The sequence below is a fragment of the Tursiops truncatus genome, chromosome 17 (assembly GCF_011762595.2).
Source record: "Tursiops truncatus isolate mTurTru1 chromosome 17, mTurTru1.mat.Y, whole genome shotgun sequence".
NCBI classification, from domain to species: Eukaryota; Metazoa; Chordata; class Mammalia; order Artiodactyla; family Delphinidae; genus Tursiops; species Tursiops truncatus.
The window spans coordinates 70,877,152-70,949,240 of NC_047050.1; the positions used below are offsets into that span (position 1 = coordinate 70,877,152).

Here is a 72,089-nt window from a genome sequence, read left to right on the forward strand (position 1 = left end):
CTTGGTTTACGCATGTCCACACTACTGACTTATAAACGTGCAACATGGTCACCCCTCCCTGAGGGAAGACCTCTTCTGATGTCCGATAATTTAGGAAGTGAAGTTCCCGGGCTTTCCTGTGTCACCCTCATTCAGTCCCACTCCTTGTGATGTCCCAAGAAGATAGTAACGTTCTGAATTTTTTACCACTTCCCTTAGAACTACAAGTGCCTTAGTTATATAATCTGCATCTCAAGTTTCGACAGGGTAAAATTTTGTCAAATATTTGCTACAGCATAAAACAAATCTCCCTTTTCCAGCCTCCCACAAGAGCTCCCTCACTGCCCAGTAGCCAAACCGTAAGCCAGCTCTCTCTCTGTATATACACACATATATAGGAATAGCAGCACTCTCCCTTTCAGGTGTCAATTTCCATGTCCATCAAAATAGATTTGATGGGCTTTCCTGGTCAGGCAGTGGTTAAGAATCCGCCTGCCAATGCAGGGGACATGGGTTCGAGCCCTGGTCCAGGAAGATCCGACATGCCGCGGAGCAACTGAGCCCGTGCGCCACAACTACTGAGCCTTCTCTCTGGAGCCCGCGAGCCACAACTACTGAGCCCACGTGCCACAAGTACTGAAGCCTGCGTGCCTAGAGCCCGTGCTCCACAACAAGAGCAGCCACTTCAATGAGAAGCCCGTGCACCGCAACAAAGAGTAGCCCCTGCTTGCCGCAACTAGAGAAAGCCCGCGTGCAGCAACGAAGACCCAATGCAGCCAAGAATAAAATGAATTAATTAAAAGTGGATTTCTATTAAAAAATAGATTTGATTATATTATGGTAACACATAGCCTGGAAGTCTCCATGGTTAAGACCAATGAAAGTTTATTTTTGGTTTTTTGTTTTTGTTTTGGGGGGTTTTAAAAAAATTTTTTATTTTATATTGGAGTGTAGTTGATTTACAATGTTGTATTAGTTTCAGGTATACAGCCAAGTGATTCAGTTATACATATACATATATCTATTCTTTTTCAAATTCTTTTCCTAAAAAAGGGATACAAATGAACTTATTTACAAAACAGAAAAAGATTCACCAATCAACGTTTATTGTTTCCTCATGCTACTTGTGCAAAGTAGATTGGCAGGAAGCCTCCAATCACTGTTGTCACTTACAGAATGAGGCTCACAGAGACTCCATAACAAGCAAGCTTTTATAATCACCACAGCAGAGACAAGAGGATATGAGAAATGTTCACTGGCTCTTGAAGTTTCTTTCCAGAAATGCACGTCACTTTCACTGACATCCCACTGGCCAAAGCAAGTTACACAACATTGCCCACTCAATCCTTATGCCCAGGAAGGGAGCCCCAGACTATTCATGGGTGGTCCTAACTACACCCACACCTTATGATCAACAATGCCAAGATGTAAAGTGTAGCTTGGGTGGTGTAATCTCAGCACCTAAGAAGATTTCCAAGGAGTTTGATGTTTGAGGCCAAGGGAATGACACAATCTACTCTCAGGAAGAAGTTTAGACCTATAGGGATAAAACCCAAGGAGTAATGGACAGAAGTTACCTGAAGGGCACGACTGTCCCACAAATATGTAAAGCTCAAAATAGTTGATGGATCTCTAAGAAATATTAAAGATCATAGCCAATAAAGCCCTACTGCTGACATTTGGAGTCTGTTGTTTATCAACATTGCTTTATACCTAAATAATATTTTACTAACATCATATAAGACAGTAAGACAAAGACTCTCAGTTTTCTTTTGTTTTCGATTTTATTTTTGTTTTTATCCTAGTTCAGATAACCCACAAATGTTTGACATTTGGCAAATTGCATAAATACTTATCTGTAGGTAGGGATAAAAGTGGTCCCAGCCCTACGCTGACTACCTCATGGGGTTGTTAACAGGATTTTTAAAAATCACATATGGGAACCTCTTTTGTCACCTTTGAAACAAATCCAGCACCATGACAATCAAGGGGAAAGAGGTCCGTGTCACTATTGATAACCAACTCAATCAGTGCCCACAGAACGGAAAGATTTATTTACCAGAATCTATTACCTATTTACTTGTCAAGTTCAACAATTTTTTAATCCTATCTTTATTTTCATTTTTAAAAATTTATTTATTTTATTTATTTATTTTTGGCTGCGTTAGGTCTTCGTTGCCGTGCGCAGGCTTTCTCTAGTTGCGGCGAGCGGGGGCTACTCTTCATTGCGGTGCACGGGCTTCTCATTGTGGTGGCTTCTCTTGTTGCGGAGCAGGGGCGCCAGCCCGTTGGCTTCAGTAGTTGAGGTACACGGGCTCAGTAGTTGTGGCTCGTGGGCTTCGTTGCTCCGCAGCATGTGGGATCTTCCCAGACCAGCGATCGAACCCATGTCCCCTGCATTGGCAGGCAGATTCTCAGCCACTGCGCCACCAGGGAAGTCCCTCAAGTTCAACAAAGTAAAATTCCATCTTTTTCATAAAATAATAAAGTCAAAGAATTTACGAAAATGTGTTTAAAACTATTATTTTGTATTTCATAGCCAAATTCTCAGGTCTGTCAGTGCAGTAATATATTGATATAATTATCCTAGTCTTACCTCAGCTAAAAGTATCAAACTACCTAATACTATTTGTGAAAATATAAAATTGCAATAATGAAAACTGCGATGAGAGAAATACCAAATGACAAGAGAGTATAAAAACGGGAGTTTGATTTAGAAGGCTACATCAGAGACCACTTTCCCAGAGACGTGATGAGCAGTCAAGGATCTAGATGATGAGTAGGCGATAACTGGATCAAGAAAGGAAAGAGCAACTGTCCTCAAAGAGGCTGAGCCGACTCACTCAGCAAATATCTCCTTAGGGTATATTGTGCACCAGACACTGTAATTAGATGCTAGGAATGTAATAATGAACAAGATGGTCCCTGCCTCTATGGCAATTATGGTATTAAAGGAGATAGACATTTAAGTAAGCAGTTCTAGTGGAGTGTGATAATGCTAAATGATGAGAGGTGTAGAGTGCTATTGGAACCCTAAGCAGTGTAGTGTATGTGTGTGGGATGGGAGGAAGGGGCAGCAATATCAGCAGAAGCTTTCTATAGGGAGTGAAAACGTGTAAGCCAAGGTCTAAAATATGAAAAGTACTTGGACTTGTTTGGCCCACCTGCTTTCTGGGGAGGCCCGGGTGTGAATTTCTGCATAATTGAGACTCTGGGAGCTGGAATCACTTTTCATATTCTAGGGCATTCTTTTTTTTTTTTTTTTTAATTTATTTTTGGCTGCGTTGGGTCTTCATTGCTGCACGCGGGTTCTCTAGTTGCAGTGAGCAGGGGCCACTCTTCGTGTGGTGCGTGGGCTTCTCATTGCGGTGGCTTCTCTTGTTGCGGAGCACAAGCTCTAGGCATGCGGGCTTCAGTAGTCGTGGCACACTGGCTCAGTAGTTGTGGCTCACAGGCTCTAGAGTGCAGGCTCAGTAGTTGTGGTGCATGGAGTTCGTTGCTCTGTGGCATGTGGGATCCTCCTGGACCAGGGCTCGAACCTGTGTCCCCTGCACTGGCAGGAGGATTCTTAACCACTGTGCCACCAGGGAAGCGTCAGGGCATTCTTTAATATTGCTTTTTGGTGTTCTGTCTGGGTTCCCTCTGGAGCAAATCTTGCCCAGGGATTAGACAGAAAGCTCCTTAACTTAATACACCCAACAGTTCCAATCATTCTATATGTCATTTAGATCCTGGCTTCAGTTCCAAGCAGCCTCCTTGGTGAAGCAAAACTTTCTGGTCTTCTACAAATTTATGTGCCCTTTTAATCCTTCAATGAGTAACTACTGAGCGCAGATCAGAATCTCTTCAGTAGGGAGTTTAGACTTTTTGCATGTTGGCTCATGGCATTAGGATAGGCTAAAGCTAACAGTCTTCTTAAAATGATGCCCCAAATTTGGAAAGCATAATTTTGCCATACTCTATTGGTCAAAATGGTCATAATCTCAGATTTAACAGGAGAATACATAGACCCTATGTTTTAATGGATGACCCTATGTTTTAAATAGGACCCTTGGCATAGACCCTATGCTTTAAATCAAGAAAATTTCAGATACCATAACTTTAGTCTGCCAAGATGTATGAATACACATCCTCTACATTATCCTATAGACAATTGGGAGTCATTAGAGATTTAAAAGCAGGGGAGAGAGAGTGCCAGATAAGAGTCTCAGAAATATGTGCCATTCATAGGAGGGGCATAAAACTGGAATCAAGGAGACCTATTAGGAGATACTTTCTGTGCCAAGGAGAAGAGATGATGGCAGCTGTAATTAACAGTAGGGATGGGTTTTGAAGGGAAGAGATGTATTCAATTACTCTTTAGGAAACATACGCTGATGGGTGGGTATGTGTTCCTGTCTTGCATATGTACAATGGAATATTACTCAGCCATAAAAAGGAACGAAATTGGGTCATTTGTAGAGACGTGGATGGACCTAGAGACTGTCATACAGAGTGAAGTAAGTCAGAAAGAGAAAAACAAATATATTAACGCATATATGTGGAATCTAGAAAAATGGTATAGATGATCTTATTTGCAAAGCAGAAATAGAGACACAGACATAGAGAACAAACGTACGGACACCAAGGGGGAAAGGGGGAGTGGTGGGATGAATTGGGAGTTTGGGATTGACATATATACACTATTGATACTACGTATACAATAGATAACTAATGAGAACCTGCTGTATAGCTCAGGGAACTCTACTCAATGCTCTGTGGTGACCTAAATGGAAAGGAAATCCAAAAAAGAGGGGATATATGTATACGTATAGCTGATTCACTTTGCTGTACCGTCGAAGCTAACACAACACTGTAAAGCAACTATACTCCAATAAAAATTAATTAAAACATATTTAGGAAACCTAATCAACAGAATATGAGAAATTGGGGACCAGGAAGAAGAGTCAAGAGCAAGTTCCAGGTAAGAGAATGGTGGGACCACTGGCTGAGAGGATGCTCAGGGCCAGGATGGAGCCCCTACCAGACCACAAACGTGGCTCAGCCTTCTTGGCAAAGCCCGAGATACTGGGTTCAGCTTGTAGCCCTCTTTTGAAACACAGCCAGAAGCAGCGGCGTCTGGCCCGCATTGGGTGGGGAAAAAAGATGATTTGGTCAGCATTAATGAAACGTCAGAACTCAGGAGCCATTTCAGCTCTGCTTGAAATGAAATTTCCTTTTCTTTTCTTTTTTGTTTGTTTAGTAAGGGAATAGAGAGTGGGAGAAAAGAGATATTTTTCTAATTCCATCCTATGCCCCTATTCACCATGGAGGGGACTGTGGGCTTTTCAGCCTCACAGAGGGGTAGTTAGGACTCATTTGTTAATGCTCACGAAGCTCGTTGTGAATGAAAATCAGTGTGTTATATGGTGATTGCTATTCTGACATGCTCGGCACTTTCTGTTCAGTGAGAGCTCTAAGGGAACTCGCTGAGCCACCTTCATTAACTTAATGGGCAGTGCATGGCCAGTTCTGCGTACCGACATTCTTCCAACAAACCCTCCTGAAAAGATGGAAGTTTCAAAGTATAATATGACATTAGGAAGATGATTGGAAGGGCGATTATGGTCTCGTTTCTCTGTCGCTGTCCATTTAACCCCCTGCTCAGGAGATACTCTGAGAACCAAATGCAGAAGATGCAGGACAATCTGGATGCTGTCTGAGATGAAAGCTAGAATTGGGGACATGCTGGTTAGGATTTAGGAGGAACAGTTTAAAGTCAGTGGCCATACTATTAATGGAAACGTGTAACTTTTGTACCGTGTTCTTGCTTTAAAAAAGAACACACTGTCTCAGATCTAAGTTTCATGGACTCTGAATCCAGAATGTCTGGCTCTCTATCTTGGGAAATTTGTGTGAAGGTTACTTAATGTCTGTGTACCCCTTATTTATAAAATGTGCATATTCTTATAAGTAAGAAGTTGTTATGGAGGGCTTCCCTGGTGGCGCAGTGGTTGAGAGTCCGCCTGCCAATGCAGGGGACACGGGTTCGTGCCCTGGTCCGGGAAGATCCCACATGCCATGGAGTGGCTGGGCCCGTGAGCCATGGCCCTGAGCCTGCGCATCCGGATCCTGTGCTCCGCAACGGGAGAGGCCACAGCAGTGAGAGGCCAGCGTACCGCAAAAAAAAAAAAGTTGTTATGGAAATGAATGAGTCAGAGCAGTGCCTGGAACATGGTGAGTTCCCTATATTTGCTGGCAACAGTACCAGGAATAAGAGTGGTGGGGATGGTGATAAGTTACCCATTCACCAAACATTCAACAACTTTTACTCAGTTCCTACTGTAAGTCAGGTACAGTGCAAGGCACCGTTAATAAACAAATAAAAATAACCCTACCTTCAAAGAACTCATATCAGTCCACTCATTCATTAGGTCTTTTGTGCATCCTTTCAACTGACTGATATACATCTGCTAAGTACTCCCTATAAACAGCACTGTGCTAAGCACTGGAGAATTCACACACACACACACACGCAGACACACACACACACAGACACAAGCACATATCTCTGCTCACAAGGGACTCATAATTACTTCATTTATTCACCCATTAATTTGACCTATACAGATTGAGCACTTTGTCTGCCCCAGGCACTGTACTAGGCAATATAATGTGGTAGAGAACTGGGCTCTTCAGGCTCAGAAAAATGCACGTTATGACTGAAAGCAACCGCTTGCTAACTTCAGCTCAGTCAGGTACCTCCTTCAGCCTCACTTCCTTCATCTGTATGTTGGTGTTGCTTTCTCTCCTCTAGGTACTTTGCAAAGTCTTTGTGAACAGTAAGTGAAACAGTAGGTGAAATTAGTCTGTTACTCAAACGTCCCATGGGATGATAGAATTTATCAACCCTGATATGATTATACAAGTGTGAATATCTGATGGGATAAACAGAGGATTCAGGACAGAGAGACCAGATACAATGAAACCCTCTCAGAATACCAGAGGCAACAATGACGATCGAGATGGGGATCACGGTCATCACCATGGAGATAACAATAATCATAACATCCTGATGACACAGCACCAAAGCATAATATTGAAAGTGAAGATTTGTTAGAATTTATTTTTATTGACGTATAGTTGAATTACGATGTTGTGTTAATTACTGCTCTATAGCAAAGCGATTCAGTTATACATATATATACATTCTTTTTCATATTCCTCTCCATTATGGTTTATCACAGGATATTGAATAGAGTTCCCTGTGCTATACAGTAGGATCTTGTTGTTTATCGAGTCTATATATACGAGTTTGCATCTGCTCATCCCAAACTCCCACTCCATCCCTCCCCCATTCCCCCTCCCCCTTGGCAAACACCAGTCTATTCTCTGTGTCCATGATTCTGCTTCTATTTCATAGATAGGTTCATTCGTGTCCTATTTTAGAAAGTGAAGATTTTAAAATCAGATCCGAATTCAAACGTGTCTGCACCACTTTCTAGATATGAGGCTTGGATAAGTTAATTTATTTCTCTGAGCCCCAGTTTTCTCGTAAGTAAAATAGAGATGCTAATCAGTACTACTTCACAGGTTTGTTTGTAAAGATAAATTCTGTAACCAGACACCCATTGCTTACTGTTCTACTCGGCACACATGGCTTGGTAATTGGTAGCTATTCGTATTATTTTTGTTGTTGTAGCGATCTATTGGTGTAGAAATAACATAGAAATGATTACACTCTTCACAAGTTAGAAAAACACTGTTCAAAAAACTGAGATAAGGGCTTCCCTGGTGGCGCAGCGGTTGAGAGTCCACCTGCCGATGCAGGGGACACGGGTTCGTGCCCCGGTCCGGGAAGATCCCACATGCCGCGGAGCGGCTGGGCCCGTGAGCCATGGCCGCTGAGCCTGAGCGTCCAGAGCCTGTGCTCCGCAACGGGAGAGGTCACAACAGCGAGAGGCCCGCGTACCACAAAAAAAAAAAACAAAAAACAAAAACTGAGATGAGAAAGAGCCCATAAACGAGTCTATGTCCCCCAGTGTAAAATGCACTAAACGTAAATATATCATAGAAATGAAATAAAAATGGTTCAACTGTAGTGAATCATTAGTGAAATGCACTGTTTGGAAATACAGTGTAGAAATGGAATAAAAAGACTTAACTCCTTCCAGGGTAGAAATGTTGCACAGAAATGTAAAAGAGATATGGTGCAAAAATTCCTTCGATCCTGCTTTTTATATACCAGCATTTCTACATCTACTCCACTGAATACAGAACCAAAAGGAGCTTCCTTGAGTCTGCATTAAATATTAAAAATAACCTCATGTTGTAATATCTGGGAGGTCTTTTGCTTTTGAAGACATTGCTGATTAGGAAGAAACATGAAACGTTCCATGTTTATCAGAGTGCTATTAGAACATACAGAAAAAGTGGATTGCTTTCAATTACTCCAATTATGATCATGTTCTAGTAGCAATAAAAAGAAAATGTCAGTATCTCAAGGAACATCTTAACATTTCAAGCCAAGCTCATGCCTGTAGAGTAAAGATGTGAAAGATGGCCCATTCTGACTCCCAGTATTATAGTGAGAGTCACATGTTTATCAGAAACTCACCTACTCTGAAAGGTCTGTGGCTTTCTTAAAACCATGCTGATCTGGAGTCCTTGCCCCCTCATTACTGTTCCTGTTCCCAAAGCACTTTGTGTCCACCTTCATTAAGGCGTTTCTAGAGAGAAGATATTTTGAGATATCAATCCAGGTTGTTTTTTCCATATATCTTGTAGCCAGCACCCTTTTTTCTACGATTCAGGCGGAAGAATAATCTTCTAAACTCACTGTATTCATGGGAGAGAATTGTTTAGCCTGGAGGATACAGTCAAATTCTTGGCTTTTAATTTCAGATGAAGGTACTTGACACGTATAACAAAAGAGTAAACATGGAAAGCAGGTTAACCACAGGGGAAGGGAGAGTGTCCTGAAGGCTGTGGCCTTATATGTTCAAGGATATCTTTGTTTTCTCCCCATGTTTAAGCTGGAAATAAAATTCCATATTTCCTTTAATACAGTGCAAGTATTATTTGGGGGGCTTCTTGCATCCAGTGCTGCTTTGGAGACATGACATCAACCTATTATATCTCCCCTTCCTTTGCGTGTGATCTACTTTCCTCTTTGAAGGCTTTGGGAATTTTCTTTGTGATCTTCTAAAATTTCACCTTTTTGTGTCAAACTGTGCCCGTGTATGTTTTTCAACCAGGATCATACCGTCTGCCCTTTAAAATTGAGAAATTCTCAGCCAATATTTCTTTAGCTATATCTTCTCCTGTAATGTTTCTCTTTCCTGGAATTCCTATCTTAAAGAGGTTGATATTCTCCTTCTACCGTTTTAGATCTATTAGCTGTGTAATCATGCTTTCTCTTTATTCCTCTTGGGTGCTTTCCAGGAAGGGTCCTTAGCCTGGTATTTCAGATCAATAATCTGTTCTTTGACTATATCTGTTCTGTTTTTCTACTCAGATACTGATATCTTTATTTCAAGTATATTTTTCCTGACCATAATGGCCCAATTTTTTTTTTTCCTTTATAATTGCTTGTCTCTGCTTTTTGGTACAAATACCTTCCTTTGTCTCTTTGAAAGTTCTTTAAGTGCCTGCTCTGCCTGATGGTTCCTTTTGTCGCCCTTTGTCTGGATTGTCTATCCTGTTATCTTTACTTTGTTTAGGGGGAGAGGGAGACAAACAACTTCCTCTTTACTATCCCTCCTCCAGATAACTGTGCCTCTCAGGGACGCACCTTGCATCTCTGAGCAGGACCATGCTCTTTTTCAAGATGGTTTACTGAGTGTAGAGGGCCAGCTGGTCTACCTGCACATGCTATTAGGTCTTCCTCACCTGATCAAGTCTTAGACCCCACTGCTATTTCCTTGTCATCCTTTGCCAGCCCATGTCTCTGTTGCTTTCGTTCAGCCATGAGCATCTTGAAGGAAAGATGGGAGCATATCTTAAACGGAAGTCCATTCTAGCCCCCATCTGAATAATCTCACTCTGTGGCCCTCTGTGATACTACTTGTCCCAAAAACAAGACCCGACTGTCTGTCTTCCCTGAGGCTTCCCCGTGGTTTTCAAGGTCATTGCTCAAACCCATCAACCTCTCTATCATTTTGTGTGGTGTCTCAAGGTTGGATGTCAGGGAAATAGCCAGCAACCCATTAGTTGATCACCTTGACAGCAACTAGAAATTCTCCTATCACTGGCACATTTTTTACATCCTCTTATTTTGTAGTCACTGGATGCTGAAGCCCAGGATGCATGAGTTGCACTAAGTAAATTTTTAAATGGGAAAAGGAGCATTAGTAATGGAAAAGATGAGAAGTCCTTGTTTTCCTTATCCCCCTAGTGGTTTCAAACTCTTTTGCAAACCGTAGGGGTTCAGCAAATTACCCAGGGGTAGTGGATGGGTGTTTAGCGTTTCAAGCTCCCTTCCCTATTTCAACCACCTGCCCTACTTCTATCTGCTTTACTTTAAGGTGGTTCATGTAAGACTTAGGTGAATAAAAGGTTTCAAGGATAAAAACAAGGTTTGAAAATCATATAGTTTTACAAAGCTATATGGACCCAGCATTGAATAATATGATCTATACTGAAGTTATGAGGAAAGCAGTTTACCAAGCACTTTCATAGATGATATGCCATTTATTTTTCTCTAGACACTTTGAAGAAATGCTATAATGAGAATCATTTTTAAAAGGTGATTCTTACAAGGTCATGTGGCTAGTAAGTAGTAGCCAGGTTTACCTAAGTGTGATTTATTTTCTATATTGGAGGTCAGCAAACATTTTCTGAATAGGGTGGGATAGTAAATATTTTAGAATTTGTGTTCCATGGGAACTCTGTTAAAACTACGAAACTCTAGTTTAGTGCAAAATTAGTCATAGACAATATACAAGTAAATGAACATGGTTGTGTTCCAACAAAATTTTAATTATGGACATTGAAATTTGATATTATACAATTTTTATATGTCACAAAATATCATTCTTATTTTGATTTAATTTCAACCATTTAAAATGTAAAATCTACTGTTAGCATGCAGGCTGTACAAAAAAACAAGCAATGGGCCAGATTTAGCAAATGGGTAATTGCTTGCCAACTCTTCACCCATCTGATTATAGCAGGACTAGAAGTAACAGTAATTAACACATGTTGAGAGGGCAGCCTTCTAACAAGCTCGGTTCTGGAAGAAATCCCATGCCATGGTTAAATGGTCCTGGTTGGGAAAATTAGGAGCAAAGACATCAGGTAGATAGAGCAGATTCACTGAGGCAGATGGGGGCTGTGGAGGTAATAACTGCTTGAAGTTTGTTTAAAATAACTCTATTTAAAAAATTATTTGGGGCTTCCCTCGTGGCGCAGTGGTTAAGAATCCGCCTGCCAATACAGGGGACACGGGTTCGAGCCCTGGACCGGGAAGATCCCACATGCCGCAGAGCAACTGAGCCTGCGCTCTAGAGCCTGTTCTCTGCAACAAGAGAAGCCAAGACAATGAGAAGCCCACGTACCACAACGAAGACTGGCCCCTGCTTGCCTCAACTAGAGAAAGCCCATGAGCAGCAACAAAGACCCAATACAGCCAAAAATAAAAACAAATTAATAAATAAATTTATATAAAAAAATATTTGATCTTTACAACATCTCATGTGCTTATTCTTATTCTCTTCATACAAATGAAGAAACAGGACATGTTCTAGTAATAGGCCTGATGTCTCAGAAATAGTGTATGTAATCAGGATACAAATCTAGAACTGGATGAAACCAAAGTTTATGTGCGTGTCCATCGTACCACATTGCATCACATGGGGTGGGGAAAAAGAGGAAAGAAATATAGCAATGGGCACGACTATATGCCGAGTTGTGAGAACTTGGTGTATTTTCAGGGAAGACCCCCATCACCATTTCTCTGAGATTCACAACGTAGCATGAAACAGCTGTGGATTCCAGGTTAAAGCCTGGAATCGCTGAAAAATGCCTTCTGAGTTTTCTTAACAAAAGTAAATTTCCTGTATTAAGTGCTTAGAGAGCCATCCAAAATTGTCAGTATTTCACATCTCCGGACCCAGGGTTGAATAACACTATCTGTACTGAAGATATGAGAAAAGGAAAACCATCTTCAGATAAGAGAATATTACCTTTCTAGCAAATGGAATCAAAATGCAATTAGAAATGGTAGTGTTATTAGCTTTTTTTTTAAACTCGCTTTTTCTGACACAAGGGGTGGGATACTGATCTCTTCTTCTCCATTCATGATGTCAGCAATGTCGTGCTCAAAATAAGAGGCCATTTCTCTTAATCGGCAGTTCACTCTGCATTCTAAAATAAGCTTGGCCACACATATTTTAGAACTAGGTCATTCTTGCTCCCCAAGATGCTAATTGCCAGAAAGACACAATGCAAACATTGTTAGACCATGGAAGAATGGAAACTTGTAAAGACTAATAGTGGTTAGAAGAGAGTCCATTGCTAGTAAGCAGATCTTAATCCTGGCTGTGGTTCCAAGTTCACATTTCTTCTTGGTTCCAAGAAAAAATAATATTAAATACTGACCACAGCTTCCATGATGACAGATAGGCAGCTAACATCTTACGGAAAAACCCAAATGAACTTTTTGGCTAACCCAATATATATTTCTTTCTATCTTCTACTAGTTTTCAGAGATTGGGACATGACTGTGTTTGGAACAGAGTTGCTGATACTATTAACTGAACTTTGGAACCAAGTATGTAAAACAGAGGGAAAAAAAAACCCCTGCAATCTGATTCTTTTCTACCCAACATCCTTCATCAGAACTGTAGAACTCTAGTTCTGTGAGGAAACTCAGATCACCCCTTCTTTGCTTCTCGGAGGGTATCAATTTGATTGGTCAGATTCAAGGATTTTTTTTTTTTTTTTTTTTGCAGTACGCAGGCCTCTCACTGTCGTGGCCTCTCCCGTTGTGGAGCACAGGCTCCAGACGTGCAGGCTCAGCGGCCATGGTTCACGGGCCCAGCCGCTCCGCGGCATGTGGGATCTTCCCGGACCAGGGCACAAACCCGCGTCTCCTGCATCGGCAGGCGGACTCTCAACCACTGCGCCACCAGGGAAGCCCTCAGATTCCAGGATTTTGATTGAGCCAAGTATAGTAGTGAGCAGGGTCTAAAGGTCTCCTACAAAGGCATGGGTCTCCCGTCTTCTGCTGCCATCCATGAGAAGGCAGCAGTAAGGCCACACGTGGCTTCCTTCCTGATGCTGAATGCCAGCCGTCTCCCTCTGTCTTTTCTCCTTCTTGTGTCTACACTTCAAAAGTGGCAAGTGGACAGAAGACCTGTCCTTCCATAGCACTTCTGGCTGAACTATCTTTCTTCTGTTTCATCCTTCTCTGCAACTGGATAGGAGGAGAAGGGCCACAGTTGCTACCTTTCCTGTGTTCCTGATCTGTTGTTATTCAGTCTTCTCTCTCTCAGTGATATTGGCTGGAAGATGGTATAATCATGAGACTCAGGTTATGGCTCAATAAGAAGAGTGAAGACCCCATTAGACCTTGAACTCGGGCCATGTACTTTGGGCCAACCTTCCAGAATTCTACTAAAGTGGAACATTGTTCTGTCTTCCATCAGTTTCTGTTTCCTGTGTGCACATACATCTCTCCGAAGAACTTCATAGGGAGAATAAATATGGTGTAGGATTCAAGAATGTCTACTCCCCAATGATATTAATACAATAATTAATATTATCAAACACTTTAAGAAGACTTTGTTTAATTAAGAGAGGAATTCAACCAGACTTTTAAAGGAGATAGATTACATAAACAGTAAAACTGTGCCATTTTTTAATGAGTTTCCTTTTCCTCCAGCATCATGTTAGAGTTTAGCCTCACTCAAAATTCATTTCCTACCCATCAACCAAAGAAAATCTCTGGTATGTGGTTCCGGAAATAATGAGGATTGAATGGATATTCATAAATATTTTAAAACTGTCCTTGATATTTTTTGTTGCTGTTATTTGCAAACTTGAATTTTTAAAAACCTGCCCAGCTAAACTCACATGATTATTATGAGGATGAAATGCACTAAAAGGTCAGAAAATGCTTTGAAAACTGAGAAATGATACAAATAAGAGGACTTTAAAAAATGAAAATGTTGAATTATGTAACCTGAGATGCTATAAGTCTAACAAATAAGCATTGTAGTGTAAAAGGAAATATGGAGAATTCATTCCATCTGCTCAAATAGGAACATTTCTGCTTCTTGTTAATCCTTCTCTGCAATCCCACTCTTGGACTTTTCAAGTGTATTTAATTTTTGCATTGAGGAAGTTGTTAAATTATTCGGAACAGAGGGTCTTTAAACACGTACCCAGCATCAGTGTCTCCAAATCGTTTCATTCTTGCTTTGATATACTGTTTCCTCTAAAGTGGGGGGAGATTGAGATGAAATCAAATAACGAAAAAGAAATTCCAGACCTTAAAAGGGCTGCTAGCTTGCAGAGGGTGCAAGGAAATAACTTTCTCTGAAAATCAAGGAGCAGAATCAATTTTTATTCTCTGCTATCAAGTCCAAGTCTAAATATATATCAGTTGGATACCAGCTGGATCAGAAAAAGACTTTCTTTGTAGCTAAGCTCTTATTCTAGTCAAGAAATATTTCTGAGTGTGCACATTGTTATTTCTTGCTTCAACCCAGTGGGAACCTCACAGATGTTCAAGAATCTAGTTTAACATTGTAGTTCGCCCCCAAAATAGATACAATGCTGCTGAGTATAAAATATCACCAACTGTAATACTGGGTGGTCCACTCCTCATGTACCCAAATGCCCTAGTGAATTCATCATCTGCTATGGGCAGAACTGTGTCCCCCAGAAGTCATATGTTGAAGCCTTAACACCTAAACTGATTATATTTGGAGATAGGAATTTTAAGGAGGTCATTAAGGTTAAATGAACAAAACACCAGAAAGCTCTCTTTTCCACTCTTCCTTCCTTCCTTCCTCCCTTCCTTCCCTCCCTCTGTCCCCTTCTCTCTCTCCCTCCCTCCCCACCTCTCCAAGCGCAGGCACAGAGGAAAGGTCATGTGACAGCACAGTGAGAAAGTGGCCATCTACAAGCCAGGGACAGAGAGAGCCAGAAACAAATAGTGCTGCCATCTTGACCTTGGGCCTCCAGCCTCCAGATTTGTAAGAAAATAAACATCTGTTTTTTAAATCACCCCCTCTGTGGTATTCTGTTATGACAGTCCAAGCTGATGAATACACTATCTCTTGCTTAGCTATTTCATCAACTTCCTTATGGACCTTGGGGAGCAATAAGAGTTGGCCAGCAACAAAGAAGGAGGGAGAGCCTTCCAGGAAGAGGTGATGGAAAGCTTGGGAAGCTCACATCACAGATGCAGAGAACGGCAATTGTACAATACCAGTAGTGATGTGTTAGGTAGCATCAAGTGGTGTTTAGGATGGAAATGAATAACAATGAATAAATTATTTTAGTTCTAGACTTACAGAATCACAAAAGGTGAGAAGGGATTACTAATATTTTTATCACACTTTATTGAATTTGGGGGAGATATTTTTTCCCGTCATGCACCTGGGACACATCCCATTTCATTCACTTCAGTGCTTAAAGCTACCCCAACCTGTCATCCAACTCACTCCAATTTTACCTTGCTAATTTCTACTTACACTTCAGATTTTTACTTAGCTATCACTTCCTCTCCAGGCCTCCTTGCCATCGAACCTTACTGTTTAAGGCCTATTTCAAAGCTGCAATAAACATCAGAGACTGGTTCTTAAAGGGGCCTGATAATCTTTAACTAGAAACAGTAAAATCATTTTACCTGTGTTCATTTGTCTTAGATTTCTGACTGTTCCCCTGCATTCATCCACTCCTCATTCTGTTAGCCAATGAGACTGATTTTTATTACATGTGAATAAACAGTGACACCAGAGTTCTTAAAACCCTACAACAGCTTTCCATGGAATGAAGCCCTTTCATAGACTGTCCATGATTTACCTTCCCAAACTCTCACTATCTTCTTTTTGGCAAAGAGCACCAGAGCCAGACACCAGTGAAAGCTGTAAAGATAGATTTTATTTAAAAAAAAAAAGAAAAAAACTATTGCAATAGGGGAAAAGAGACTTCAGTATAGAACTGAGTTCAATTTTGAATGCAAGGAAAACTGGTGATTTATAGCCAAGGATCTGGGTTGGGAGGGAGATGGTCAGTGGATGGAAAATTACTAAGAGGAGACGTCAAGTGTAGGGGGGATTCTTGCTAAGCAGAACTTGCTGAAGGCAGGCCGGGGTGATCATATAACAAGGGTGGGAGATAAGGAATTTGATCAGCTCTTGAGGCTGATCAGATAACAAGGGTGGGAGATTCCTGCTAAATTAACTCAGCAGCATTCTCACTATGACTGGGCTATGCAGGCCCAGCAAGGACAGGGCTAAGGGTATGGCTTAGTCAGGAAGGAAGCCCAGAGGAGCTGGACTAAATTTGGGTCCAGGAGAGAGTCTTTCTCACCTTCCACCTGCCAAAACCTACATTTCAGTTATATCACTCCTCTTCCAGTAGGACCAATGGTTCACGCTCCCTCTGCTTCCAGAACTTGGCTCCCAATGACCTCTTGGCCTGGCCCATGTTCCTCCCCTCCCCTCTAATCTGGATATCCCTTCAGGTCTCAGGTTAAACACAGTATCCTCAGGATTTCTTCTGATGCCTCCAAGATTAGGCCAGCAGCCTCGTAAAAGTACTCACACTTGACCAGTTAGAGCACATCTCTCCCTTGGCTGTAGTGACCTATTTCCGCAATGCCACAAGCTCCTGGAAGGCAGAGGCCGTGTCTGCCTTGTTCTCCGCTGTGCTGACAGGCAACCCAGTGCCTAGCACACAGGAGGCATTCAACACGTATCTGTCAGATGTATGGACGATAATGACCATGACTCTCCCTTTATTCTAAATTCCTGTGGGTGTGACCAAACATGAGAATCAACAGCAGGTCCTACTCCGGGATCCAGAATGGCCTCTCTTAGGCATCTGAGGCTGAATATTCCCAGGGAGTGATTACAGGCTGAGGACAGGGCCACTCTTACCACACAGGGAGCTAGAGGACTTACCCCTGGATGGTCCAGTGGAAGTCCCATCAATCTACTAAATAAGGTGATTTTTCTTAGCACACTGAGAGCTACTCCCTCTTACGGCCTTTCACCAGGGAGACTTACGTCGGGGGAAAAGAAAGAATCCGATATTTGGGGGATTACTGGACATGGGCTCTGAAGTGACACTAACTCAAAATGTCACTGTGGTCCAGCAGTCAGAGTATGAGGCTTATGGCCAGGTGATCAATGGGGTTTAGCTCGGGTGCCTCTCATAGTGGACCCAGTGGGCCCCTGAACCCACCCTGTGGTTATCTCCCCAGTCCTGGAATGCATAATTGGAGGAGAAAAACCCAGAAGCTGGCAGAATCCCCACATTTGTCCTGGGAGAAGCTTGCTGATCCCTCATCTTTTAAGAAGGGAACACTCCTCCAGGGAGATGACCCTTTTCCGCAGGTAGAAGTCCAATGGTCACCCTCCATTATTCCCTTTAAGGGTCTGAGGAATGAAGGACACGTGTAAGAATCAATAGTTGATTGATAGTAAAATAGCATCTTTATTTATCTGTGTAGCTCCCCAAAATGCCATATTCAGGAAAGAGAAAGGTGACTTAGAGGATCAGTATTGTGCCTAAAGGCTGAAGTTCATGCTTTCATGGGCAACAAACTGCTAAGAAAGATGATGCAAGGCTTCTGTCCCCAACCAGCTATAGGATTTTCAAAGAGAGGCCCTCATGAAGTGTGCTTCTGACCAGCAACAAGAGGACAAGAAGACTAAAATTTTCTGATCCAGGAAAAGAAAGAGGTGGGGTTGGGCATACAACCAATAAACTTGTACTTATAACACAGTGGTCACACACATAAGCATGGCCCCCCAAAGCTTATAATTAGTATGGAAAATTATCATAAATAATTCATTAGGAATCTGTGAGTATGTATACATTTCAAGGTCAGAAGAGACACTATTAAAACATAAGTATGCATTCTCACAGCGAGAGGCAGAGACATTTGGGGTCTCCTGGTCTATCACTTATCCCCATCCACTAATTCCTTCCTAGCCTCTTTCTAGCTAGTACATTCCTTCTAGCCTCTGTATGACCACCCTCACCGATGGAGTAGTCACTGTACCCCCGGAGGCATCTTAGCCCTTTTGCAGACTGTTCTCATTACCATTAACATGAGGCAACTCCCTGTAACTCCTTCCCTTCCACAGCTTCTGTTTTCATCCTAACACCTTGCCACTCAGAGTGTTGGTCACTGACCAGCAATGCCAAATTCTAACTGCTTGTTAGAAATGCAGAATCTCGGTCCACTCCCAAAACAGCTGTATCTTAACATCTATATTTTAAGAAGATCCCTATCTGATCTGCATAGACTTTAAAGTTTGAGAAGCATTGATCTATAACTACAAAATTAAAGTCTAATGCAGTTTCACAAATTACCCCATTAGTACTTAACAAGGGCATCATATCCACATCAAAAGATGTCAGGATCAGCAAAAGAAAAAAGAATAAATCTACACTTTTTAACCCATGGCAACGAAATAATTTCTGGATTTCTGATATTACACTGTAGTCCATATACTAGACCAACAAGCCCTGGTAGACAAAAATTAATTCCGTTTTAATTTTAATGTTGTCTCTATGTGTAGGTAAGCTAAATTTTGCCCAGTAAAATTACTTTTAATGTAAAAATAAGTTTAAAAATGAGTGCACCCACTTAAAATAAATGGACTGAGTATTGCTCAATTTTTGTCAGCTTTTTCCAGCTCATCAGGATGGTGGAAATCAGCTGAAGTATATTCTCTGAAAGTTTTGATTAAATAGGAAAGTACATGATGGTCTGTTCCAAACCATGACCTGACAACAAAGACAGCTGTAGGAAATTTGCTGGCAGACTGAGTCTAACAGGTCAAGGAGAAAACTAGACCAGCTTGAAGAATTCTACAGAGTCAGAGATGGAACAGACTTTAGCAATGGCCTAGTTCAACCTTCTCCAACCACAGATGAAAAAAACTGAGAATCATGGAGATGAAGTCAAATGCCCCAAAGCACAGATAAAAAGTGACCATGGCAAGTATCCAAACATGGAAAACTGGATGCATTAGTTAAGTACAAATATTTTACTTTTAACAAAATACAAAATAAATTTGCTAATCACCTCACTTCCTTTATGACAAACGTTAGCCCATGTGTGGTTTAAGAGCTTTATTGAGGTATAACTTATATAAATACAGTTCACCCATTGAAAGGATACAAATCTATAACTTTCAGTAAGTGTTTATGGTTGTGCAACTATCAACACAAATCGGTTTCTTTTAAATTTCTACAGTTTAAAAATTTACCTTATGCCTCTTTGCTGGTGATATTCCCCAACCCAGGTCCTAAGCAACCACTGACCTGCTTTCTGTCTATAATTTGGCCTTTTCTGGCCGTTTCATATTAATGGAAACACCATGTATAATATCTTGTGTTTGGCTTCTGTTACTTAAATAACATTTTTGAGGTTCATAATGTTGAAACTTGTATCAGTAATTTATTCTTTTTTATTGGTGAATAATACTCTATTGTATGTGGTATATCGCATTTGTTTATCCATTCAACAGTTAATAAAACTTTGGGTTGTTTGCAGTTTGGGTTATTATGAATAATGTTACTATGAACATTCACATATGTTTTTGTGTGGGCCTGTGTGTTTCTCTTGTATAGACTCCTAGGAGTAGAATTGCTGGGTTATATGGTAAGTACAGCTTCCAATTTTTAAGAGATTACCAAACTGTTTTCAGAACGGCAGTTCCATTTTACATTCCTATCACCAATGTATTTGAGTTTCAGTGTATCTACATTCTTTCCAAAATTTGGTATTGTTTGCCTTTTGGACAGAAATGCTGAAATCCTGAAAAATGAAGATCAAGATAAATAATTAGGAAGCCTGAACCTAGGAGAATGTAAACCATTCAGTGTAACTAAGAGAATTAAATAGAAGAAAAGAAAATTATGTCAGCAGTATTTTCTGAGAAAACTGAGGGTACATCACCTTTATAATACAAGAAACTGAAGCTATGTAAAAGCAACAAGTAGAGAACAAGGAAAAGTGCTTAACATATTAAATTATATATTACAGAAAAGAGAAAAATCAGTAAAAAATATCAGAAGACCTAATTGAGGAAATTTTTCAAAACCTAGTCCAAAACGACAAACAGGTGGAACGTGTGAGAATAAAACACAAATGACACAGATTACTGATAAGAATTCCAGGAGATGACTGAATTACAGTGGGGAGGGCAGAAGTATAAGTGAATAATAAATGATAACTTTGCAAGGCTGAAAAGAGAGGCAGTTTTTCACATTGAAAGTACTTCTAAGATTCTAATAGGAAAAATGAAAGAAAAAACAACACATCTAGATAGATCATGACAATTTTCTCAGCTTCGAGGATACAAAGTTCCTAAAAGTTTGGAGAAAAGAAAGAAAAGAGAGAGAGAGAGAGAGAGAGAGAGAGAGAGGAAAAATAAACCACAAAGCCTAAAAAGCCATATGAACATGACATATTGCTTCTCGTCAGAAACATGCCTTTCTAAAAATTAATGAAAAAATTATTTTAAATATAGAAATCTACCCCCAGCTAAACACATTTTAGGACACTCACAGTTTACCTCATGCTCCTTTTCTTAGAAAGCTACTTAAGAACATTCTCCAACCAAATTATAGTAAACCAAAAAGAATAAGATGTGAGTTCTTAGAATTAATGGGTCCAGCACAGCTGAACAAGTGGAACCACCCCAGAATACCTCTGTGCAGCAAGAATAAAACAGTTTAGAGTAAGAGAATGAAGGTTCCAAGGGCCAGCTTCCCAGAGAAAAGGGGGAATTCTATAAACTACAGAGAATGGAAGACTCGCCCCCTAAATTTTGGAGCTTTTCATTTTGATATGTGATGTAATTCCAAACATCTCCCTCTCTCTCTCTATCTCTGGTGGGATGAGAAATAGAAATGAGGTTTTATTATTACAGCAGATGAACTAAGTTAGTGGAGAAAGTCAGTTGAAGTTGGCATCATATATGTGAGATATAAAGGTAAAAATAACAACAACAGTAATAACAACAACTACCATTTTTGGAGTAATTTCTATGTACCAATTACTACCTGAGCACTTAATGTATATTAACTCAATTTTCCAAACAATTTTATGACACACACTCTATTTTCCCCCTTTTACATACTCTCAGGAAGGGCAAGAGAAGGATATTGTCATGCATGGTTTTGGAGGCCATTTGACCACATATATATACATATAAATCTTAAAAATAGACATTATCTTTGACCCAATACTTCCACTTCTAGGACTTTACACTAAGGAAATAATCAGATGTTTGGTAGGATGTATAGACAGAGATCTTTAAAATAGTAAACAAGCAAACAAAAAACCCTGAAACAACCTAAAGTTCCAACAATTTCATTTGTTTAAATAAATCCTCTTAAATGAATTACAGGCTATCAATGTAGTGAGTTATTTTTCAGTTACTCAAATGAGGTGGTAAGAATGCCATAACGTTAAGACAATTCAAGTTCCCTAAAAATACAAACAATTTGATACTATTTGGGGGTGTTATGCAACAGTACGGAATTATGAGTCATTTTGTTTTCTTCCTTTGACTATACTATACATTCTATTGTTCTTATAAAACTAAGCACTTTTTACTTTTGCACTAGTTAAAATAGTAATTTATTTAATAAGTACCCACCAGGAGTCTCATATATTCCAGTTCACGTGCAAAGCTCTAGGAGTGATTCCACAAATAAGTATCACGTCTCCTCAAGGATCTTCCTTAGGTCTAGAGAAACTTTGCAGAAATCAGTATGAAGACCTGAAATGAGGGTGAAAGACTTACATGTAGAAGTAGAAGCAGATGGAGGTCTTGGTGTCCTAATTATACCATGTGCAACGTGTGGGTGTTAATCGGCTACAAGCATAGCATGAATCCATAGGCCAATGTGGCTTGTAATATCCCAATGCCCCCTGAAGCTACGTATCTAGAAGTTTGGCATCCAACCCAAGGGCTTGTGATGGTGTGGCTGTTTTGAGCTGTGGCCAGACTCCAGCTAGAGGACTCTGTTCAGTTCTGGGGAACACAATTTCAGAGGGACATTGGCAAGTGGGTGTCCTGGCAGATCTGGTCGTAAGAGGAATGGGAGAGGCAACCAGTGAGACTTAGCCAGCAGAAAGCCCTCAATTCCATGAGGAAGACCCACCCATTCCTTCCATCTCCTCTAGTCAAGTAAACAGAGGTTGAAGGAGAAGAAACCCTGTCTCACATCCAACTCCACCATCTCTTCTGAGAGAGATCCATCACCTTGTGGGAAAAGCACAATGATTTCTGACATTAAGGTGCTTGTAAATGTCACGCAGATCAATTCACAGAATATTTACTGCTTACCCATTGTGAGCCAGGTAATCTACTACACGATATGCACCAAGTAGAGTATTCAGTTCTCACAACAATCCTGTGATTTGGGAATTATTATACCCATTTTGCGGGCTGTTAAACTGAGATACAAATGAATTAGTAGTGTTGCAACCAGCTTTTAAACCAAGATTGGGGACTCTCAGTGTCTGATCGTTGCACCATGCCATGCCTCTTCCACTGTCAACTGTGAAGAATGGAGCTTTAAGGAGAAGCCAGCCCCTGCCCTGAAGAGTCATGCACTCTGAATGCTGGCTGTAGCAGTGCTTCGCTGGAGGGAAGGTGCCAGCTTCGAGGGGGCTCTCCACGTGCTGTGTTCTCACTGGCAGCTCTTCTAACCTGAGACCCACTTTTCAGCATTGCCTTCAGACTCATTATGTCCTTCTTGGAGACAAGGACAGTGGTTTCTACACGAATATTCCCTGTAATAAAACTGTACCTAAAATACCCCCCTCTTCTCAGTTGCATTCATTCATATCTCCCTGCTAATTTCCTTTAGAGCACTTTTCATAGAATAAAATGATCTTATTTGTTTACTTGCCTATTGACCGTCTCTCCCTAAAAATGGAAGACCCATGAGATCAAATCCCTCTTATTTTACTCACATGCTTCATTCCCAAGGTATAGAGAGGTCCTGCTATAAAGCACTCACTGCTATTAATTGAATGAACAAATGAATGAATGAATAGTACAGGAGGGACCTCAGAGAAGTAGGTCAGTCAATACCTGTCTTCCTTACTCAGAGGTAACTGTTTTATTCTCACAAAAGACTTCCTGTCCCCAGGTGTATCAGCCTTAAATATCATTTGGTTTTTTTCGTAATTGTTCAAGTAACAGTCATGTTAAAATTGGTCTGTCCTTAGAAATTGGTTCAATTTTGAACTTACCACATTGTCTTATAATTAATTGCCTGTGAATCTTCCTTCCATGGTAGCAGGAGCTATGTTTTATTCAACTTTGTATTCCCAGAACTTATTATACTTCTTGGCACAGAAAGTTTTATTATATATATTTTTTTAGTAGATAAAAGAATGAATAGCAAGAAGACAGCTCAATTACCCTATAGAAGTGAATACTTTATTGTGCAGTGCTTTTGACATACAGATCTTTCTCAAGTTACGACGGGGTTAAGTCCCTATAAACCCATCATAAGTTGAAAATATCAAGTCAAAAATACATTTAATACGCCTAATCTACCGACCGTCATAGCTTAGCCTTGCCTACCTTAAACGTGCTCAGAACATTTACGTTAGCCTACAGTAGGGCATAATTATCTAAAACAAAGCCTATTTTATAATAAAGTGTTGAATATCTCATGCAACTTATTGTGTCCTGTACTGAAAGTGAAAAAGAGAACGGTTGTATGCTTACAGAACGGTTGTCGGTGTATGGATTATTTATCCTCAGGTCTGTGGCCGAGAGGGAGTTGCAGCTAGCTGTCACTGCCCAGCATCATGAGAGAGTATCTGACCACACATCACTAGCCTGGGAAGAGATCAAAATTCGAAGTACAGTACCTACTGAATGCATATCACTTTCACACCACCAGAAGTCGAACCATTGTAAGTTGGGACCGTCTGTATTTGATACTGGTTAAGAACTTGAGCTTTGCCGTCTCAGACCCTGGAGCTGAATCCTCACCCTGCTCCTTTGACAAGGAGCATGATTATTGTATGATAACTAAGCTGTAATATCAGCTAATATCCAACCAGCGAAAGAGAACCACTCTTGCTATTTCAAGTAAAGAGGGACTTAATGCAGGAAAATGTTTACAATGATGCGGAAAGGGCTGAAGGAGCAAAAGAGAAGAAAAGATTGTTACCCCTAAATCAGCTAGTTTTCTACCCGCCCCTGTGAACGCTGACCTGTTAGCTGTTGTTACCGAATTGTGCCACTGCAGTCAGCAGGATCCCCGAAGCCGCCATCCCCCCGCCCCCACCGCCCCCGGAGCTCGCCAGACATCATCCATGTGGCTGGAGCCCACAGTAGCCTGTCTTAAATCCCCCGGCCCTTGCTAATGTCTCTGCAAAAGTGGACAAAGACGGTTCCTCCTTCCTTCCACCCTCCGATCTCCCTCAATGCCTCCCGTTGGTAAAATTAAATAAGCTCACTGATGGTAGAGTCTGGGAGATGCAGTTTTCAGTCTCCAGCTCAGTGGTCCAGAGCAGCACTTCTCACACCCTGTCTTCTGGGGGGTCTGGTTAAAATGCAGATGCTCCTCTTAGCAGATTGGGTGTCAGGTGATGCTAATAGCTCCAATCTTCATACCACACTCTGAGTTGTAAGAGACCTTTGAGGATGCTCTCCAGGTGGCTGCAATGGTGAGTCAGTGACAAGCCAGCACATCTTGGGCACACATTTTTCTCTCTGAGCTTTGATTTCCGGTGAATAAAATGGAGATAACAACATCTGTCTTATTTTTCCCAGGTGCTGGTTAACTTCAGGCTGCCTCGTGATTCCTCAGAAAGTTACTGAAAAATAGAGATTTCATGTTTTTAACCCAGAGATTCTGACTCAATAGGTCTTGATTAGGACTCATTCTAATAAAGTTCCTCAGCTGATGCTGGTGAGCAATGAGGTTTGGGAAGACTTGTTTATCTCGTAGGATTACGGTGAGCATTAAATCAGGCATCATGCAAACATTTATCACAGTGCCTATTGCATAATAAGATAAATAACTGCTTGCTATCGTTATGATCGTTGTAATTAACTCTAACGGAGAAGATGCATGTGAAAGCATCTAGCCCAGTGCCTGCCACACGTTCCCCACAGTCCAGACTGGTACCCAGTGGGAGTGTAAAAATGACTTAGTAATTGACTGGCTGGCAGCACATGTATTTTCACTTTGGCTGATTACAAAATATAAGACCACGTTTTAAATGATCTATAAGACACATTCAGCATGTGGAGTGTGAAATTCTATGAAAAATACCAAATCTCATTATGAGGACATGGCACAAATGGCTTCCTAGGCAGATGGTTGGAAGGTTCTCTTCCTAGAAGGATGTCTCAAATCTGAGCAAGAGAATATTTGCTTTGAACCTTGTTGGACCATGTCGGCAGCAGAGGGAATTCTGGACAACGTGGTCTGTTCATGCTCTTGGTCTGCCTCACTCCATATGACTCTGAATTTATAGGTCTGATCGGTCAGGGATTTTTTTGGTAAAATTACAAGGTGTGTCTTATTGTTTTCTTTCTCTGCTGTCTGGTGTTTTTGCTTAGGAAGAATGTTTTTAAGACTCCAGAATGTCAAGGTTGGGGTGAGGGGTGTGGGCGGGATCAATCTCAAATAGAATCTCAAATAGAAATTGTGTGTCATGTGCTTTTAAAAAAATCTGTAGAGTTTCTTCCAGATGAATGATATCAAAAATGCACCCTGTGAAAAAAGTGCTTCATTAAAAGGCATGAAGGAATAATGAGATGGTAATAACACCATTTGGAACAAGATATTGTACAAAATATTTATTTATTTTAAAATAATTTTATTTATCTATTTATTTGGTTGTGCCAGGTCTTAGTAGCAGCAGGTGGGCTCCTTAGTTGCGGCAGGCGGGCTCCTTAGTTGTGGCATGTGAACTCTTAGTTGCAGCATGCATATGGGATCTAGTTCCCTGACTAGGGATCGAACCCAGGCCCCCTGCATTGGGAGTATGGAGTCTTAATCACTGTGCCACCAGGGAAGTCCCTACAATATATTTTAAAGGCAAAAGAAAAAGGGAAACCATGTAATGAAATCGCTAGGTTGACCTTGGGCAAACTTCTGCAGTAGAGTACACTCTGCAGCAAGTATCTGATCTTGCACTTCTATCTCATTATCCTGGTGAGGACTTTTCCCTCATTTTCAAGACCTGGTAGCTACTAATATCTCAGACAGATGAAGAAATATTGAAGGTGTCTGCACCGCATGCATGAGAGTCAAACAAAGGGGCTTGAATCCCAGTTTTCCCATTTATTAACTGGGACAAGTGGCTAGTTTTCTTGCATTTCAGTTTTCCAATGTATAAAATGGGGTTGAATGATTAAGCATATGAAGTACCTGGCACAGAAGAGAAGTTTACTAACTCTTAGGCATCTTTCTATATCCTTTATCTTGGCTCTTCCAATAGACAGAGGACTTCAAACAACTTATCATCTTCGCTGCCATTTCCTTGTCTGTTCAACAGAAGTCATAATCCATGCCCTAGTTTAATCATTAGGTTGTTGGAAAGTCAGGGATACAGGGGGACATTTTGAGAAGGACTGATCACATACATGGGATGCAACGGCACCATCTGTTTCATGGTTTCTCACTTCCTTTGAGGGAACAAGGGCTCATAGCAACTCTTCCCCCGACTAGTGTGGGTTAGTGACCCCACGTTCAGCCCTCTGGGAGCCTTCTCATTTAAGAACAGGAGATAAAGGAAAGGTTCACCTGGAGAAATAATTCATCATCAGTGGAGTACTCAAACCAATGGAGTAAATTTTTCTAGCTCAAGGCATTTTCCAAGGTCTTCAAATTAGACCAGTGTAGCTGACGCCATGAAACATACCCAGTTAGGTAACTGCTGACACACACATTTTTCTTTCTGTAAATGGTTTCCAAAAATTCACATTTGAAATTTCAAGCACAGTTCAGGGGAGCCCTATATTTCATTATTCTCAGGTAAAAATTTGAGAAAATGGTTTCTTTGCTAACACAGAAATGGGGATTAAGTGCATAAAAACACAGAATTATGCATTTCTTTTAAGACTCCCATACAATAAAACTTTCCAAAACTATGTTTTATATACCACCTATTTGGTGTTATGTAATAGGATTTTCTTTCAAAAAAAGATTCTGTGGTGAAATTAATTCAGGAAATACTGAGTTAAAACACAGTCAGAAGTCTGCAATATTTCTCAGAAAATTGCTTTATAAATTTATAAGAGCAGGTACAGTGTTCAGCCGTCCCCACTCTTATTTGGTTATTGCATTTCACTGTGAAACTGTGTCCCTAGGAAACTTGCTACTCAAAGTATGATTTTTGAACCAACAGTATCAGATTTACGTGCAGCTTGTTAGATATGCAGACCCCCAAGCCCCATCCCAGTCTTCCTGAAACACATTTTAGCAAGAAGCTTGGTGATGTGAGTACATATTAAAGACTGAGAAGCACTGCCTCATGCTACTACACACATTGGCTACAAATTATGGAGTAGTGATTAGGTGCACACAAGGGCTTTTCTGAGGATCCCTCCAAGTGTATAGATTGAATAATAAGCCAGCTGAATGCTAGAGATAGAAACCACCTTGGAAATCATCTACTTCAAAGGACTGCAAACCACCTTTTAGTGGCATTAATGGGATGTTCCATGGAAAACCCTATAAGAAGGAGAAAATAATCAGAACTCTTCTGGTTGAAGCCAGGGATGGCTCCTTCTCTCCTGACACTCCTGGTTCTTCATATGTTGAGTAATTTAAAAATTTCGTCCTGGAGACGTTAATGTTATATTTGGAGATCCTAGATTTGATTACTAGTGTTTTTTGTTTAATCAGGCACTTAATTTGATTAGATTCAAACAGCAAACTCTACCTCTTGGGTGGTAGTTCAAATTTAGGTTCATTTGTTTTCTTCTTAGCTAGAATTTGTCCCATACTTGCGTAGTTCATGAGTCACCCAAGAGATTGGGAAGTTTATACTTAGAAATTCAGGCTCCCCTTTCTGTCTCCCTCCTTCTAATTATCTTCCCTCACTTTCTGGTCAATGTGGTCACTCCTGTCTCTGTCCTCTGGTTTTACAGCCCAGAAAGATGGTAGATTTCATTTGGTTTTGATCTTAGAATTTTTAAGAAGTGTTTAGTGAGGTGTTTTGCTTTTTTGCTTTGCTTTGTTTTTGTAGACATGCAAAATGGCACTGCCTCTGGCGTGACTTCAAGTCACTTGCTCCTTGCCGTCCTCCTTCCTCTAGAATTAGTCTGCTTCTGGTCCCTCTCCAGTAACTCTAGGTCATGTTTTATCTTTTTCCTGCACAAGTGATTACAGTTATTTGTGAGAGAATCATGGCTGGTAGGAGGCCCCCCTCCTTTTTTTTTTCTTTGAAAATGCCTTTATTTCACTAAGTATAGAATTTTAGCCTTCTCTGATCTCCTTTCACTTCTTTTTTTTTGTTTTTATTTTATATTGGAGTATAGTTGATTTACAATGTTGTGTTAATTTCAGGTGTACAGCAAAGCGATTCAGTTATACATATACATGTATCTATTCTTTTCCAGATTCTTTTCCCATACAAGTTATTACAGACTATTGAGTAGAGTTCCCTATGCTATACAATAGGTTCTTGTTGATGATCTGTTTTATATATAGTAGTGAGTATCTGTTAATCCCAACCTCCTAATTTATCCCTCCTCCACCACCTTTCCCCTTTGGTAACCATAAGTTTGTTTTCTAAGTCTGTTGGTCTGTTTTTGTTTTCTAAATAAGTTCATTTGTATCATATTTTTGGATTCCACATATAAGTGAGATCATACGATATTTGCCTTTGTCTGAAATGGGCAGAAGATCTAAATAGACATTTCTCCAACAGAGACGTACAGATAGCCAAAAAGCCCTTGAAGAGATCCTTAACATCGCTAATTGTTAGAGAAATGCAAATCAAAACTACAATGAGGTATCACCTCACACCAGTCAGAATGGCCATCATCAAAAAGTCTGCAAACAATAAATGCTGGAGGGGGTATGGTGAAAAGGGAATCCTCCTAAGCTGTTGGTGGGAATGTAAATTGGTACAGTCACTATGGAGAACAGTATGGAGGTTCCTTGAAAAACTAAAATTAGAACTACCATATTATCCAGCAATCCCACTTCTGGGAATATATTCGGAGAAAACCATAATCTGAAAAGTTACATGCACCCCAATGTTCACTGCAGCACTATTTACAATAGGAGCTCCTTCCCATATTCCTCCTTCCTCTTCCCTCTATAAATGCCTAAAGCAAACTCTAATCTCGTAGTTTAGTCAAATCATGACTCAACAATCTATTGAACCAAGATTTTACGGACAGTATAATAGTATTGGGTGAGGGGTGGGGAGAGGACAGAAGTTCAAAATAGGATAAAACCTTTAGTGTTTTAGTCTATTCTTCTAAGAGTTGGGTTGGCTTAATATTTCATCTTAGGTTGGCTACGACCCAGGATGATAAGTGTTCTTTCCTGGGAGACCAGTAAACGGGATTCTATTCCCAGTTCCATCATTAACTAGCTATGTAGCCTTGTATACATCATCTTACTCCTCTGGGACTCAGTTTTCTCATCTGAAATAAGAGCTAGTGGTTCTAGGGAATCTGATTTCCTGTTACGTTTAATGCTGTCTCATTTTACCAAAGCAAAGTGGCTAATTCTTGGACCCCAGATGCCTGGAGAGTTGTAATTAGGATACTTTACGCTCTTGATTTTTCACATTCAGGGTTATTAAACACAGCATCATACTGTGAAGACACTAAGAAGAGGTCTTTTGTTCCTCAGAGCTTAACATACAGCACATTGGTTCTTCTTCTAATTGGGTTCAGGTCATTCTGAACAACCTCTTACACTTTCAGAGTGGGATCAGTGAAAGCCTGGCAGACACAGGGGATTGCATAGACATATGGGAACAAATTCAGGCTATAAACCTGAGTTCATTTATGAGGCAACCAGAGCTCAGGATTAAATACAACTTAATTTAGTTCTTCATGGAGGGTGTGTTTTGAAGTCATAAATATCAGGGTCTATATCCTATTTCCCACCTAAGAACTGTGTGTCTTGGGCAACTTATTTCCACTTTCTGAGCATCAGTTTCCTCAGGTGTAAAACTGAAATAACAATCTCTATAGTTTATATAGAGCTATGAGGACACGATTAGTAACATATTCAAAAGATCTAGTACAATGCCCAACATGTAGTATTTTTTTTTTTTTTTTTTTGCGGTACGCGGGCCTCTCACTGTTGTGGCCTCTCCCGTTGCGGAGCACAGGCTCCGGACGCGCAGGCTCAGTGGGCATGGCTCACGGGCCCAGCCGCTCCGCGGCATGTGGTATCCTCCCGGACCGGGGCACGAACCCGTGTCCCCTGCATCGGCAGGCGGACTCTCAACCACTGCGCCACCAGGGAAGCCCGTCTACACCATTCTTGACAGTCTGATAAAACTATGCTTGAACAGTTACGGTCTAGGAAACAGTACTAACCAAGGCGTCAGTTCCTACACTGGACAGCTATTTATCAGTAGAAATCTCTGTGTCTCAAGAACAAATCTGTTTTTACTTCTGCCTTAAGGTGCTTCAAATAAGTGATGTAATACTATCTCCCTCCAACCATGCTGCAAAGTACCAAAAACTCCCTGAGGTTGAACATCCTCAGTTCTTCTGTTTTTATGTGACATGTTTTAGTCTATTCCCTGCCCCCTCTCATATGGTCAACTTATCCAAAATGGGTCAAATTATTGTAGTTAAACACAATAAGTCAGGTGTGTCTACCAGCACATAACAAAATACAACTGCTAGTTCCTTCATCATTTTACATATCTAAGAAAATATTTTAAATATTTAATCCGGGGAAATTAAATCAATGTATGTGTAGTGAACATGTATGGTTTGCTTCCCTGGAGTATTTTTGCACTTCATGAGGGGATGGACTCAATTGTTATTTGGAGATGCCCACTCCCCCACTCTCATGTTGTGTGGTTTAAGTTAAGCTCACCCCTAGTCCTAGAGAAAGAGGATATGAAACATACCCACCCCATGATAACTGGCCCAGTGGGGGGCCCACGACCTAAACCAATCCAGTTAGAGTGCACTTCATGACTTCAATTGGTCACACTTCACACGGTCGTTTTTATGCTGGATTTAAACCGAGTAGGATGCAGCCTAAGAACTGCATTGAGTTAGGTGGTGCCTCTGAGATCCTAATGGAGAATGAGATCAGCGCAGAGAAAGCAGAGCCAAGATCCAGAGAAGAAGAGAAACCCAGGGCTTCCCTGGTGGCGCAGTGGTTGAGAGTCTGCCTGCCGATGCAGGGGACGCGGGTTTGTGCCCCGGTCCGGGAAGATCACACATGCCGCGGAGCGGCTGGGCCCGTGAGCCATGGCCGCTGAGCCTGCGCGTCCAGAGCCTGTGCTCCGCAACGGGAGAGGCCACAACAGTGAGAGGCCCGCGTACAGCAAAAAAAAAAAAAAAAAAAAAGAGAGAAACCCAGTCCTGCTGGCATTGTTTGAGTACCTGTGCAACCACACTTGAAGTCAAATTGATTCCTGAAGTCAAGTTGATGAGTCACACAAAGCAATACGTTCCCTTCTGTAGTCAAGTCAGTTTAAATCAGGTGTTTTATTACTTTAGACTGAAATAATCCCAATTAATAATAGACTGGAGTCCATTCAAGATCTTGGGAAAGAAAATTAAAGATTGTCTTGGTTCTGGTGCAAGTTTATAGGCAATTTTCTCAGTCTATTTAGACTTGGATAAAATTGGTACTTCATGTCCATTCTCAGAGGAAATCCAAAGATGTGTCCACAGAGACCTTCAAGAAAACTTGTGAGAATGGCATTCATAGAGGCATATTACTAACAGAAATTAATCCTGTCTTTCCTTTGTTGATGGATCAAATATATAAGATTGGAAGATGCTACACGGAGGCAAGAGCGGACTGCCTCTCAAGAACTGGAGAATAAAACCATTGCACTCTTGGAACATAAGCTGGTACCTAATACATAATGTGCCTTTAGGAAATGTGAATTGAATGAACAGAGGAGTGACTGAATATATTACCCTACAACTGCTCATTTTTCCAAACCTAGGTCTTCGGAATCAATACATATTCAAAGACAGAGAAATGAATATGATATTTACCCAGCCCACAGCCACCATGAGGAAGCTTTATAAGCTACTTACATGGTAATCCCCAAGGTACCCATGTGGATGATCCGGTGTGCGAGTCAGGAGAGGGCAGTGCCCTGGCAAAGAGGGTGTCGAGAAGACCAAAATATAGTTATCCATGAGACAGCAAAGCCACACCTACAATGCCCCTGTTTTCTCAAAGCCCTCTCTCACCTCCCAACACCATCTTACATCCAATGTCTTAGAAGTCTGAGGCAAGCAAAGGAGTGGGAATCTCCAGTTCTCTCTAGTAGAGCATCATCTATCTGCTCTTGAAAAGCTCTGGGCCTCGTGTGTCAGTGCAACAGCCCTTGGCTAATTACATCGGCTTTCTCTGACACAGAAGACTGAGTGAATTTTTACAAATGGAAATAATAAACCCAGAGGAAATATTATGAAAGTGAATGTAAACATTCAAATTGAATGTAATCATGAACAAGTCACAGCTTAGACTAATGAAGAATACATTATGCTGGAATGCAGACCTGGCCTTTTTCCTCAGCATGACTGCAGGGCGGGGGTGGTGGGAAGGGATCCCCACGGAAGAGCCCACATGACTCTGGACTTTAGATATAATTCGATGAGCCATCACAAAATTGACCTCTGAACTTGACCATGAACGCAGGTCAACCACTTGAGCTGGAAAATAATAAAAAGTATATAACTTCTTTGCAGGAGCCATGCACTTCTTGTTCAAAAATCTCAGTTTTTTCCCCCCTCCACTCTTTTCTGCTAATTCCTTGAGATGCATTTGACCCAGATTTGCTGATCTAAATACCATCATTTTTTCCTCCCCAAGATATTGCCGAATAGGAATTTTTGTTTTTCAAACCAGGTCTTTATTACTTCTTTATCGTCATGATTTATTTTTTTCCTTTTATTTCTACTTAAATTGCAGGTTCAATTCAGTGATATCATCTCTTGGGCCAGTTACAGGCATTATCTGGAGCACATTCTCTTTTATCTAAAACACAAGAGTCTGGTAAAAGGTCACTAACTTTCAGACTTTATTCTGAAGGATGTGTCTCGTTTATACATTTTCCCGTTTGTGTATCTGAGATGAACGTTATCCATGCTCTCTACATTTCCCCCACCCAATCTTTCAAAAAGGGTATTCAAGTTTTCAAAGAAAGTCCGTCTCTACACAGGTAGATCACTTAAGTCACGTTCCCCATCCTGAAACACACACACATAGCCACATAAAATCTGGCTTCTCTCACTTCTGCATTGTTCATATCTTTAGCTTTCAACTACTCATCCCAACCTGTCTTGAGCCATACTAACTTTTGTGTAGACTTGACGCTGTGATCTTTCTTTCTCATCCTCTTAACCCACATGGCAGTAGGCACTCGGCAAGATGGCCTCCAATGAGTCTTGCTTCCTGATTTTCATGCTCTTGAATAGGGGTATAACTAAAGGAGTATTTCAAAATGACAGAGTATGGCTTTTAAGGCTAGGTCATAAAAGTCAGTGTGGCTTTAGCCTTGTCTTTTCTGGAATCACCCAATCTGTGAGATGCCAGCTGCCATGTTATGAGGACACTCAAGCAACCCTATGGAGACATCATATGGCAAGGAACTGCAGCCTCTTGTCAGCAGCCTGCAATCACTCGTGGAGCACGTGAGTGCACCATCTTCAAAGTGGATCCCCCAGCCCAAGGAAGCCTTCAAATGACTGCATCCCAGCCAAAATCTTGACTAAAGTTTCACAAGAGAGCCTGAGCCAGAAATACCCAGTCAAGCTGCTTCTGGACGTCTGACCTACAAAAGCTGTGTGAGATAATAAATGTTTACTGCTGTTCTAAGCCACTGCGTTTTGGAGTAATTACACAGTAGCAGACAACTAATGCGTGGGGACAGTCTGCGTTCTGCTTATCTAGCTTCGGCATTAGTTTTCTTGCTCAGACTGAGATGGAAAACAAACAAGCAACAATTTAAGTACTTTATTTATTTTTCAGTATCTATAACTTCAGTGAGTCATAATATGTATGCATTACTATTTATCAATTGAATAATTGGAATAAAATCATACCTATGATGCAGTTTCTATGAGAATTAAATAAGATAATGCATGTAAAAAGTTTATCAATGCCTGGCACATAGTTGACTCTAAAGAAATGTTATAATAATAACTAAAAATAATAATTATTATTAGTTATTATTATTTTATTACTAATATTCTGGTGCTCAGGCAATTAAGTTGTACAAGGTCCTGGTAGGTAGTAACAGGACATGACTCAGTCCCAAGTCTATTTCATTCTGTTATCCATGCTCATAATAATCAGTTGGGCTACAACCATATAATACTATATAGTACTGTGGAGCCAAGCACTGTATTGGCCATTTGGGATAGAAAGGAATGCAACAAACATTCTTCTTCCTCAGGGTTTTATAGTGAAGTAAAGGCAACTTATATTTTATAAGTATAACCAATTCTGAAAAATACTAGGATAGAAATCCATGCAGTGTGGAGTAAGGACACAAAGAAGAAAGTGACCAGTCAGATAGTTGGGTTTAGTTTTACTTCCAGCCATTTTTGACCCAGTCCCATCTGGTCCTCACCTTCCTCAACCCATTTCCTACAGGTGTCCAGCCAACCACACCAAACTGCTTAATGTCTCACACGCTCTCCTGCATCCTGACATCTCACAAACTAAAATGCTCACTCCCTTTATTCAGAAACCAGCACGCTTCACAGGGGACTGTGGCTTCTGAAGGGCAGCGCTCCTAGGTCTGTGATGACCAGCTTTGGGACAAACCTTGGTGGATGCCCGTTGGTGGCCTGAAGCCCCTGTGGCTGCTTGTCTTGGCCTCAGCACTAAGTGGAGGAGGGAGAAGATGGACATTCCAATAGCAGGAAAATGGTAGCTAGGCAGCTTTCGACCATTAAGAACTAGCACAGTGATGTGGATGAAGTTTCACCCTTGGAAGGACTCTCCTTGAAAGACCCATCTTCTCTAAGAACCTTCCTCCAGAACCTCACTGTGGCTTAATCAAATTTAATTCTCCTGCCATAAAGAGAAAATGGGGGAAATCTTCTTATTCTTCAAAGGGGGCCCAGAAATTGAACGTTTTGGTTTAGCTGTGAGTCTTTATTTTTAATACATGTAGCTTCCTATAGACATAGTGTGCTGAGCCAAAGAGTTTTCACATCCATCAGTGGCAGAGCTGGCCTACTCAGCCTTTGGTGGCCACTGGATAATTGCAAATGGGAACATCCCACAACATCATCTCCATTTTATTAAAAAAAAAAAAAAAAGACACAGAGGAAATAAAATAACTTTGCCAAAGATTACTCAACTATTAAAGCACAAAACTGGTATTTGAATGCCAACTCTAAGAGGATGGAGAATTAGATCCTATTCTAGGATTAGTGATCTGAAAATCTGGATTTCTGTAAAAAGATCATTCTCCGATCCTTAAGTGAATGTGTATATCAACAATTGTTACAGAAGTATTGATTATTCCAAAATCTCATTTCTTTTCTTAATTTTACTAGGTGGTAAATAATAAAATCAAGAATATGGGGCTTCCCTGGTGGCGCATTGGTTGAGAGTCCGCCTGCCGACGCAGGGGACACGGGTTCTTGCCTCGGTCCGGGAGGATCCCACATGCTGCGGAGTGGCTGGGCCTGTGAGCCATGGCCGCTGAGCCTGCGCGTCTGGAGCCTGTGCTCCGCAACGGGAGAGGCTACAACAGTGAGAGGCCTGCCTATGGAAAAAAAAAAAAAAAAGAATATGAAAAATATCTGAAAAAACTAAAAAGATTCCTCCAAAATACTGAAAATCATGTTCGTGAATGGAAAAGAATCTGAATGTTTCCCTTACCTCCTCTTCTTTCTTTGTGATTTTTTTTAAGAGCTGAAGAATACCTTATATCAGCTTTCATAATTAATTTGAAGTAGAGCACACAAGTTCATGCAATAATAGTAGGAAAATGCATAAATAAATTATGGGTCAGGTAAGACGTTTCCTGTCTCACCATGAAGTGTATAATTAAAGCAGAGTGTTACTGGTGCATGAACAGACAGGCAGCACAAGGGGTGGAGTATAAAGTCCAGAATTAAACTGAAATATATTTCAGAATTTGGCATTTGATAAAAATGAAATTATAAGTCAGGAGATAAAAAGTGATTATTCAATAAATGGTGTTAGGAAAAATGGTAGTGATTTGGAGCAGAATATCTCAACCCTTACACCTAAAGAAATTTCAGATGATTCAAAGACTTATTTTTTTAAGCATGTAGTTACTAGAAAAAATATACATATAAAATCTCACTGTACAGAAGGCATAAGTATGGCATAAAGTCCATACTCCCTGAAAATGTGATTAATTTGACAACACAAAAACAAGTCTGCACAGGAAAAAACCATAAACAATGAAAAAAGAAAAAGATAAGCTGAAAAAAGCACATAAATTAAGCACAGACATAAAAGGTCTATTCCCTTAATATATAAAGAGCACTGTAAATTGATAAGAAAAAAACAGGCCCTCTAATAGAATATATGGGCAAAGGATGTGAAATTACTGATGTTCAATGAAGAAAACTATAAATAATCCTTAAAACATTGAAAAATATATCATTAACACACATATTAAAAGAGAAAAGCTATTAAAAGTATAATGTTACATTTTCCAGCTATCAGATGGGAAAAGATCCAATACTTTGAAAATGCACTATGTTGGAGAAGAAATAGCTTAATAAACATATTTATATATTGCTGCAGGAATGTAAATGAATACAACCTCTAAGAAAGGCAGGTTGGTGCTTCTCCACTTTTCTATCCACACTCCCCTTATACTTTCTCTGCAATGTTTGCAGGTTTGGGGTGAGAGCTGAATTGCTCAAGGCAGGAGGAGCTGGGAACTGCCTTCAGATCAGCCCTCCTCAAGATTGTTCCTCCAAATGAAAATGAAACACTGGCAAAGTGTACCAGTGTCCAGTTATTGCCTATCAGGTGCACCCTAAAGGAGGGTAGTGAGGTACCCCAACATTTCTGGTACCTCCCATTGGCAAACGCCACCTGGCAAAGAGATCTAGGCAATGCAGTCTGCAGAGATAAAGCTCTGAGGGCACAGAACACCACAAAAAAAGGGCAGAGAAAGTATAAGGGGGGTGTGGATAGAAAAGTGGAGAAATACTCAAAGTATTCTCACACAAGGGCTTCCCTGGTGGTGCAGTGGTTGAGAGTCCGCCTGCCGATGCAGGGGACACGGGTTCGTGCCCCGGTCCGGGAGGATCCCACAAGCCGCGGAGCGGCTGGGCCCGTGAGCCATGGTCGCTAAGCCTGCGTGTCTGAAGCCTGTGCTCCGCAATGGGAGAGGCCACAACAGTGAGAGGCCCACATACCACAAAAAAAAAAAAAAAAAAAGAAAGTATTCTCACTGACAAAGTTTTCATTTTGTTCTGGTTTTAAAACACTATTTTACCAAAGTTTCAATACCCCAGTAATATTCTACTATTGTGGTAATAGTCAATGCCTATCTAGACTGTCACACATGTGCCTGCGTCAGTCTGTCTCTGAAGCTGCTATTGACACCCCAGGAACTCACCATAACTCTACCTGGGGCAGCTTCACTGAAGAGTGACCGCAAAACTGGGTTCTAAAAGACGTCAGAATTTGCCTGGGGCAGGAGGAGGAGAAATGGCTTTTGAAGAAGAAAAGCCTGTTTGTGCTATGTAAGAACATGGGGGGAAAAAGCAGAATGTCTTCCAGGTTGATGATGAACTCTGTGCAGCCTTAACTCAGAATGGGATGCGGGGCAGAGAGAGGAGATGAGTTTAGATGAGCAAATGAGGTTCTCTTGAGAAAGGCCTGGTAAACCCTTGTAAAAGAGATGAACATCTCCCCAGATATCTCTAACAATGGGATAACTTCGAGATGCTCTGTAGAAAGTGTCCCTTGTTAAAAGTTTGGAAAGTGGTGCATTGTATCACTCTCAGAGATTTACAACATGGTAGCATACTTAAAGCTCTGAGAAGCCCCAACAATAAAATATCTTCAGTTTTATTTAATCCAGAACTTCAGATTTTTGTTTTCAGGAATTAAGCCAGAAAGTCAAAGTTTGCAGAGCCATACTGGTGAGGGCAGAACCTCTTCGTCAACACGGTGCTAGAGGCAGAGCCTTAAAGAAATGTTTAGTACCGACGTGAGCAAAGATGAATAACTTTCTTGAAAGAGTAACAGGGGTAGTGAGGGCTCTGACATCAGAAAATGAACCTTTACTGCCTACTTTTCTCTTTTACTGGAACTAGAAGCATCCGAAAGAGGATCCGTAGCACCTGGAAAAAGAAATGAAAATTAGATTATGATGGACTCTATTCTTTATCTCTCTCTCAATGAAGAGGGTTTGATATTTATTATATGCAGTTCTCGTTTGTTATATTAACACAAAAATTGAGCCTAAGATAATGACATGGTAAACTGCGTATTGATTTCCATTTGAGATGTTTCTTCCGTTTGCTGTTTATTTTCTTCCACAGGGGACCAGGCTAGATCGGGAAGTGGGGGGCAGGCTGAATAGTATCATTTGAGGGTCCAGAGATTAGAGGAGACATCTTCTTTCTTTCCTTTTCCGTTTCCTGTCCTCCTCCTGCAGGTCCCTCCAACATAGGCCATCTCTCCCTTCTTCCCTCGAGTTAAAAGCAGCCTAAGTCAGATAGAAATGGGTGAAAAGATAAATCACCACCCCCCTGCTGAACACAGAAAGCTAAAAGGGGGAAAGAAATTGCATTTGCCTTTGCGCTCAATATATCAAAGTAATTTATGTCATAACTCTGCCTGCTTTCGCACATATTCGGTTTTAAATAAAATCAATCTTTCCCAACTTGTAATAGCTTTCTTTGTAAGGCTCTTAGAAAAAAAAGGTGCTGGAATCTGGTTCCATTAGAAGCGAGTTTGATTTATTGCCTTACAAAATCACTCATTCTAATGACGCACAAGGTTAAGAGACATTCCTCACACACATTAAACAGTTAATGACCAGCAAGGAGCTGAGAATTAGGTGGTTGAGCTCACATTCAGTCCGGGCAGGGAAGGGTTAATTGTGCAGCCTTTTAGACCACCGGAGGGGAGCAGCTCCAGAACTAGATGGAGTTAGAGCTGACTCTGAGAGTTGGGACTAACGGCTGAGACCAGGAGGGATTCCAGGATGCCCAGAGAATATCCTGGGGACCAACAAGTGGGTCAGACAGCGCCTTGTGGACATTTCCTAGCTGGGGAGGGAAGGTGACCACCATTTGTGAACACTTGCTGTAACAATGACAAACATACCTAAAGAGGTTACTCTGTGCCTGGAACTGCTCTGTACTCATAACCACCCTGTGAAGTCTGTGCTATAATTTGCCCCCAATTTACAGAAGAGGAAATGTATAAAGAGGTTAAGTAGTTGCCCAAGGTCATCACACAGCTAGTAAATAGCAGAACTGGGGCTTCCCTGGTGGCGCAGTGGTTGAGAGTCCGCCTGCCGATGCAGGGGACACAGGTTCGTGCCCCGGTCCGGGAAGATCCCACATGCCGCGGAGCGGCTGGGCCCGTGAGCCATGGCCGCTGAGCCTGCGCATCCGGAGCCTGTGCTCCACAACGGGAGAGGCCGCAACAGTGAGAGGCCCGCATACCCGAAAAAAAAAAAAAAAAAAGAACTGGAATCAAGCCTGTCTACTTCTGGGTAAACGGTGCTTAATCATGCCACCCTCTGGCCTCCTGTCTTATCTACCAGATGCTGTGTATATAAGACTCCATTTTTGATCCCACATACTATTACCCCTTTTTTATGACGGGGAAGCCGAGGCTCTGAGGTTGAAGTGTCTTGCCCCAGCTCTGTCTCCCTGTCTCCAAAGCCCATGTTCTTCCTTTAGCAGAGCCTTTCAAGTACTGTTAAAGAGGGCAACCAAGAAATAGCATCTCAGCCCCAAATATATCTACCACTGACGCTGAAACACATACAGCATTTTGTTTTGTTTTGTTTTTCTTTCCAGCTTGAGGTACGTACAAGTTCTACTGCAAAGAGCTGATTATTAGGCAGCATTACGCTGAGAAAGAAAGAGAAATGGGTTTGGAAGTCAAATAGATGTGAACCTGAAGGACACTCCGCTTTCCTACACAGTAGCTGTAGTTTGTTAGCTCTGGGCTAGTTGTACTTTCTTGGCCTCAGTGTTATCACTGTAAAATGGGAACAATAATCCCCACTCCAGGGAGTCCTGGGATTCGATGAGATGAAGAAGGCAAAACTTTAGCACAGCGTGGGAAACACAGAAAGCACTTAGTAAATGGAAGAAGTCATCATTGTTATTGGTCATCCTTCTCACACCCTCCCAACCCTCCCTCAGGCCATCCTCTGGTGCGACCTCATCGGAGAGAGGAAGGGGAAGGGCAGGATGCACTTGCCTAGGGAGGAGAGATGTCACTGAAGGGAAGGAGACAGTTCTCGGGGTCTAAGGGCACTGGCCGTTTTACAGTTTGAGGTGGAAATTTGATGATGATGAAAGGGATGAAAAGATGACGAAGGGGAACTCTAAATTCCTATTTTTAGACATTCATTGCTATTCTCCTACTACCTGGGGCTTTTGATAAATACATCACCTCTCTGTTTTCCACAGACCACATAGTCTAGGTGCTAAAGAGAGGGCGATCGTAAGAAAACTCACCCACAGGCAAGTTAGCCAGCCAGATGCCAGCCAGCCAAGTTAGAGTTCTGTAAAACAAACTGAGGTGTAAGAAAAGGCATAGTACCTGCCGGTTTTGTGACCATGGACTTAGTCTCCAGGTGTGAGTCCCAATATTTACTTCTGAACTGAACATATTTGGTGCGGGATTCAATAGTTGAAGGATCACCCATAAGTGACATAAACATCAAGAACAGACGGAAAGTATTATTTTCAATTAAATTCAGCAAAGCTGCACTAAGACTCTTCTGTGCCTGAGTATGTGCTAAACCCTTGAGAACTGAAGGGGAATAAAAACTATGGTGAAGGTTGCATAGAGTGATATTGTTTAGAAGAATATGATGAAGCAGTTAAGAGCAAATCTTGGAGCTAGATCTCTGGCTTCAGATCTATCTCTGTCACTCAGTAGCTGTTGAACATTAGCCCGTGTGTTCAACCTCACTGTGCCTGCAGAAGGGTGAGAAATGGACTTCAAGAAGGTAATAAACATAAAGTCCTCAGAACAATTCCTAGCGTATAGAAAGTGTGTGTAAAAGCTAGATATTTTTATCACTGAATTTAAAGCTGGAAAGGATCTGAAAGATTAACTAATCCAACCCACTAATTCCACAGAGGAGGATTCTGAGGCTCAGAAAAGCAAATGAAAAATAAATTCCAACTGGATCAATGACAAATATACGACTTCAAAAGTAGTAGAAAAGTGTACAGAAACATATCTTTGTGATACTGGAATAGGGAATTATTTTTCAGATAAGAGACAAAAAGGTAATTCACAAAGAAGAAATTGATTAATTTTACTACAACAAAATTTGTGAGGTTTGGGGCTTTGAGCTACATGATATCAGCCTAACATCTGAAAAGGGGAAAGGGCTGGAGATTGAGTTCAACCTCATGGCCAATGATTTAATCAGTCGTGCCTGCATAATGAAATTCCAAAAAAAGACTGGATGCTGAAACGTGGGTGGGCTTCCCAGGTTAACACAACTCCCAGGTTGTTATGTATCAATATGCCTGGAGGGTGACACCCAGGGGAAGAGGATACAGAAGCTATCATTTGAGACCCTGCCAGACCTCACACCTCATGTGTCTCATCTTATGGCTGGTTTTGCTTTGTTCCTTTTTTGCTATCACGAAACTGTAATCATATGTATAGCTCTTTCCTGAGTTCTGTAAGTCATTCTAGTGAATTATTGAGACTGAAGGGGTAGAGGGAACCCCCATAGTCTGAAATGAGGGCAGTCTTCTCCTCTGAAACTTGGTCTAACTCCAAGTACTTAGTGTCAAAATTTGCATTCCAGTAGCAATCACAAAAATGGAGATAAAAACAGAATGAGACAAAATGCTGATTAGTCAAGGTCATCCCAATGCCATCACTTCTACTCTTTCTGCCTTCAAATGCCTCCTCCCTTTTCCCTTATTGTTGAATTTCTCCTTATTCTACATCAGGCTCACAGAAACCTTTTCAACACTTAAAGCAGAGTCCTCTTCCCTGACCATCCCCTTTCCCTTTTTTTCCCTGTTTCTCAGCATTATTACCTCAAGGGGTATTTTACAGCCCACTTCCCCTAGTAGACCAGGAGCTACTGTGGACTTGACAGTTTCTGAGTGGCCAGTCTTTGTAGCCAGCACCTGGGTTCTCAGCGCCTTGTTGCAGGAGTTCAAAATGGTGGAATAAATACATACATAAGAACACAGGTGCTGAGATGAGTCTTGAAGTGGGCATTTAGTAAGGGTCACGGCAACTACTGAATGAGGCAGCAACATACTTATTCCTATTCCACAGGCAAAAGAATCTGAGGCTCACGGCAAGCCCACGACTTTAATCTCACCATAAAAGAATCATAATTTAAGGTTTGTTTTATTCCCATCTGTGTCTCCAACATCTAATATTATCTTGGCACATAACACTCAAAAAATTAATTTTAATTAAATGAAAGAATGAATTCATGAGTTAGGGGAAATTGCTGGGTCAGCAGAAATGGGCATTTAATAGATATTGCCAAGTTGCTCCTTCAGAAAGGTTTATATTCTCACCAGTGTTCCCTGCATTAGGACCCTCATTGTGAAGCAATAAGATAAAAAATCAATGAATCAATTGATCCATTCATTCATCAATCAAAAATCAATGAATCAATGACAAGATAAAAAAATTATTTTAATATATTTTAACCTTTTCAATGAACAAATATTTTGGCTTTGCTGATTTTCTCTTTTCTGTTTCACTGATTTCTGCTTTTATCATTATTTCCCTCCTCCTCTGTATTTGGGGTTTAGCCTGCTCTGATTTTCTAGCTTCTTACATTGGAAACCGGTCATTGATTTTCAACCTTTCTTATTTTGTAGTGTAAGCATATAAAACTGCAAATTTCCCTTTTCATTCACTTTAGCTGCATCCCACTTTTAATATATTGTGTTTCACTAACATTCATGTTCCTGTGTTTTTAAGTATCTAGTAATTTTATACTGCATTCTAGACAATGCATCTGTGAAGGATGCCTTGCAGGGATTCTAGATTGCACTATCTTCCTCTAAAGTGTGGGGACTTCAGTTCTTGTGGGCCACCAGTTATTGGAGAGTCGTATTGACACTGTCAAGCCTTCAACTGTTGCTTTTATAGGTGAGTCTATTTCAGTTTTGTACTTAGTTCTAGGTTGTGACCCTTACACTAGAGCATGAGGCCTAGTGTTCAGTTGACTCCTCCACCATGGTATCTGTGATTTTAGTTGGTTCTATATCTCTAGAGAATCCTGAGTCATACAAAGTTAAATGAAAAACTTTAATTTATATGTACTTCATAATCCCAGTTTATCCTCACATATATGATCTTATTCGCTGTTATTCTGCAGGGGCCCTACTGATGTGCTGGTGAGGCATGGGGGCGATGGGAAGCCTTCTTTAGTTCTACGAGTAGGTCTCAGACTTCTAGTGAGTCTGTGCTCTTGGGCTATGACTTTCACCTGTGTTTTTCAGTTTTGTTTTGTTTTTCCCCTTAGGAGGAACAGAAAGTTCAGAAAATGCTGGAGTTATTATTTCCCTTCCCTCAGATCAGTGAGGGTCTATTAAACCCCAGTAGGTTAGACTCTGGTTAACTAGTTTCTCCTAAGGGCAGGTCTTGTTAAGAAGAGAATTCTCTGGCGTTTTCCAAAATGATTACAGTAAGTCCCCTACTTACAAACGAGTTCTGTTTCGAGAGTGTGTTTGTAAGTCCAATTTGTTCGTCTAAGTCCAACAAAGTTAGCCTAGGTACCCAACTAACACAATCGGCTATATAGTACTGTACTGTAATATGTTTATAATACTTTTCACACAAATAATACATAAAAAACAAACACAAAAAATAAAGATGACATTTTTAACCTTATAGTACAGTACCTTGAAAAGTACAGCAGTACAGTACTACAGCTGGCATACAGGGGCATGTTCTCATCTTTGAAAGTTTGCAACTTGGAGGTTCATATATAGGGGACTTACTGTACTTTTCCTCTTTCCTTGCCAGAGCACAGGGGAATTTTTTTTCTGATATTCACTATGAGACTCTGATAGGGTTCCTAGAGGTAAAACTCACAAAAGTGTGCCCCCCAAGACTAGGGCCCCCAGGAGTTTTTAAGCCTCCATCTTGTTCATCCTGAGTCTCCAATATTTCACCAGATTAGGTTTTCCTACTCCCATACTGGGTTCTGTGAAGTTTCCTGCCCCTGGGCTTCCGCTCCAGTGAGTTGTAATTCTCTGTAGTCACCTGTCTGTCTCTTCAATGTGCGGGGCAGCAGTCTGCCCTATGACCTCAGTTCTCGGACGAATCTAAGAGGAGTTGTTGATTTCCAATTTTTCAGCTTTTTCTTGGGTGAATGTGAGAGGTGAGTCCCAAGTTCCTTTCATGCTTTACTGGAAATTGGGAGGCTGCACTGGTTTATCATTGAAATAACTCTACCAGTTAAGGAAGGCTCATTGCATTGCACCCTATTTATAGGTATGAAAACCTTGGTAGAGGGATAATACCTTGCTGTAAAATAATAACAATGATCCAAGCTAGGATGAGAATAGGAAATTCAGGGCTTTTTGCGCTGAAACAAGCCGCCTGTTACCTGCAGGTTGAGTGACACCATATAAGTCATCTAAGTTCCCTAAATCTCAGTTTTTGCATCTGTAAATATTTAAAACGTCTAACAAATGTTATCATTTTATATTTGGTCTAGATAGTTTTTATAGCTCTTCCAGAGCTCATGGTGAGAGGAAATGGCTTGTTACATACAATTCAGTTCAGTGATGTTTTCCCCAAATCTGCAGCTTTAATAATATGGCTAGGCACCTTATAAATGGAAGTCACTGTGTCTCACGCACGTGGAGGGGGAGGAGTGGGGGGCAGGTGCAGGGACTGCAAACTCAGCTCAGCCCACGTCTTAAAGGGTCATGATGTACAGAGCTGCCTGGCAGCCCTGGCTTTCTCTCTTTCTTGTTAATCATTAACCATGTGAGAAAAGCCTTCTTATTTTAATCTTCAAGGTTGCAGGAAGTCTTCCCATCTGTAACTGCTTGGTTCCCAGATGGAAGCCAACAGAAGTTCTCTCTGCTGTCAGCCCAGCCACACGATGCCTTTGACAGATCTTTTTCTAAAAACAGAATTTGCTGTTTCCAAGGAGCAATGGAAGGGACACTTGAAGCAGAATGCCAGTCCCAGAGGGTGTGAAGATCACACTCAGATGATCTCAGTGTCTGGGTGCCAGCTGCAGGGATGTGAGGACGAGCTGGGTTTCGAGTTCCAGATAAAACTAGCGGTAGGAAGAAGAGACTTGGATTTGAAGTAAGGGTGTTTGTTTGGGTTCAAATTCTGCTGAGAGCTGTGTGAACTCTTAGCAACTTGCTTACCCCAGAGCTTCAATCCCCTCATCTATAAAGCAGGGGAGTAAACCCAAGTCACAGGTCTTTGCCAGTGTTTGAAAAAGTGCAATAATTTTAAATGTCTTCCTCAGTGCCTACGACCTGCTTCCTTCTCCCTCCTTTCCTCCCCATTTCCTCCTCTCCTCCTTCCTTCCTGCCTTTCCTCCTTTCTTTCTTTCTTCTTCCTTGTTAGACTACTTCCTTCTCCACAGTGATGCTTTCAGGGAGAAGCAAGATTAGAATAGACCAGGAAACGTCTTAGTGAGTTGCCTCCCTTGATTAGACATAGAGTTTGGGCCTTAAGGTGGGAGGGGGAAAGGAGTGTGTGTGATGGTCCACTGGGGCATCTCAACACCAGGATTACTGGCTGAACAGAGGTCAGGAGAGCTGGTCTGGTTGTATCGTTTTGGGCAAGTCTGAACAGTATGCTGTTTCCTTGTCATCCATGACAAGGGATGAACTATACTGACTTTCTACGTGTGATTTCTGAGAATCAAGAAAATTAATAAATATAATGTTTTGTTTTGTCTGAGAAAGTAGAAACACACTATGCACAAATTATGTTTTATAACTAACATCTATCAGGCCACAAGTCTTTGGCCTAGAGTCAGGGAATGTCAGCATAGGGAAGCCATTCAGAGTTAATCAGGTACGAAGACAGAAAAACTGAAGTTCAAAAATTCAGATTCAATGACTGTTACTGAATTGTCACTCAGCACTGTCACAGTCCTGATCTCTTCTATATGGGCTGACCCAATCTCAAAACCCCTCAAGTGTCAGGATTTGTCTAGAAATCCAAGTGCTAACTTACCTGAAAAACTTAGAATCTTGATTTTCCAAGACTATTTTGTTTTCATCCTTGTTAAGAGTCATGGCTTAAGCATATGTTTAAATGCATTTTTCCATTTTTATCCATAAGTATTCCATAAGAATACATTTTGATAATAATTATATTTTTAAAAACATAACAATACAGGGGAATTCCCTGGTGGTCCAGTGGTTAGGACTCCATGCTTTCACTGGCCAGGGCCCAGGTTCAATCCCTGGTCGGGGAGCTAAGATCCTGCAAGCCATATGGTAAGGCCAAAAGAACAAAACAAAAAACCCCATAACAATAGTATTATCATATTAAAAAAACTAGCAGCATTCTTTAGTATCATCAAATATAGAGTCAATTCCAATTTTGTGTCTATCTCTCTATCTTTCTATCTAATCCATCTGCAAGTTACTTGTTTAAATCAGGATACAATGTCCACCTATTTCATTTGGTTGACAGATCACTTATAAGCTTACCCTCCATCTTCAACACTCACCCTGGCAAATTATTGTTGAAGGAACCAGGTCATTTATCCTCTGGAGTGTCTCACAGTCTGGATTTTGATGGCCACTCCCCATGATAACATCAACATTCTCCTCTGTCCTCTATGTTTTCTATAAATTATAGCTGGATCTGAAAGCTAGATCAGAAACAGATTTGATAGTTTTGGCAAGACTGCTTCACAGGTCGTGTTGTGTTATGCTATCAGTGGACACATCATGTCCTACGGCCTCTTTTATGATGTAAGCAGCCACCTGTGTTCAGTGCCTAGATTCATTACAGCTTGCAAAATGGTGATACTCTATTCTGTCCTTTGTTCTTCACGTATTAGCTGGAATTGTTTTACAGAGAAACTTTCCCTCATCAACCATCTGGCAATTCACTGATACAGTCATAGAGTAAAGGCAGAATAAGTGCTTGATGCTTCTCCTTTATCAACTTTCAAATAATGAGTTGACTCACTGGCATCTATCAACATGTAACCTATTAGGGACATTGTTCTATGTCACTGTGAACTCAAGGATTTGAACATACTGGGTGTCTCATTCCACTGACTTTCCCTACTGTTGCCCAACTGCCTCATCTATGGCCAGTGGGAGCCTCTTCAAGCTGGGTCCTATGTCCTTTAGACACTACCCTAGTAATCGGATGACTTTCTTGTCTTCTCATTTGAAATGCTTAAAGCTCACTTTGAACATTTCCAAGAACCTCTGTCTCTGCTCCTACAAGAGACCCACTTTAGGGCAAAGGACACACACAGATTGAAAGTGAGGGGATGGAAAAAGACGTTTCTGTTTCCTTTCAATGAGAAATAGTATTTGTAAACCACAATCTGGGCGCTAGGAATGCTCATTGCCACTGGATGCGTGACTACTTCTATGCTTTTTCAGAGGACTGGGCTAGGAAATAATTTTTTAAATGAAATGCATTATAAATACATACTCATGGGTTTGACTCAAATTCCAGGCTTCAGGGTTTTTACCTAAACTTCTTAATTTACACTAGCTCTTCTTTTCTTACATGCTGAGAATACAAATTTTCAATGATCTCAGAAAAGATAGCACTGGAATATCACATAATTACTCATTTGCTTTATCACACAATATGCCAACAATCATCTTAAAGTAATAATAACGAAATATACAATCAATGTTTGTGATTCCTTATCCTGGACGTCAAGCCATAGCAATTTATTATATAGGGAATCTTATTTGCAATCTATCCCTCTCTTTCTCTCTTACATTTTCTGTTATTTAGCAAAAACTGTATTTTTGTCTAATGGTTACTTTTATATTATTATCTTTATAATAAACGTTGCTATATAGTCAGTTCCCCAAAAGGAGAGATGCTCTGAAGATAGATAGATGATAGATAGATAGATAGATAAGGAAGAGTTCTCTCTGGCAAGGAGGAATTAACTCCAGACTAGTTACTAGTTAGAATAGACCAGGAAACGTCTTAGTGAGTTGCCTTCCACTAGTTACTAGTGGAACCTTGATTTAAACCCGAGTTTGGCTGCACTGGGTCTTTGTTACTGTGCGCGGGCTTTCTCTAGTTGCGGCGAGCAGGGGCACACTTCATTGCGGTGCGCGGGCTTCTCCTTGCAGTGGCTTCTCTTGTGGAGCACGGGCTCTAGAGTGCAGGCTCAGTAGTTGTGGCGCACAGGCTTAGTTGCTCCGTGACAAGTGGGATCTTCCCGGACCAGGGCTCGAACCCGTGTCCCCTGCATTGGCAGGCGGATTCTTAATCACGGCGCCACCGGGGAAGCCCGAAAGCACCCATTCTTTTTGCAATACCACACAACCACCTAAAGAGAAGATGTTTCATAATTTCCAGTCTCTGAAATATTCCAAAGGGCATTCTAAAAGCTTACACGTATACCTATACATATATATATAATATATGTATATTTATAGGTATATATATATGCACGTACACATACTCATACGTTTACAGAAATAAATGTGTATGTGTGAAAGATTTTATTATATTGGTAGACTTATGAAAGATTTCTATATCAAAACTATTTTCAGAAACAAAAATCTTTCTAAAACTTTTAACTATCAAGTGTCCATGTAGTCCAAGGGAAGTATTAAAAATCTCTTTATATTTATTACTTAAATATTAAAAATAAGAATAAAATAATTTCTCGTACTGCTATTCACATTCTTTAATCAACTGTATATCTGACTTTAATACAGCATCACTGATATTTTCTGAAGAATGTGTTTTTAAGTCTTATAGTTTTTTCATAAAATCGCCCCAAATCTTTTTTAAAGATGCACTGTATGGACAATAAATTTGAGATTACAGGTACCTAAAAATTGACTATTTTCAGAAGACCATTATAATTTTAATTGAGAAGATTCTCTTGCCATAGGTAAAGAGATACTCTAGTAAGTTCAGGGGAAATTCAGTTAAATGAAGCATATTCTCCATTCCATTTTTATACTCAAATATGGAAAAATGCTGGCATAAGTATTTTTATCAGTACAGCCAGTTTGCCTCCATACAGAGTGCTTTTCTACAATGTATATATGTTTACAAGACAAGCTATATCAAATAAGTTGACTGTATTCTGATTCTCTTTGAATATTTTGCTAAATTTAGATTTGCAAAATTATAGGCTTTTTTTCAATCTTATTCCATTTTAGTACAGAAAATCAATTTATCCAATTAAAAAACAGGAGTTATGTCAAAAGATTTTTTCTCTCAAATTGAATAATTCTAACATTTGAAAGTTAAATACAGCACACCCTTTGAGCTCTAATTATTCATTTTTTTCCAGTTCTTCCCTTGTTTTTGCATTTTAACATCTTCTTATTTGCAAGCTTTGTGTTCAGTAATTGCGTTTGCTTTTAAGCTTCAAACGCTTGAGGTTTTCAATATTTTGAATAAAGACTCCCAAGTCGTTTTTTAACAAAATGATACCACAATTTAGAGGACTTGCATATAATAAAAGTTCTAAAGTACTCTGAGACACTTAGGTGTATTTAGGAAGTAGTTCTTCAAAATTTCAAAGGTTTTTAAATTGGATCAAGTCTGAGTAGCAATGAAGGAAATTATATATATTAAATGGTGATAATTCTACCTCACTTATTTGAATAACATTTTAATTATGTAGCACTGCAACCAATCTCAAGTGAGTGAAAAGAATGTTGCACTAGGAAAAGAGCAACCTGATGGCTGGTTCCAACCAATTATAAGCTGTGTGACTTTGGATAACTCTCTTAACCTTTCTGAACCTCAGTGTTCTTATTTGCAAAAGGCGGCTCATAACATGTGAAATATGAGTGAAAAAAGATAATGTGTTTCAAAGAGTCTTTGAATTGCAGACAAGCTTTGATGAGCAGGAAAGATTTTCTCTCCAGCTAAACCTGTATCTCCAGGCTCATCTCCCATCACCATCTCGGTGTATTTCCTCTCCAGGACACTCACATGCCTCCAAACATCATCTATTCTTTTACACACCTAGGCTAAAACACATGGGAACATTTTTTTCCAGCTCCTTATGGGGAGAAAGTCTTAGCCTCAGCCCCGCCTTTCCCAGCCACGGCAGAACTTGTCAATCGCATTGGTCAATGTTCGAGGTGTTTGCTAAGCCACATTCCCTAGGAGGTGTCATCACTGCAGTCAGGCACACTCACGCCTTCTCTCTCTTACAATTCCTACCCGGATGTGGTAAGCAGACCTTGTGGTAAGCAGACCCTGGTCTCTCAGGGCAGGCTGCCTGTACAGTGCTCTCCCTCTTCCAGATTCCATGTTGTTAGATGGGTAATTGGACCCAAGTCCACTTGAATACCGTCAGCCTCTCTCCACAAATGACCTGAGTGTGCAGGTGCCAAGAATCAGCTATGGTTTGGGGACAGGGAGGATGGTGAAAAAGGGCAGAATGAAGACCCCATCATTGCCTTGAGCCTTAGCTGCACCCTCCAATGCAGCCTTGGAGAGTGATCTCTGAACTACTGGGTGTTGCACACTGTGTAGCTCATAATAAAACGGTTTTGACTCCTAGACATGTATCTGTCTTGGAAATGCAAAGGAGGCTCTTGGGATGATTGACAGGGCAAGACTCAGTCACTGCTGTACACTGTCTGTCACAACACCACCTGCGACCCTCACCTCTAGTGCAGTCAGTCCTTCCACTCTCCTCTAAAAGGCCAATTCCAAGAACCTTCCCTCAACTCCCCAGTTCAGACTTCCGTGCCCCCAACCAGGTTGTCATGGCACCTTGCTCACACCTCCAGTGCAACCTACATTTTACTCCCTGGTATTGCACTGATTCGTGTACTTGGCACTGTCCTCTCCCGTACTTTAAATCCCCCAGGAAATTTCTATTCTATGTGCATCTCCTGAGCTCCCAGAACTGCCTAGGACATAATAGGCCCTCAATAAATGTGTTGAAGGAAGATTAATTTAACATTACTCGAATGCTACCTGCCTTTATTCCCCAAAGGGGAATACATATCTGTCGCTTTCATAGTTTACATCTTGAGAGAAAACTGAAAAAAGAGGCTTTCTGAAAGCATATCAGAATTCTTGATCTAACTTTAAAAAGCCTGCCGCCATTGTAACATTTCTTCTCCATCTTCCCTGAGAATCTTTCATAACTTCAGTGGACTTTATTCAAGCTTTTAAAGGTTCTATGCTTTCCCCAGCACCACTTATCTTTCAGGAAGCTTCATAACGTCACTGCAGGTTTGTCGGGAGAAAAGTCTCCCATCGAACTCCCCTGCCTGGTAAACAGTCTTCAAAGCCTTTGCAGTTGGAGTTCCCATTGAGCTGAGTAGCTGAAAGTTCACGTGTGTTAACCTCGGTTTTCCTGGGACCCGTGGCCGGCCGAGAGCACTGATTTGGGTGGTCTCCGCTTCCCCTCTGCTCTTTGAGATTCCTCAGCTTTTTGTCAAGGAATAGCTAACTGTTGTCAGCACTGTTCTCAGAACTTTACATGTAATAAAACCTGTACTCCTCACACCCACCCTCTGAAGTAGGGGGCTGTTACTACCCGCATACTAGGGCATTGACCCTGGACAAGTGCAGGACAGCTGTAAGTGGCAGGACTGGGCTCCAACCACCAGGCTCCCTTGTCTCTTAATCAGGAAAACATGGACTTCAGGGTCAGACAAATGGGGTTCCATGTGTGTGACCTTAGTAAATCATTTAGCTCTCAGAATGTCACAAACTCAGGCAGGCAAAAAATGTGACCTTAATTTTTTTTAATCTCTTGAATGTTTAAATGGGAGTATAATTTACAGTCAATGAAATACTCATTTCTTGTGTATCATTTGATAAGTTATGATCAATAGACATTCATGTAATGCATACACTTTTCAGGATAGAGAATATGTCTGTCACCCTCAGAAAGTTCTTTGAACACTTTCCAAGTCAACCTCCACTCCTCCTATGAATCATTATTCTGTTTTCTCTCACCTTAAATAAATTATTTAATTTGTTATCTTTAACCTAACCTAATTATTTCAAACTCTCATTCTACGTAGTATCAAAAACATAATCTCAGCCAGTTCAGGCCTTTTCCCATTCTATTTCCCTGAGATTTTATATAACATTTAGAGGTGAAGGTTGTGCTACGTTACCCCACATTTTCTGAGATGGTGGGAGGTATTCTCATGGTCACTTGTCCATGCTGGTTTCTGCTGGGATGTGCCTGGCCCTGCCTGGTCCTCGGTGTGGCCCATGTAGGTTGCGCCCCTTTTTTCTCCAGCATCAAGGTCTCTTCAGCCTGGACGCTCTCTCTCAGCTTCACCAGGGCCTCTCTGAGGACACGGGAGTATCTACAGCCCTGCAGCTACAACCCTGCACACACAGCTGAGTGGAGGATTCTTCAAAGTACTCGCAGGCCCTCTCTGCCTAGATCAGCCCTGAACCCACATCTTCTCTGGTGTACCATCACCTCCCCCAGGCACACCTGAGAAAAGCCGCCTCTACACCTGAATCTCACACAGCAAAGAGGGTTATTTCTGCCATCACTCTTCTTGCTGGCTATGCAGGGAGAGCAACAGCTGTACCTATATATCTACATATTCTGTAGAGCAAAGGGTCCCTTGTTTTCAGGGAACCCAGCACTTATTCTCTCCTTGCTCCCTTTAATATCCTCCCTAAATTCTGAGGACGACTTTTTGCTATTCCTCCCAAGCCATTCCTTTCTCCGAGGCAGCAAATGGATGAGATCTCCTTGCAGCAAGCAGGAAGGGTCTCAGTGCAGCAGGAAATCTGAAGAATCACATTTGTTAACATATTGAAATACCATCCCAGCACAGAGAAAAATGATAGCACAGGAGGACCACAGAGCTGCTGCATTAATGAGCTGATTCCTCAAAACATTCACATCATTAGCATTTAGTAAATTGTCTATACATCGTCTAGATATGGAAAGTATCATCAGATTAAATGTGAACCAAATCTTTCACTGTGTGCTCTCCGGGTGTTGTCTGTAGATGGGACTAATGGGCTGTTGGTGACACCTGGAAGGACAGTATGAATTTGGAAAGCCCTGAGCAGCCGAGATGGAGAGAGTGAGTGAAATGTGGCAGTGACATCTACAGAGTGGCTCAGATCATTGCTGGCAGCTGGAGTCCAAATCTGTGATAACAGGGGAACATAAAAGTTAATAAGCAGGGAGGGAGAGCTGTATCCTGCTCCCTGGACAGAGTTGCACCAGGATCCTTTTGAAGACTTAACCGCCAATGTACTTCTGGTCTTAGCCCCCAGGACAGGGAATACACTACGGTGGAAGGACCCAGGGCCAGACAGGTCTGGGTGTGAGCTCTACAGAGTCAGCCTAGTGTCCCTAAGAGCTGGCCCCAAAGTCAGACACCCTGGCTCTGCCACGGAACTGCTGTGACCTTGGGCAACTTGCTCCACCTCTGTTTTCCCTCCCGTTTCCTAATCAATCAAATGGAAAGAAAAATGTGTGGGAGGGATGTAGAGAAACCTTCTCTTCGCCTGTGGTTTCCAGGAGAAATGACTGACCCTACATCTCCTGGTCTCTTGCCCCATCCTCCCTCCTTTCCATCAGAGGTGGAGTTACCTGGTGGATGAACGGCAGTCATTGGTACACATACTTTGTTTGAGTGGAGCTAACTTACCAAAAGTCCTAAGCACAAGCGTTTCCATCTCTTCTTGGTTCTTACATTGTCTGGATAAGTGAAGGGACTTCGGCATCCATGTGTCCACTCTGCAGACCCCAAAAATCCATTGAGTGGGCTTTCCTAAGGACCAACCTGGAGACAGGAGCATTAGGCGGCGTGGTGTTGCCACTCTTCTAGTCCTGTTCTCTAATTCAGCTTTCCTTAATATTTTAGCTGATCTAATGCCCCCATCATATTACATAGTTGCCATTTCTTTTTTTGTGGTGAGAACATTTAAGATCTGCTCTCTTAGCAACTTTCAAGTGTATAACGTTAACTATAGTCACCATGTTGTACATTAGACTCCCCAGCACCTGTAACTGCAAGTCTGTACCCTTAACCCACATCTCTTCACTTCCCCTTACCCACCCTCGGTCCCTGGCAACCACTATTCTACTCGCTGTTTCTAGTGTATGATCTAACTTCATCTTCCAATTGCTGCTGACCTTGTATCCAGAAGAATTAAGCTTCTTATTAACTCTAAAAAACAGATACTTTAGCTGATCCATTACCTCTATCTGCCTCTCTGCTTTGTATTCCTTATTGGTTCCCTCAAACTCCTACAGTAACGGCTCCTCCCTTGCACAATCCCGGTGGGGATGAATTACTGAGATAATAAAGACGTAAAGTATCTGGAACGTTGTACACGCTCAGTAAATGTTTGCTATTGTAATTATTATTACTATTTTTTAATACTAGAATTGACACATATTTTGATCTATTCAAAAAACATAGTATATAACAATGAAAATAATGAATTATTGATACACAAAACCAATATGGATGATCTCACAGACATAGCATTGAGTGAAAAAGCTAGATATAAATAAAGTATCGGAAGTGTATTTTCATTGATAAGAAGTTCAGAAATTGGCAAAACCAATCCATGATGATAGAGGACTAGGAGTGGTTCGATTTATGGTGGAGTGTTCATTAACAGGGCTCACAGTTATGCTATGGTAATTATTCATAGATATTTCACTTTTAAAAATCACATAAGCGCTCATTCTCTGTATCCTTGTCTGTAAAATGCCGTTAATAATTGTACAAGTTAAATAAGGAAATATATATAAATCACATGGCACACAGCTGGCGCTCAGTAAACATTACCTCCCCTATCCTAGTTAAAATGTATTATTCTTAGAAAGGCATGTTGACTCTGCTCCACGTTTTGCCGACAAACAAGAGGAGAATGCTCTACAAATACTGCATCCCAGGATGGGTCTCCCAAATTGTAGGTAACATATGTCCCCATCTGAGATAACTGACATGCTGTATACGCCTCTCTCAAGGTTTTTTCACCCATGTACTCTCTTCTACAAAGATTTTTGTAGATCACCTAATGTCCTATAGAACCATATCCTCCCCATTTTACCCTGTGCATAAAAGGTATCTGTTTGTGTATTTTATCTCAGAAGTGGAGTGGCATTTGAAGACAGGACATCCAAGTTCCCAAACTGAGCCTGCCAATTACAGATCCTTGACCTGTGTTTTGGTTGTGTTATATGTAAGATGGCTGTGGACGATGAGACGCATCTGGAGCACTGCACTGAGAAGTACGCAAGAGAATACACAGGAAGGTACTTGGAAACAGGAAAGTGCTATAAAAACAACGTTGTGTTAAGAGGGAACCTAGGTTAACGAGAAGCGGGTAGCCGTCTTCTCTGCGGGCACTCTAGTTTAAAATAACTCAAACCTCAAGAAAACTGATGCCATCTGTGCTTGTTTCAACGTGTGCAACCAACTGTCTTCTCCTGGTAAAGTCAGTTTGCAAGGCATCAGGAACTTTAAGTAACTCCATTTATGGAATTTACGGCTCTCAGGATATAGTTGCCATTATTATTATCCTTGATCAGGTTTATGCAATATGCTAGGGCAGAAGAAACAGGAAAGTTATTTAAGACAGAAACCCACCACACCTACTTCTCACTTCCAAGAGAGTGACATAATTCATCTTCAGAGGAGAAGGTGCAATTGTTTGTGAAAGCACCTTGATGTTTTGGTGAGAAAGTGAAGCTCCCTAGGCTGAGCCCAAATGAGAAGAAAGGAACAAAAAGAGAGAGAGAGGACTTGCTCTAAATCCTACTGGGAAGGAGTTTTGAGCCTGGGAAATGAAGAAACAGAGGGAGACGCAAGAGTTTTTAGGGATGGAAGAGAGAAAGGGAGAAAAAGAGAAGTGGAGTGTGGTAGACTTAGAGACCCAAACCGTATGACACGAGGAAGGGGTCAAAGAGAAATCAGTTGCTAGGAATTGGAGGGCAGTGATTCCTGCCATCCAATATGATGTTGCTACTGTTCTGTGCCCCTCAACAATAATCTGTATCCCCAAAGCCTTCCTTAAAAGTCTGTCATAACTAGTAGTTTCATAAAAGTGGTGCACTGGGGAAATTAAAAGAGAGAGAGAGAATCAGTAGCAAAATCCAACAACATGAGAAAATGGTGGGGAAAGAGGGCTTTTACTCCAGGACACAAGTCTGTGAACAGGGCCGTCTATAACCCTGGGGAAACCGGAAATGAGAGAAGTAAGCATGAGTATGTAACCCCCGCAACCACGGAAGTCTCAGAAATTGTAGTGAAGGGACAAACTGTGTGCTGTGGGGCCTCAGATAACCATATTTAAATCTTTCTTTTTTTTTTAAACATCTTTGTTGGAGTATAATTGCTTTACAAGGGTGTGTTAGTTTCTGCTGTATAACAAAGTGAATCACTTATACATCAGTATTTAAATCTTAACGGCAAGAATGCCCCCAAAATATGGATAAGTTAAACTTGGAGGTGGATTTCTGGAATCCTCTGAATTGATCTCCATTCTTTCTAAAATTTGAATTGAGGAGGAAGCCCCGAGATCATCAGCTGCAACCACCTCATTCTGATAATGAGAAAACAGAGACCTAGAGCTACGGGCAGCTTGAACAGTTTACTGGCTTATTGAGCAAGGTACACCTGATGAGTACAGTAAAGAGGTTTTATTTGTTTGTTTCTTGTTTCAGCACTGCCTCCCGCTGTTCCACTGGATCTCCCTCATCCTCCCCTTAACAGCATCTCAAGCACATACTAAAGATTTTTACTTATTTTCAGCTACAATAACAGTTCCATTTTTAGATATCAGAAAAACCTACACTTATTACATCAACCCTTTAATCTCAGCATCCTCTTTAAAGCTCTTTCTACTCCACGGCTCTGGCCACCAGGGAGGTGGGGTGGGAGGGAAGCAAGGGTAAGAGTCATGGCTGGTCCCATCAATACCTGCCTCCCTGCTCCTACTGTCCCCCGATTCCATCTGCCCTTCTGGGCTCCTCCAGTGTCCAACAGGAATGAAAGAGAAGAGGAAGCGGCAAACAGTGCCTTTTATTAAGCTTGAGTATCTGAGGCCCTCTTGATTGTTAAACGTCCTATCACGGCAGACATTCCAATGCAAGCTCTTTCTTGTGGGAGGATGTTGAGGGTTTTTGAGCATTGGAGCTCACAGCACAGGCGAAGCCTGTAAGTTCACCAAGCATCAAGTCAATCCATGCCATCGTGGACCGCTCCAAATTACTAAGTGTTCCTCATAATTGACTTAGGTTGGGGTACCCCATTCCCCTCCTATTTTAGGGGGTCCTCCACTTTTCAAATTGCCTTCAAAGACACCTCCTCAATGGCTCTCCAGTCTTTACTCCATGAAGAGTGATGCTCATTGGATCTGTACCTGCATTTCATGGTGAAATGGGAACCTTAGGCTGCATGGGGCCTTGCCACCCATGTGACCTTGGCCAGCGTACTCTACCTCTCAATCCCCTGGTTTCCTTATTGGCAAAATAGGGATTATGATCATAGTATTAACCCCAGTTTTGTAAGGGTTAAATGAATAAATATGTGTAAAGCTCTACGAGCAGTGTCTGGCCCGTATATGTAAATGGTAGCTATTACTTTTATTATTGTCCTCAGCTGTGGGTCCTTAGCCAAAACTCTGAAGCACTAGGATATAACCTACTTGATATCTGTATCACTCAGATACTTCCTAGTTCAACCACCTCTTCTTCTATTGAGGAAATAGAGACGCAGAGGCACTGGGAGAGATAGCAACCTTCACTGTGTTTTCCCTGTCTCAGTGTCCACAACATTCATTACCTGAATTCTATATTTTGGAACATGACTGCATTTGATTACAGAGTGTCCAACCCTTTTCTCTGTAATGGGATGTTGAATAAGACTTTTTCTTATTTTCTACCATTTAAGCCTTAGAACTGAGAACAAGGAAGCCCAAATTACCCCATATTCTACAGAGGACTGTAAACAATTAGGCTGGACTTCTCTCCCAGGCTTGCTAAGAGGTTCAAAACATGCCCTATAACAGCCTTCAAGCCTCCCCCTCTCCTCCCCATGCTGTAAAGGGGAGGAAGAAAGGAACAGAGAGAGGGCAAGAGAAATTGTCCTTGCAGGTATAGGTGTCCGATAAAATACATAACACACAATTAAATTTGAATTTGAATTTCGATAAACAGGAATAATTCACGATGAGCATATCCCAAATATTACATGGGACATACTTATACTAAAAGCTTATTAGTTGATTATCTGAAATTCCAACTTACCTGGCTGTCATGTATTTTCGTTTGCTAAACCTGGTAACCCTATTGTGAGGAGAGTGGTATTTTTGATAAGAGTGATTCTGTCCCTTCTGAGATGGCAAGGGTAGAGCTGAGCATCACATAGAAAACCATACACAATCCTCCTCAGAGGCTCCCATCCGTGGGGAAATTACTAAGAGGAGGTCAAGAGACAGACTAGGAATGTCTTTCCACTACTAACATATCATCAGTTGCAAAACAGAATCCCTGCCTCCTCCAGCCCCTGGGAAGAGGGGAGGAAGTATTTTCTCATCTTAGGGTAGGGAAGATTAAAATCTCCCATTACACACACACACACATACACACACACACACACACACACACACACACACACACACACTCCATGGTACCAAAGTGACGGGAGAAATGAATGCAGATCACACATCCCTCCCCACTTCAGGTCACTCAATACAAAGGCTGAAAATGTATTTCAGATTGAAGTTTTAATCTGGAGCCCACTTATAATGATCAAGAAAGGTCAGAACTTTCACTTCTGCAAAGATGGCATAGATGTAATTTATCCTATTCCATCCACTAAGTACGACTAAGAACCCAGGACATTGTATATAAAACAAACAAAAGAAAACTGTAAGGTAGAAAGAAGGCAGACAAATGGACAAGCTAGGAACCTGAGGACCCAAGAAATGACATGGTGATGAGTTCCCTGTTTTATTGCTTGTTTTCTGGTTCTTTTTTTCCTTGTATATCCAGACTGGATACTGCAGAACCCAGCAATCCAGAAATGCCAATGGGTACTGGCAAAAAAAAGCCCCATGAAAAACCTGCTCTTTCTAGCTAAAGGAGTCAAAAAGGAGTAACCTAGCAAGATAGAAAATGCTTAGACAATGACTTCTCTACTCTAGCTAAACACTGCAGAAACAACCCTGAACCCCACCCTCAGCCTCTCCAACAAAGGCCAAGTGGAGAGCATGGACTTCACCTTTACCGGGCTGGAACAAGGCACCCAACTCCCTTGTTGGGACAGACCCAGAGAGCTGAGTGGGGAGCCCAGATTTTCACTACTACTCAACAGTAAGGAGGCCTCTCTCCAAGCCCCTTTCTCTCCCTTTTTTTGAGGTGTCAGTGGGGACCACATGGGAGGCTGGACTTCCACTCCACTTGGTAGTAATAAGTTCCATCCTCTCTCCACTAGGGTGGTGTCAGAGAAGATCGAGTGAACAGTTAGGACTTTCATACCATTTCTCATCAGTACTGAGGCATTCCACCCACGGAGTCAGGGAGGGCCCTAGGGGGGAGCAGTAATGAGGTATCGTTCACCCTCCCAGATGGAGCAGAATCAGCAGAGACCTAGTGGGAGCCAGAGTTCCCACACCCACCCAGCAGCAGTAAGGAACCCCTTTTTCACCCACAAATGCCAATGAAGGCTGAATGGAGAAGCTGCAATTCCACCCCATCGGGCAGTAATGAGGTGGTACCACATCCATCAGACTAGTTTCAGAGGGTCCTTGCCAAAATAGAATCCTTTTAAAACTCTTCTAACATAATAACCAAAATGCCCCAGTTTCAACTGAAAATGATTCATCACACCAAGAACCAGGAAGATCTCAAAATGAGTTTTAAAAAAAAAACAACCAATAGATACCCAACACCGAGATGACAACAATGTTAAAGTTATCGGACAGGAATTTTACAGCAATCATTATAAAAATGCTTTAATGAACAACTGTGAAGACACTTGAAACAAATGTTAAAGTGGAATGTTTCAGCAAAGAAATAGAAAACCTCAGCAAACAAATAGAAGATATAAGGAGGAGCTAAACAGAAATTTTAGCGCTGAAAAATAAATAATGGCTAAGGGAAGTTCTCTAAACAGAAAGGGAATGATAAAAGAAGGAATCTTGGAATATCTGGGAGAAGGGATTTTGGAACATCTGGAAGAAGGAAGAAACACAGAAAGAGCAATATAAGAGCAAATACAGTTTACTGTCTGCCTTCTCTTGAGTTTTCTAAATGACGTGTGATGGCTCAAGCCAGAATTGTTAACTCTGTCTGATGTAGTTCTCAATGTGTGTAAAGGAAACCTCTGAGACAATTATATTAAAAATGAGAGAGGGTACAGGGACATAAATGGAGGTAAGATTTTTACCCTTCACTCAAACGGGTGAAGTGTTGACATCTGTAGATTGTGATAAATGGTGTATATGCAGTGTAATACCTAGACACTAAAATAGCTGTACAGAGATACAGACTCAAAAGCACTCCTCTAGATCAAATAAACCAGAATTTGAAGAAAAGTTAAGTGAACCACAAACAGGCAAGAAAAAGAAAACAGAGAAGCAAAACAGGCCAAACAGAAAACAAAAACTAAAGCGGCAAACTCGAACCTTAACTTATTAATAATTACATTAAATGGAAAATGTCTAAGTTTACCAATTAAAACACAGAGATTAAGAGAGTGGCTTAAAAAAGAAATATGACCCAATTATATGCTGTCTACATGAAATCACTTCAAATATAATAATTTTAATAAGTTGATAGTGAAAGAATAGAAAAAAATACCATGGAAACATCAACCAAAAAAAAAAAAAAGATGTTGCTGTATTCATGTTAGTCAAGCAAATTACCAAAGATAGAGAGAGACATTATATAATGATAAAAAGGTCAATCCACAAAGAAGACATAGAAATCCTAGGAACTTCCCTGGAGGTCCAGTGGTTAAGACTCTGTGCTTCCAATCCAGGGGGTGCAGGTCCAATCCCTGGTCGGGGAACTAAGATCCCACATGCCCCATGGCATAGCCAAGAAAAAAAAAAAAGAAAAAGAAAAAAAAAAAAGAAATTCTAACTGTGTATGCACCAAACAATAAAGTTGAAGAATATGTGAAGCAAAAACTCATAAAACTGAAAGGAGAAATAGACACATACAATACAAAATTATCACGCGATTTTAACACTCATCCCTCAACAATTGATAAAACAATTAGACAAAAAGTTACCAAAGGGCTTCCCTGGTGGCGCAGTGGTTGAGAGTCCGCCTGCCGATGCAGGGGACACGGGTTCGTGCCCCGGTCCGGGAAGATCCCACGTGCCGCGGAGCGGCTGGCCCCGTAACCCATGGCTGCTGAGCCTGCGCGTCCGGAGCCTGTGCTCTGCAACAGGAGAGGCCACGACAGTGAGAGGTCCGCATACCACACACAAAAAAAAAGTTACCAAAGATACAGAAGAAGCCAACAATACCATTATAACCAAGAGGATATAATCAATGTGTATAGAACGTTTCCCACTAACTCCAGCAGAATACACTCTCTCTTTATGTGCCCACAGAACATATGCCAAGATAGAGCATATCGTGGGCCATAAAACAACCTCAACAAATGTGAAAGAACTGAGATCATGAAAACTATATTTTCTGACAAAAATAGAATCAAACTAGAAATCAATAAAAGAAAAACAAGAAAATCTTCAAACACTTTTAAACTAAACAACCCACTTCTAAATAATCTGTGAGTAAAAGAGGAATAAAACAATATACTGAACTGAATGAGAATAAAAACACTATGTATAAAAATATACAGGTCTCAGAGCAGTGCTGAGAGAGAAATTATAGCACTAAGTGTTTACATAATCAGTATAATTACAAATCAATTATCTAAGTCCTTACCCTAAGATACTAGAAAAAAAAAGAACAAAATAAACTCAAACTAAGCATAACTGTGGAAATAACAAAGGTAAGGGCAGAAATCAATGAAATTTAAAGCAGAAAAACAAAGAAAAAATCAATGAAACAGAAAGCTGGTTTCTTTTAAAAGGTCAGCCAGATTGACAAACCTCTAGCAAGAGTGACAAAGGAAAAAAAAAGAGATAAGAAGCATTTTATTAATATCAGGAATAAAACAAGAATATTACTATAGACCTTGTAGATAACAAAAGGATAATACGGAAGCACTATGCATTCTACACAAATCAATTTCACAACATAGATGATATAGGACAATTCCTCAAAAAGTACAAACTAACAAATCTTACCCAATATGAAATAGATCATTTGAATAGCCCTATAACTATTAAGGAAACTAAATTCATAATTTATAACTCCTGAAAAGACATCTCCAAGTCCAGATGGTTTCGCTAGAAATTTTTACCAAATGTTTGAAGAAGAATTAACAATTCTACACAATCCCTTCCATAAAAATAGGAGAGAAAGGAACATACCCAGCTCATTCCATGAAACCAGTATTACATTCACATTCATACCAAAACCAAAGACATCATTATAACAGAAAACCACAGATCAATATCCCTTATGAAGACAGATACAAAAACCCTTAACAAGATGTTAGTAAATTAAATCCATCAGCTTTTACATAATTTAACACCCACTCATGATATAAAACAAAACTCTCAAAAAATAAATGTAGAAAGGAAGTTCTTCAACTTGATAAAGAATGTCTACAACAATGAAAGACTGAATGCTTTCTCCCTGAGACTGGGAACAAGGTAAAGACCTCTCTCACCGCACTCTTCAATGTCGGGCTGAAATTTTTAGCTGATGCAATAAGGTAATAAAAGGAGATGAAAGGCATACAGATCATTAAAGAATTGTCTCTATTTGCTGATGGCGTAATTGCCAAGGAATCTACATACAATCTCCTAGAACGAATTAAGTGAGTTCAGCCAGGTTGCAGAATGTAAGATCAACATACAAAAGTCAACTGTATTTCTACATACTAGCAATGAACACATAGGCATCAGAATTTTCTTTTAAATACCATTTACTATTGCTAAAAAATAAATATTAAACACTTTAGTGCCAATCTGACAAACCATGTACAGGATATATGCTGAAAACTGATGAAAGAAATCAAAGAAGATCCAAAATGAATGGAGAGACATACCATGTTTGCGGACTGGAAGACTCAACATAGTAAATGGCATCAGTTCCCTCCAAACTGATATACGTGTTTAATGCAATTCCTATAAAATCCCAGCAAATTATTGTTGTAGATATATAAGATTATTTTCATATTTATTTGGAAAGGCAAAATAATTAGAATGGTGTGGTAGGTAGAACAATGCCTGCTCCTAAAATGCCCATGTCCTGATCCTAAGAATTGCAAATATGTTAGTTCACTTGGCAAGGGGAATTAAGGCAGATGAAATTAAGATTGCTAACCACTGCCTTAAAGTAACGAAATTAACCCATATTATCCAGGCGGGTCCACGGTAATCGCAAGATCCTTATAAATGGAATAGGAAGGCAGAGAGATGGAAGTTTGAGAAGGATTTAGACTGATGTTTCTGGCTGTGAAGTTGGAGAAAGGATGTCATGAGCTGAGGAATATGGGTAACCTCGAAAAGCTGGAAAAGGCAAGAAAGTGGATTCTTCCTTAGAGCTTCTTCCATTAGAGACACAGCCCTGTTGACACATAAATTTTAGCCCAGAGAGATCTATTTTTAATTTCTAACTGGCAGAACTTTGATAATAAATTTGTATTGTTTAAGCTACTATATTTATAGCAATTTTTATAGCAGCCATGGAAAACTAATACAAATAGCTAGAATTTTTTTTAAAAAAAGAAGAAAATGGAAGGAATCACTCTATCTGATATCAAGACTGTTATGGAATTGGCAAGAGACAGACACACAGATCAACGGAACAGAATAGAAAACCCAGATATAGCCTCACACAAGTATGGCCGACTGATTTTGACAAAGTTGTAGAGGCAATGCAGTGGAGGGAGGATAGTCTTTCAAGAATTTGTACAGGAGCAACTGGACATTCAAAGTCATAGACAGATACATACATAGATGATAAATAGATAAACCTCCACCCAAACCTCACATCTTGTACAAATGGTAAGTCAAATATATCATAGATTTAAATATTAAACATAAAACTAAAAAGAGTTTTGGAGGATAATATAGGAGTAAATCTTTATGATCCAGGACTCGTTGAAGTGTTCTTTAGATATAGCACCAAAAAAATATGACAATAAAATGAAAAATTGATAAATTGGACTTCATTAAAATTAAAAGCATTTCCCCTTTGAAAGTTCCTGTCAAGAAGATAAAAAGAAGACCTACAGACTGTGAAAATTTGTAAACCACACATCTGACAAGTGACTAGTACCTAGGATATATTTTTTAAAACTCTCAGAACTCAACACTAAAAAAATAAACAATTTAATTAGAAAGTGGACAACAGTCATGAATTAAGTTTAACTTAATTCCTAAGATTAGCTCTTGTGACAGAGATGCTGCATAAAGCAGTGAAAATTTTGAAGAAGCATGGAATGGAAAGAAGATGAATAAGAAAAATAGGAAATGCCCGAAGTCAGGGGTTTATAGAAAATGGTTGGGAACGTCAAGGAAGAGCATGAAAATGGCTTATGTAATAGCCTTCCTGTATCAATGATCAATACATGACTTTCATTTGTCTTATCTCCATCACCCGGACCCCAGTCATGTCTTCATTTTCCTTCAGCATTTGAAAACCACTTATTCATTTAATAAATATATATTGTAGACCTATGCTAGGCTCTAAGGACCCAGAGTTGAACATATTAGACACTGCAATTCTCAGCTGGGCACATAAGAGCAAAATTGAAATCGTGCAGGAAGCTTTGATTCAAACTATAATATACTTCTCCCCTCTTCCTCCTACAGAACCCAGCCACATATTTTTACATCCCTTCCACCAGGAAAGTGTCCATTCCCAGAACAATCAGCAGGTACAGATCAGAGTTTTATCCTACTCCTCAGATGTGTTTCAGCAGAGAAGCAAAGTCTGAGGACTTCTGATTTACATAAGTGTCACAAGAGGATGAAGGATGTCTCAATTTAACTGACACGCTGAGAACATACCAGGTCCCAAGTGCTGTAGGCTAGTACCCAGGGCTCAAAGATTTCAAGAGAGATTCGGTCCTCATTGAGATTAGAGTTAACTAAGGCAGGCAAACCTGTAAATGAAAAGAACAATGACAAAGTAAAACATTAACTAAGTCACTTTGCTGTACCACAGAAATTAAACACAAGACTGTAAATCAACTATACTTCAATAAAAATTTTTTTAAAAGTAGGCTCGTAGGGACCATTTATATGAGTGTACTCGTTTTTATTGGGCTGGGTGGGGTTTAGTTGGAAAACTGCCTAGCTTAAATGCTTCTTAAAATATTAGAAACCCTTTCCCAGCCCTCCCATCTTTCTGAGTCTGTTATCACTGCCTCCACTGAATTTTTAATGTCTGGTACTTGCAGATAGCAGAGGTACTGATCATTAGATGTCACCATGAATAACCAAAAGGTAAAAGCTAACTATTTCCCAGCACGTCTGTACGCGATACACACATAAGATCACCCTGAAAAAAAGTGTCATAATAATAAAACATATAATTTATTGCGTCCTTACTGTGTGCTAGGTGTTGTACAAAGCATTTTACAGCCATTATCATATCTAATTTTCACAACACTATTGTAAAGAGGTAATTATTACCCCTACTTAATGGGCAGGAAACTAAAGCTCAGAGCACTACACAGATCGTCAACAGGAGAACCAGGATTCCAACCCAGTCTAGAGTTGCTGTTTGATGGGATCAAAAAATAATACCCCTCAAGTTCAAACCAACTGACATATGGTCATATGGAGTCAGACAGATGGAAATCACAATGCCAGCTTCATTACCAGTAAAATTTGGAAGGAGGACACGGCTAAACTGTGCGAAGAAACAAGTTTAATGACACTCCTCTGAATTGAAGCTGCCCTCCCTCCAAAACGCAGGCCCTTACTACCCAATGCACTTTACCCGAGGACCCACACTGGAATGCTTTCTCTTTGCAGGTGTACCCCAAAGAGAGGAGAGAAAATGCCCTTCAAGCCCAGGGTTCAGTGAGTAAGGAACCAGTGGGACCGACAGTACTGGGTTAGGGAAGTCTTCTAAAAGCAAAAGGAAGGAGAGAGAAACAAATGGTCCACCCTAGCATGCCCTGGGGCTGGGCTCTCTTAATCCACTGGGTTTGATTTTGTTTAACCTATCATCTGCAGGAGGGAAGCTCTGTCGTTCAGGAAAAGACCTCAGCTCTAACACCAGGCACTGTTCCATTGAGAGTCACTCTGGAACTACAGATGGGTAGCTTGGGTGTTGCCCCCAGAAATAGTTTGAATAATCAATTCATTATATGAACTCTAAACATTTCTTCATATGTAAACTGAAAATATACTCCTAATTCTTTTTCCCACCTCCAATTATGTCCCGGCAAATTGTCTGATGTAGCTCATTGGAGGTTCTGTGATAAGATTTAAGATTTTCAGGGAGACACTCTGAGAACTTAAAACCAATCACATAGAAATGTCCTGAAGTTGATAAAAACCACCCCCAATATCATATTAGCAGAAAAAAAAATAAGCTCCCAAGATAAAATCCTTTTGCAATATAAATCTAAAAGAATTAAAGACCAAAATCAAATTATCTTGCCATGGTTAGTTAAAGTCTATAGATCATGACAAAACTCTCCATTAGAGATTCAAACTCTCCTTTTATAATATATAGTTGTTATTTGTAAGTGGCTGCCAACTACATTGCTCAGGCTCCCTTTCATCTAAGTGTGGCCAAATGATTGAGTCTGGCCAATGAAATAAGAACAGAAGTGATATGCGACACCCTCCCCCTGCCCTACTTCCAGGCCATGCTCATGAAAGCCTGGATATGATCTTCCATTGTCTGTCTCACTTCTCCCCTCTGCTTGCTAGATGTCAACACCAAAGGTGACCCTAAAGACCATCCGTTGACGTTACCAACGTCTCCATCAACCTGGGCTCCCACATGACTGCATGGAGCAGACATTCTACATCACCACCACCAATGGTATTTCATGTGAAAAGTCTAGGGTTTGCTTGTTACAGCAGCTAAAATTAACTTAATTAAGAGAAAGTTAAAAAAGAAATTAAAGTCTAAAATTCAGCATCCCTCATTTCTGTTTTATTATGCTCAATCCCAGCCAATATGTCCATTCAGAGGTATAGGAAAGAGTTGAGGATCCTTCAGGATTTCAGTCTGGGCCGTTCATTCATAGATCTGCTGATTCGGGACCACACCAAACAAATCTCTTTTGGGCTTCATTAGTCAAGTTCAAACTGTGAAAAGGATGCATAAGATTATCACCGTCCTTGCCCCACACCCATGAAATTTAGAAAGCAAGTCAATCCTCAGTTCTAGGACAGTTTTACCTAGGAAGATGATGTTCCCAGAACCTGAGAGACAGAGCCACCAAAGATGAAACTGAGAGAAGGCAAGTGGAGAGCAAAGGGGATCTTTTTTTAATTCATCCTGGCCAAGTTACAGTTCAGTCTCATGATGGTCGTCTAGGCGAATCATGATGGGTAAAACTAAACACAATTGGAGTGATCTCCCAGCAAGGGTGATTATAGAATCAGGTTATGCCGCCATCTGCCATGCTGGGGAGGGACCCACCTATGCTCACTTTCTCACCTCCCAGAGAGGAGCATTTGAGAGACTACTGCTTATTTACCAAAGGTTCAAGTTTCCCAATGGTGGCACCCCTGCTCATCAGATCTTACTTCAGGTTCCTTCCCTTCCCTTCCTGCACCTTCAAAAATCTCAATTTCTGTTTCCCCTCTGAGCCTCAAGTGTCTGGCACCCCTAGTTTAGAGTCAAATAAGCACTCCAACTAATCATTGAGGAACCACACCCAAAATCTCTTGTGGGCAGCTCTTTCCTCCTGTGTCCCAGTGGTTGTTGACTCTGCCTTTTTACTGCAATTACCTAGATGTGAGATACCAACTTTCAGGGTATTTTTTCCCCCTCTAGTTCCCATGTTTGTTCCCTGTGAGGAATCATCTTCAATGGAACTCTGAACAGAAACTACTATGGATGTCACTAAGCTCCATGCCCCCAAAGGCACAGGGAGGACAAATACCTCTGACACTGCCCTCAAGATGTTGTCCCTCCTCAGCTTTTCAAAGTTCTTAGTCTTGGATAACATTTCTTTTTTCTGTATCTTCTTTTATTTCCTCTGTATTTGGATGCACAGATATTAATTCCCATCTGTCATTTGCCTACTGTTCTATGGGGATGCAGCTGAGCTTCTGGGAGTTTCATTACCTCATACGTTGGCCCTTTTCCTTCTCTAACAAAGGTAGGCTAACCTGTTTTACATGAATTCAGTACCTTCCTACCTGTGCTTCCCCTTGCTTTCAGAGACTCTAATATAGATTTCCAGAGTGTTTCATCTCAAAAACAACACTAACCTTCATCCCCTCCTCATTTTGCTTTGCACCCAACTTTCCAGAATGCACAGATGGCGATAGAGGAGAGACATCGTCCCATCTTTCACTGATGAACCTGCTTTGGTCTCTCGCATTGGCAACCTCATGCACTTCAGCACGTTGGCAGAACAGCCTTGGACAGCTGAGCATCGGCACACATCTCAGCAGCAGCCTGGAGCTCACGCCAGCCAGCCTGGTGTTCTCACTTGTTCTGTAATCCTTGCCAGCTCCAAGGAAGCGCCAAGCATCGCCAGCCGTGGCTTTGATGACTTGCAGACGTGTAGGCTGGATTTGTTAGCTCCTTATCAGCTGACAAATGACTCTGACGAATTTTCTTCTTTGATTTTCTTTTCCCTTTTGAGGGAATGTTTGGATTCCTATTGCAGAGCCTTGTTTATATACCAGTTAAAGCAGGAAGCAATCACCATCAATTATCGTGTGAGACTAGCTACTGTCTTGTAATTACCATGACATTAAGTTTATATAGAAATTATTGTTGCCTCCTTCCAACTAAATACTAAAGAATGGCATGTCAGGAGGGAAGAAAGCCAATCTACAGATATAATCTTCCCCTCTAAGAAAATCTATCTAGAGAGCACTTTTCTTAAATGTTTGTGTATTTCTCATTTCTTAAGTCATTTCTTCATTCAAAATTATATGATGATGTGCTCATTGACAGCCTCCAAAATGCTCCCCCAAAACACATGTTTCCTGGACATGTGTTAAACAGGGCTGACCTGTAGAACCATAAGGATAAGGATATTGCTGGAATGAACCAGTGTGACCTCCAAGGTTAGGACAGGAAGAACACTGCAGTTTCCACCTTGCTCTCTTGGATTGCCCACTCTATGAGAAAGCAGCCCCCTGTCATGAGGACCCTCAAGCAACTCTATGAAGAGATCAACATTGTGAGGAAATTAGACCTCCTACTAACAGCCAATGTGCCAGCCACGTGAGTGACCCACGGTAGAAATGGGTCTTCCAGGCCAGACCCAGTCAAGTCTTTAAAGAACTGTGTCCCCTAAAGAAGATGTGGCACATATATACAATGGAATATTACTCAGCCATAAAGAGAAACGAAATTGAGCTATTTGTAATGAGGTGGATAGACCTAGAGTCTGTCATACAGAGTGAAGTAAGTCAGAAAGAGAAAGACAAATACCGTATGCTAACACATGTATATGGAATTTAAGAAAAAAAATGTCATGAAGAACCTAGGGGTAAGACAGGAATAAAGACACAAACCTACTAGAGAATGGACTTGAGGATATGGAGAGGGGGAAGGGTGAGCCGTGACAAAGCGAGAGAGAGGCATGGACATATATACACTACCAAACGTAAGGTAGATAGCTAGTGGGAAGCAGCCGCATAGCACAGGGAGATCAGCTCGGTGCTTTGTGACCGCCTGGAGGGGTGGGATAGGGAGGGTGGGAGGGAGGGAGACGCAAGAGGGAAGAGGTATGGGAACATATGTATATGTATAACTGATTCACTTTATTATAAAGCAGAAACTAACACACCATTGTAAAGCAATTATACCCCAATAAAGATGTTAAAAAAAAAAAAGAACTGTGTCCCCAACCACATCTTAACTGCAACCTCATGAGAGCCCCTAAATCCAGCACTATCCAGCTAAGTTTCTTCCAGATCACTGACTCACAGAAATTATAAGATATTAATTAATATTTATTATTGTCTAAGTCACTAAATTTTGAGGGGATTTGTTATGTAATAGTAGATAATTGATACAGATGGTGGTTATTATTATTGATGGCTGTGATGGTGATGCTAACTCTTATTCCCTGGAAGAGAAAATACAATATCAGGCATAGGATTCTCCCCTTAAGAGCATGACAAGTTTAATTACAGATAAATCACAAGGCTTGTGACTGGGAGATAAATTACATTGCTTATTTAGATGCTGATTCGTAGTTGCGTTCTTAGTGACAAAGATGGAGTAAATACCCAGATTCTTTGACCCCAAGATCTAAAAAGGTAACTTCTTTTCTAACTAAGGAGAGGAAAGCAAAGTTCCTGGAAAGAAGAACTATGACAAAGACCTTGAATCACTCATATAGATTTTCTGTGGTGTATTTCCTACTATTTAGTGTAAAAAGAGATAAGGTCCCCTTACTGTTAAGTTGTTTTATTACAGCGCTGTCTTTATCCATCTGAAATGTAAACCTCTCTGCTTATACAGATGTTAAAGTTTGTGAAAAGTTTTAGATAATTATATAAAGTGACAAAACATAACTCTCAGAGAAGATATAATTTTTATAAATTACTCTTTGTTAATTACTTCAGATACAACCGACCTTAAACTTATTTTGTTCTGTTTCCCCATCTAATACTAACACTGGTAGTTAATAGACACTGCTAAAAAAAAAAATCAACTCAGTACAAATGTAGACTTTCAAACTGACTGTTATAATTTCCTGTATTCTTTTTTCAGCAGTTCACAAAAAAGGCTTGATTTAAATAATAATACCTCTAATCACTTCTAAATCTAAAACACAATATGAAATACTATTCTTCTACATTTGAGTATAGTACTTTGGGGTTTATAGAGCATTTTCTTATACATTATCTCAGTTGTAGAATATTAACAACAACAATGACATCAACTGATTAGGCATTTTGATGCCTATTTTACAGATAAGGAAACTGAGCAGCACAGCAACTTGCCTAAAATCACAGAACTCGAAAAAGCAGAGATCGAATGGAAAGCCATGCTTAGCAAGGGCCAGAACCTGGAGTTGGACCTTTGAGCATCTGACTTTAGACTGCTGTTACAAGCTGAGGCAAATAGGGGTGCTGCTAAGTGATCTTTTGTT

At 40.7% G+C, this 72,089-nt stretch overlaps 1 long non-coding RNA gene across 1 annotated transcript; it reads right to left on the minus strand.

The window, feature by feature from the left end:
- Positions 1–21,464: 21,464 nt before the first annotated feature.
- Positions 21,465–48,534, minus strand: LOC109549432 (uncharacterized). Its single transcript, XR_002175711.3, has 6 exons — positions 47,252–48,534; positions 32,885–38,681; positions 32,415–32,476; positions 24,650–25,009; positions 23,910–24,023; positions 21,465–21,941 (listed from the first exon to the last, which is right to left on the minus strand). It is a non-coding gene; the product is annotated as an uncharacterized lncRNA (long non-coding RNA).
- Positions 48,535–72,089: the final 23,555 nt, after the last annotated feature.